The sequence below is a fragment of the Salvia splendens genome, chromosome 3 (assembly GCF_004379255.2).
Source record: "Salvia splendens isolate huo1 chromosome 3, SspV2, whole genome shotgun sequence".
NCBI lineage: Eukaryota > Viridiplantae > Streptophyta > Magnoliopsida > Lamiales > Lamiaceae > Salvia > Salvia splendens.
Window position 1 is genome coordinate 30,580,033 of NC_056034.1, and position 72,089 is coordinate 30,652,121.

Consider the following 72,089-nt stretch of genomic DNA (forward strand, 5'->3'; position numbering starts at 1 on the left):
CTTACTTGATTTAAATAATTAAATCCTATCTGAAGATAGTATACAATGAGCTTGTTGTGATTTCATTCCAAATATGGAATCGTGACAAAAAAATCCATTCTCACAGAAACATATGTACGCAAAATATTTGTCTTTTATTCTAATATTTTTTAGACACAATTATGTGAAAACGATGAACTAAACTGAACAGACTGAAAAAATTACAATATACGTAATTAGTAAATTAAGAAAACACTATAATCCATTAACTGGGCTATATTCTAAACCCCACCCCTAGATGTTGCTACAAAATATGAATTGCTTTACTTGCAGATTGAATATTATGGCTGTTGGTGTTCCTTTTTCACCTAAGGATGTATTCTAATGTTATGAGTAATTCATTCATCAGTAATAAAATTTGAATAAAATAAAACAACAAAGTAGGAAAATAGGAAAACAAGAAGACTAATGAATATCAAATCAGAAGAACATAATTGGAAGCACATGGTCGGGATCATTTTCATTAAGCACACTTCAGTTTTCGACAACAATTAAGAATAGTAATGGATTTTTTATCACTGCAGGGCATAATTCTTGTATAAAATAATAAAAAGTTAACGGTATTAAATGATTTAGACGGAATGTATCAAATTGAAATACTATTTAAACTTTTTGTATGATATAAGCGAACTTAAAATATTTTTTTACTAATTTGAAATATTAGTGAAACTATTTATATGTATGGTGTAATTACCCCCAAGAGCACATAAGACTCTTATTATTCTCACTCTCAATTAAAAGCATTATCCCACACTTAGAATTAGGGTTGGGGAAAAATATCGAAATGCCGAAATACCGACTTATCGTACCGAAAAAATATCGAATTTTCGGTATACCGTGATTTTCGGTACGTTATGATACTTTACTGAAATATTTCGGTAAGGTAAAGGTATGAATTTTTATATACCGCGGCATACCGAAATTCGGTATATACCGTAATTTAATGTATATACCGTAAAATATGAATATAATAATATAAAGTATTTTATATATTTTTAAATTATAAAATTTATTGTGAAATATAATATAATATAATATGAATAAAATATACTAGTATTTAATACCCAGTATATTATTTAAATTACTATAAAATATAAATAGTATTCTAAAAACTCAATTATTCAATTTTCATTGATATTGAAAGTAAAGTATACCGCAAAAGTATGGTATACCGAACTTTGGTACGGCATACCGAAAATGAGGTACGATATCGGTATGAAAATTCTCCATACTGAAAATAAGGTATACCGAAGTTCGGTATACCGAAAATTTTGGTAAGATAAAAGTATTATTTTTTCGCATACCGAATTTACGGTAAGGTATACGGTATGGTGGTTTCAGTAAGGTATACCGTACCTACACACCCCTACTTAGAATGACGCAAGTAATGAACAAAACAGATATTAAATAAATAGGAACTGTATAAACAAAGTTGTTACCAACACATCCCTAGATTTCTATGAATTTAGCTACTCATGGACAAATAAACTAAACCCATTGTTTGTAGGGAAAACATAGAAAACATAAGTACTAAGATAATAAAATCCAAAGGTAGAATCTCATTGTAACACCCCAACTTTTTCTATCTTTTTAGTTGAGCTCATAACCACGTTGAATTTTCAAGCTGATTTTTTTTTTCTCGTTAAATCCTTGATTCTTTTCGACGATTAAAATTTTTATTGTCGAGCAAGAGGAATTTCTTTCGTATTTGGGCTTGTCCAAATCAAATGACAATCTTTTGGGCCTAACAATTATTTTATTTTCTCTAGCCCTTTTTTTTTCTTGAGGAAGTCATTTATTTGAACTCAATTGAATTAAAGCCAAGTATATTTGTTTGAGCACAAAATTTATCATTTTCACTCGAAGATCAGTGTCCCTTCTTTTCCCATGCGTGACTTTTGATCTCTCAAACTATAATCAAAAGTCACCAAATTAAAACCTCAGTATTTCATGTTTAGTTTCATCTCCCAAAGTTGATTCATGTTACTATACCCATACACCAATTTGCTCTACTTTTTCTTTTTTTATTCAAAGCAAGAAAGAGCCAATTGAGAATTCTCAACAAGGAGAAGTCCCATTCTTTCGACATCAAATTCAGTTTCACAAGAGAAGCGAGCCGGCTGTCCGAATAGCAGCGGGGTACGAAAATATCCTACGGTGTTGGCAGGACCATGACCGAGTCTGAGAGTAGAGATCAGAGAGTGAGAGGAAAGGATGACGGCGTGGTGCGCGATGAACGGACAGCGACGGCACTGTGCGCCGTTGTGAAGCGAGGGAGAGAGAAGGAACTGGCGACGATGGCATGCCGGCGCTGATTGAACAAAACGAGAGAAGAGGGGCATCGGCGTGAGTTTCAGCCGACGTAAAATGAGAAGACTTGGGGCTGCTTGTTTTCTTTTTCAAACTTGGGCCACTTTTTAAATGGAAGTGATCGGGCCGGCTGAAGTAGTGGGTTAGGAGTTTAATTATAATTACGGGCTGAGAGTATAAGTGCTTGGGTTGGAAATTATATGGTTGCTGGACTTGAATACGAATACAAGAATAATGAAGGCGTAAAGGGCCGACCGGCGTCGCTCGCAACTCCTCGGGCCGCCACGAAAATCGAAAGGGAGATGAAGTCGACGTTCTAAAGTCACGGAAAAATTTCAGAATTTCCTAAGAAAGACCTAAGGGTAAATCATATAGGAGACATGCTTTTTTTTATTTAGATTATTTTCCTAAAGTCTGATTTTGTTTCGCATGTTATATTTTTTTATAAAAAAGTTGTTTTTCTGCACGCTATTTTAAAGCCGGAATGGAAAGTTGAGTTGAGGAAGTAAGCGAACGAGGTGAACTCTATTACTTAAACTCTTTTATTTTTCCAAAGATGACATTTCTGCATATCGTTTCAAGTCATGATGCTGTTTGAGTCGCGCCCGGCCTCTTGGTCAAGCTAGGTATAGATCTTGTTCCTTCCAATTTGATAGTAGTTTAGTCTCAACCCCATAACACGTGGTAGCAAACCAACCCTTCCAAGATGCCATCGCAAATATACACATCTTCTCCATCTCTGTGGGTTCAATCCTTACTCCAATATACTAGCCAGTGAAAGTGGGTTGAGGTTGTTAATACTAGGTTCAGGCATAGATCCAACGACAAGACTATGTCTAGGTACCCTCCTGGTCAGATGAAGCATTATGCACACACACAGAGCCTACATAAATGTACACGTAAACCTGAGTCCTATCATAAATTCATTGAGATCAAGTGGCGACTATATGAATGTGGCATTTAAATGGTTGTTGGTGTTGGTAATGAATAAATGTATATAGGCCTGATAAGTATATACTATGTGTTAAAACTATGTGAGTGGTGATATGTATGCTATAACTACATATGACTTTGGTAAGTCCTAGAAAATCAAGAGAGTACGATATAAAGGTCAGACTTGTATTGTTATTTATTTTTTGAAGTAATCATACGAATATAAGGATGTTGGTTCTGGAGAAAAAAGTTCATGGTTAATAATTTTATAAATACATAGGTTGCATAACGTTTACTTAACTCCAGAAATTATGCTCTAATGTTGAGTATACTACTAGGCTTGTTGAATCTCACTCCTTTCTTTTTTTCCCCTGCAAATTAGATGATCTTATTAGCTCTTTTTTTGTATAGTTGTTCAAGTTAGGTCATCAGCTAGCCTTTTTTGTGTTTGGAAAATCATGTTGGATACGCTAGATGTGGCATGTATAGAAGGTGTAATGTAGTTGGACGTTTCAATTACTTCGTTACCCCGGTTGTATAAATATATGTACACTTGGAAACAGGTTTATGGTCTAATTATAGATGTTAAATAATAGTTTTTTCATTGCCAAGTAAATGAAATTAATAATTATTATATAAAAAAATCTTTTGAGATTCATACCAAAATGTGATACTCCCTCCGTCCCATAATAGATGTCACACATTCCTTTTTAGTTTGTCACACAAAAGATATCACATTTGCTTTTTAGAAACATCTCCTAAAATCTCGTGTTATTCCCCAAGTATTCCATCTATTATGGGACAAATGGAGTATCATTTATTCGATTATTAAATTAATCGGGTCAGGGGTGTTACAAGTTTTGGTATCAGAGCCTAGGTTTAGGTGGTCCTAAGCATCAGACGAATTTAGATGTGTGTAGAAACATGCCACATAAGATTTTGATTTGATTCTTTGGTGGTGACTTGATGCCGCTGCTATGGTCTAGTGTCCGAATATGCGAAATGAGAGTTTCCTTTGTGATCTTGTCTTTTGAGAAGTGTTGTTGGTCCCCCTCTTGTTGTCATTTTATTGGCTAAATAATTTTTCTTCCCTTATTCAAAATTTTTTCACAATCTGTATATTCTTTGGGATAATTATCCGATTGTCATCTTGTTATATTGTCAGATTTTGACCATTCAACAGTTATAGAACTCTTTGATCTAAAATTGTTCTATGACAAAAATATGTGTCATATGGTGTGACTTGTGGGATTCGTTGATTACCATATTGTAAACCTGAACCATGAGATGTCATTAATTTTAAATTTCCTTTCACTTCATTAGCTAAGTGAGAATCTGTTGATAACTCCTTTTTTGTTTTTACCATGCGATCATTGAGTTATTACTATGATTTCACATTTGTTATTTCGGACCCTCCAACGTTTTCGTCTTTTGCTGACCCTAAAAGATATCTGAAGGAAGTGATTTTCCTGTTAGTATTGTTATCTTGGAAAAATTATCTTCATTGAACAATTCCTTATTATTGTATCCTCTTGGGTCACCTAAACCTGATTTTTGTCTTTGAAACTCTGGATACTTTTTATTAACTTAAATTTCTTATCTTTGTAATTAAGTGCCTACAAAGGCAATATTTTAGTTTCTGAATTCTTGTGGTCAAATTCTCTGCAAGAGTACGCTTTTCAGAATGACCGACCAAACTTGGACAGTTGTTTAAATACTGCACGTTCATCCTAATAACTTTGCTAGCTTTTTTTTCGACACAAGTGTTGATAAATTCTTGCATTTCCAATAGTACATTGATTCCTTTGCTTTGAGGCCTCTTCGTGGTTCAAGATCTACATTGGGCATTTTACCTTCTTTGTCAATGACCTTGCTTTAATTACTATTCCCTATGACTTGCTTTTGTACCATTTTTGAGACTTAGGAATTTAATGATATGACATGTATGGTTCTGTTGACCCTCTATTTGAAGTAGGTGGAAATTGGAACTGGTTTTATTTTTAATCTGAATTATTGTATATTCTAAAATTTATTGTTCATATGCCTTAGCTAAGTGTTATTCTCTTGTTTCTCCCTAGATAACATAGAGATTTTTGTTCTCCAATTGATGCCACTGTTCAATAATCTTTTAGAGCATCTCCAATGGTGGCGTCGGCACCGGCACGCCGATTTTTTGCGGACGCCGGTGCTAACGCCGAACCATTGCAGCCGGCGTCGGTGAAATCGGCGTCAAAATCGGCGTGCCCACGCCGATTCTTGGGCTGACGCCGATCCGCACGGCGCCATTGTAGGCCCCGGATCGGCGTCATACCGGCGTCAGATTTTTAATTTTTTTTAATTTTTTGAAACACTATACATACGCGCTTTGGACGTCATTTTCATTCGTATCACTTGTTTTAACGAGTACTCTCTCTATCTTAATTTCTGTACAAGATCAACAACGAGAAATGAGTAAGCCGGTGGTAGTGGTGGTGGCCGTGGTGGGGATGCTGATGAGTACGAGCGTATGATGAACGAAGAGCTAGATACCCATACGAGCCGTGAGGTTGATCGATGGCTGCAGAGTTATATGCAGCCGGCGGTACCTCGCCCACGACCAGTTGTCCGGGAATGTTAGGCAGCATAGATTGTATGCATTGGGAGTGGAAGAACTGTCCCGCTGCCTGGAAGGGGTTCTACACGACCGGCTACAAGGGAAAGAATCCCACGATGATCCTCGAGGTCGTAGCTGATTACCGGCTGTGGATTTGGCATGCGTATTTTGGGATAGCCGGTTCGAACAACGACCTAAACGTCCTCAACTCGTCGCCCCTTTTCAACGAGCAGTGCCAGGGGATCCGTCCGGCCATCAGTTTTGTCCCCAACGGCAACCAGCATAATATGGGCTACTACTTGGCGGATGGGATATACCCTAGGTGGCCCGTCTTTGTGAAGACGATCCAGTGCGCATCAGATGCGAAGAAGGCCTACTTTGCGACGCGACAGGAGTCAGCGCGAAAGGACGTGGAGCGCGCATTTGGTGTGCTTCAGGCTCGATGGGCTGCAGTGAAGGGACCAACGCGTTTGTGGAATGTCGACTGCATTGCTGATATAATGTACGCATGTATTATCATGCACAACATGATTGTCGAAGATGAAGGTGTACAACTGACTAATTGGGCCAACGACGATAATAAAGCAAGTCCAAGCCACGGCGTCGCCGCTGCCAACGTACGAGGTGGGGTACCTCACGATGAAGAAGCCCTCCTCCAAGCACATGCCGACATGCATCAAGCGGATGCTCATATTCAACTCCAAAAGGATTTAATTGAAGAGTTGTGGGCGCGGAGGATTGCAAGGCGTTAGTTTTTATTTAAAATTATGTAATTTTTTTAAATGTACTTTTTAATTTAAATGAAAATAGTATATTTTCGCGTATATGTGTCGTATATTTAATTCCGTATTTTGTGTGATTGTTAATTGTTTGTTTTTCATAATTGAGTGATGTGGCTGGGCTATTGCATGGCCAGTTGCTTGTCCAGTTGCATATCCAGATAATGTGGCAGGGTGATTTTAGTGCTGATGATTTGACAGTGACAAAGCTATGAGAAGGCTATTGCATGTACAGAACCACTGGAGATGCTCTTAGTCCATTTCATTCAAATCCAACTCCTTGTTAAAATAATTGTTTAGTGATTGTTCTGTACCATAGAAAATACGTCAGCTTGTCATTATCCTGTGAAAATTTATTCAAGTTGTCATACCATTTTCTTGTCCTTCGAGTCACTGATCATTCATTTTTGCCCATCAAGTATCTGAATTGAAAACAAAAACAAAAAGTATGAGATATAGTTTACAAGGTGACTGAGAAAGTAGTTACGTGGAACTAGAAAGTAATTTGATTTTGATATTACTTGATCAAAAAGAAACGTTCTAATTAAATAGTCATTTTGATGGAAAAGACATTAATTGTTTATTATAAAGATTTGTCCCCTCTATGCCTATAATTACGTGATCATATCAAATCACACACATTACCGAAAACATATAAATGAGGGAAAGCGAAAGAAACAATTCCTTGGAGTTGGAGTTGTGCCACTACACCGAAGAAAGTTCAAGGAAGTCTTCTCTCTCTTTCGCTATGAATCTTGAAGATATTTTTTTTATCTTATTATGTTCATGATTAAACTACATGAAATATATGATATTCAAAAATCTTGCACTATTTATATTCATTTACGTATTCTTAAATATATGAAAATAATAATTTCCAACCGACCACCCATGAGTAACGTCAGAAAACTACATTAATCAACCTCTAACCCCACGATAGGTCCGCCTCCACCCTAACCCTTCTTTCTCTCTCTGCTATGCATTATATTTATTCTTCTTATTATGATTTTATTTCTTGATTGTTAAGCTGAATGAAATAAAGAATAATTTAGAATAGCTAAACACAATTCCACTTGTTGACTAAATAAATCGAAGTAGTTGCCACTAATACTAATTATCAGTTGTATGTAAGTGGAAAATTTTGATTCTAGGGTGAATTTGGAAAGAAAGTTCTGTAAAAGGAGACCTATTTTTTTTTATCTTTTATAAATGGGAAAAGCGCCAAAAATGCCAACGTGATTACCGTTTTTAAAGTTGAAAAACGCCAATTCGATTGACATCGTCAAAATTAACATGTTTAGCAGAAAAACATGAGTAACTAACTAGTTTGCCCAAGTGTCTTGAAGGAAGGACTTAGATGCTTTATTGTTGCTCTATCATATTAACGTTTTTTCTATTTGTAGAAAGCAAAAACTAGGATTCCTTTAACGGAATTTTCTTTCCAAATCCACCCTAAAATTGAAATTTTTCTATTTTAAATAAGAAGTCATATCATAGTATATGATGCCATGATGGTTTGAAAAAGATCAAGACTAAAAATGTTGATTTAATTTTATTCTTATTTAAAGATTTTGAATCATTATTGACTTCGATTTCTACTCTAGTCTTGGACACGAATTTTTGATCGCAAATTTTGCATTACGTATAAAAGAATTTTTAGATTTTATGAAATGAGATTGGCTATGTGGAGAGAAACTATATAATTTTAAATAGCGAAAAAACATCATTTGTTTAAGCATGGAGTTTTCGGTATTTTATGTATATTTTATTTTTGAATCTCTAAATATTTTCTTCTTTGAGAAGATATTATTGCAAAGTACATTTTGAGTAGTAAGCTTTTGCATGAAACAAAGATTGAATCAAAAAATTGAAATTGAAAAACGAACCAAACCGAGAAATAAAAAAATTGCATAAGATATTCAAAAATCGAAAACCTAAAAATAAAAAATATAAAAATTTAAACAAAAATCAAAATCCATTAAACCATAACATGATTAACATCCATCCACCAACACAGATATTCAAATGGCAAAAGTTTCATATAATAGTCTACAATAAATTATAATAAAGCAAATCCATGAACAAAAAATATTTCAAATTTTAAACTTTAGGTAAGAATGTTCATATTAAAGTGCATTTGGAAATGCTCCACCCAAGTCTTCAATATCTTTCAAGTTTCAACAAATAAATGAGATTAATTAAGTTGTTGAAATAAAGTGTCTTTGAACTTAAAATGCTTGAGAATTCAATCATGTAAAATAGAAGTGTCTTTGAACTAATAAAGCTTGAGATAACAATGAAGATTGATAAATTTGTTGAAGCTTTAGATAATAAAGTTCCTATACCTATAACAGAAGAGAGTTATGCAAGTAAAATAAATTTAATAATCGAGAATAATAAATTAAATGCATTGTTATTCATTAAACTTCTAATTACACTCTTTTATGTTTTTCGACATCTTGAAGAATTTCTTGGACATTAAATTTGGAAGATGATCTACAAAGCCAATGTTGACCAAAAATGAGATACTCAACAACTTTTAGACTTGGTGAGCTTCTTAGTAATCAAGTACAACCTATTGTGATGCTACTATATACAATTGAGACGGGTACCGCAAGATTCACAAGTGACTCAAAAAGAGAACAAGATATTTATATTCACTATTTTGCACCAATCTAAAATATCAATTTTTTGTTAAAAGGTATATTTCTGTTATATTATTCACAATGACAATGATACACGATATATAGGCTAAGGGGATGTTATACAAGGTAAGATTTTTCTCAATCTATTTCCCTAATCAATCATCTAGAAATCTTCTCAATTTCGTGTCTGATTTCATGCAATCTTTGTAGAATATCCCTTGATTTCTTCCATGATTTCCAATACTCCCCCTCAAGTTAAGTGACGGGATTTCCGAAACTTAACTTGCCTAAAACTTCTTGAAAGTTCTTTGCAGGTACGGCCTTCGTCAAGATGTCTGCCAGTTGGTCTTCGGATTTCACATATGGGATTTCTACTATCTTCTCTTCAAGGTTCTCCTTTATGAAGTGTCGATCAATCTCGACGTGTTTGGTTCTATCATGTTGCACAGGATTTTCTGAGATACTTATTGCTGCCTTATTGTCACACAGTAGCTTGCAAGATTTCTGTGACTCGAGATTTAGTTCATTCATCACACTCCTAAGCCAAAGTATTTCAGTGAGTCCACTTTTGATGCCTCGGAACTCGGCCTCTGCGCTTGACAAAGCTACTACTTTCTGCTTCTTACTTCTCCAAGTTACCAGATTCCCACCCACAAAGGTGAAATAACCTCCTGTTGATCGCCTATCAACTGGGTTCCCTGCCCAGTCTGCATCAGTGTATCCATGAATGTCGAGATGTCCATTCTTTCGGAACAACACTCCATGTCCAGCGGTTCCCTTCAGATAGGGCACTACTCTAAGTGCTGCCTCCTAGTGTTCGTCTTGTGGGTTATGCATAAATTGACTCAGAACTCCAACTGCATCTGCAATGTCCGGCCGAGTGTGGGATAGGTAGATGAGTTTCCCTACTAACCTTTGGTATCTTCCTCGATCGGTTGACGCTGTTCCTTTAACTATTTGAAGGCCATGGTTCTGCACCATAGGAGTATCTGCGGGTTTGCACTCGAGCATCCCTATTTCTGTCAAGAGATCGAGAACATACTTTCGTTGATTAATGAATATTCCCTTTCCCGATCTGAGTACTTCGATCCCAAGGAAGTACTTGAGATCTCCTAGATTCTTCATCTTAAATTCTGTAGCCAAGTGTCCCTTAAGATCCTTTATCTCTTCTGCATCATCGCCTGTAATGATCATATCGTCCACGTAGATGATTAGGCAGGTGATCTTTTCTCCCCTCCGTTTGATGAAAAGCGTGTGATCGGAGTTACTCTGCTGATAGCCATATTGCTTCATTACTTCTGTGAATCTCCCGAACCAAGCTCTCGGGGACTGCTTCAGCCCATACAGTGTTTTCTTTAGCTTGCACACTTTGTCTTCTCCAAATTCTTCTGTGAACCTGGGTGGAGCCTCCATATAGATGGGATCTTTTAATTCTCCGTGAAGAAAGGCGTTGGTGACGTCATACTGATGTAGTGGCCAGTCTTTATTTGCCGCAACTGATAGCAAGACCCTTATAGTATTCATTTTTGCGACTGGGGAGAATGTCTCCGAATAATCCACTCCCTGAGTCTGTGTGTAGCCCTTTGCTACCAATCGAGCCTTGTATCGATCAATACTTCCATCTGGTCTCCGTTTAATTGTGAAGACCCACCTGCAGCCAACTGTGTGCTTTCCATTGGACAACGGGCTAACTTCCCAGGTGCCGTTTCTTTTCAGTGCCCTCATCTCGACTTGCATTGCCTCCCTCCAGTGCTTAACTTTGACAGCTTCTTCAAAGGTTCTAGGGATCTCCTCCTCGCACAGTGCCGTATGGAACGCTCTAGCCATTTTTGATATGTTGGCTTCGGCAAAGTTTGCTACTGAGTACATGCTCTTCCTTCCTATTCGTTCTGGCGAATATCTCTTTGGCGGAACTCCTCTCGTACTCCGAGGAGGGAGTACATACTGCCCTGTATCCTGATCAATAGTGGTATCCTCCTCGTCTTCTGTATCAAGTGAGTTAGGGGTGATATCTGAAATTTCAGGATTACTAGATATTACCTCGGATTCCATTACGGTTGGATCATAGGTGCGCGGCGGAAGCGTCGTCGGGATCGTCTCTGTAGATGGGATCGGCTCATGAACAGTGCCAACTTGCTTTGTTGGGTCCGAATCAAAGGTACTTGGCACATACCACCGAAGGGAGTCATTTTGGACAGATGGCTCCCCCTGTCTCACACTCTCCCCCTGAGTCCCAAGGTGGTAGAAAAATTCGGTTTCAAGGAAGTTGCAGTTCATGATGGTAATGACTCGCTTGGTCTTGGGTTCATAGCATCGATAGCCTTTCTGGTTAACCCCATATCCCAAGAAAACACACTTAATTGCACAAGGAGAGAATTTATGTCTTTCATGTTTTGGGACGTGCACGTAGACGGAGCAACCAAAAATCCTAGGGGGTAAGGATAAGGATGATGGGACTTTAGTTAAGGTAGATAGATGATCTAGAGAGGTCTTTCGGTTTAGCACTTTAGTGGGAAGGCGAATAAGAAGGTAAACGGAGGTGGCTATAGCTTCAGGCCAGAAGGATGGGGGTACCTTAGAGTCAAATAATGATTCTATTTTTTCGTTCTGCTACCCCGTTTTGTTCTGGTGTGTGGGAACAAGAAGTTTGGTGTACCAACCCATTTTCACTGAAAAAATTTGTCATGGAGCTATTTAAAAATTCCCCCCCATTGTCAGATCGCAAGATTTTGATAGACGTCTGAAATTGAGTTCGAATCATTTTATAAAACATCATAAATTTATCATATACTTCCGATTTATGTTTCATGAAATAAACCCAAGTAGCTCTACTGCAATCATCGACAAATATCACAAAATATCGAAAGCCAGAACTAGTTCCTACAGGCGCTGGGCCCCACACATCAGAGTGAATCAAGGAAAAAACAGTGTCAACACGATTATCATTTGGTTTAAAAGAGTTTCGGTGGCTCTTGGCCAAAACACAAGCTTCACATGAAAAATTTCTAGGAACAAAGAGTTTAGGAAATAAGGATTTCAAATAACCCGGAGAGGTATGGCCCATCCGACGGTGCCAGAGCCAAGTATCTTGATTAGTGGACCCGTGAGCAAGCATCGCCGCACCATCTTGTCGAGCAATCTCGTCCACAAAGTAGAGCCCACGACGCTCAGTGCCACGTCCAATAATCTTCCCCGTCCGGATATCCTGCAACATACAGAAGTTCGGGTGCATCAGCAGAGAACAATTCAAATTCTTCGTCACATGACTGATTGACATTAATTTCTGGGACAGTTTAGGAACATAGAGGCAGTTGGGAATGTGAACATTAGGGAAAATTTCTATAGTTCCCGCCCCTTCAACTGATGTTATCCCCCCACTTGCAGTTTTTATGTGTGATTTTTTGGGTCTTATGAATTTCTAAAAAATCATTCCGATCGTAAGACATAGTATCAGTGGCCCCACAATCGAAGATCCATCCCGTGTCATTAACAATACCACAATCCTGGGTCTCAAAAGCATAAGATAGATTTTCTAGGGGTGAAAACATATTTTTGCAGATGATGGGGTCGTTTTTAGAATTATCAAAACTCTGGGGGGTCCTATGTCTATAACTACCAGAATGGGGTAAAATACCAAATTTCCTAGGAGTTGGGGATTTAATTGCAAGGCTTTTTCTAAATGGGCTAGGGTTTTCATCCCCCAGCCATGTACCTCCATTTCCGTCGTCGTCGATTCTGAGAGAGGCGCTCATTGCCTCTGCGGTCTTCCCTCCGTCGCAGCTGCTCTCACTGCGGCCGCCACCGCCGGTCGAGAGACCTCCGGCTTCGGTCCTCCTCTCCTGGAATCCCGTCACGGCTTGACCCCCTTCAATCTGGTTTCTCCCTCCGCCATTGATTCCGACGGCAACCTTAGCTTTGGCGGCTTTCTCTTCCTCCCACCACTCTGGGTACCCTACCAATTGAAAGCACGTTTCTTTGGTATGTTTTTGCATTCCGCAATGGGAGCACCAGAGGTTTGACTTGTCTGGCCGGTTGTTTCCCCGGCGGTTGGTGGCCGAAGGTGGTGTCGGCGTCGGCTGACCTCGGTTCTGTTTCTGTTGTGGACGATACTCTCTTGCCCCAAATCCGAATCCGACCCCCGATGATGCTTCATTCCCAACAGTGATGGATGTTGAATCGGACGCCGGTGACATGATCTTGAGTCGAGCTGCCTCCCGTTTCACCCATCCATACGCTACGTCGGCTGAGGGGTAGGGATCCTCTTTGAGGATCTCTCGTCGGATCCAGTCATACTTCTCGTTTAGTCCGGTGAGAAATTTGAATAGACGCAATTCTGATTTGATTTCTCGGTATTGTTCCACTCCTTTGTCGCAGCAATTCACGGTCTTGTGTGAACACTGATCGATATCGATCCAGAGATCGTGTAAACAGCTCTAGTACGCTTCTAGCGTTGAATCTCCTTGCAAAATCTTACTCGCCTTGTCTCGCAGGTCATAAATTAGGTACGAGTCCGATGAACTCGCAAATGTCACCGCGAGCGTATCCCACAGGGACTTCGCTGTTTGGTGGTGTGCGAAGTCGGCTATGAGATTCGTCTCCATGTTGTCGATAATCCAAGAGAAGACTATCAAGTCTATCTCTTCCCAATCTGTGAATCCGTTCTCCCCCGGCTTCGGTGGGGACGGTACTCCGGAGATGTGGCGGTAGACTCCTCGGCCGCCAATGGACACCTTCATTAATCGTGCCCATAGTGAGTAATTCGAGCCATTCAATTTAAAGGCTATGGTGACGCTCTTACTTGATCTGATTTTTTTGGCTATGGGTTCAATATCGGGTTTGTTTTCTGACATTTTCCTTGGACAGATTCTCGCCTGTATTGGTCGAGAAGGGTATTTTCTGGGCTATGATGATTTGTTTCTGAGCCTTAAACCTGCTCTTGATGCCATGTTAAAAGGTATATTTCTGTTATATTATTCACAATGACAATGATACACGATATATAGGCTAAGGAGATATTATACAAGGTAAGATTTTTCTCAATCTATTTCCCTAATCAATCATCTAGAAATCTTCTCAATTTCGTGTCTGATTTCATGCAATCTTTGTAGAATATCCCTTGATTTCTTCCATGATTTCCAACAATTTTAGCCTACCACTCTCGATATTCTAGACTTCTTTTCTTCCATGATTTCCAACAATTTTAGCCTACCACTCTCGATATTCTAGACTCCTTTAATATTTTTTTGTACATCATTACTATCATCTCTACGGCGAAACGTTTGACAATTCCAATTCACATGTCCATAAATCACTACAAATATCAGCTAATTCAGCTTAAGTTTCGCTTACAAATTCTTTTATATTCATAAATCATAATCTCTGCTTGCTATTTACGTGAATGAAACTTTACACCGTTATATTCAATACTAAGTTTGCAAACAAATATAGTACTAATAGTAACTCCATGTAGTATTTTACTTCAAATTTAATATTATGAGGGTTTACTTTCACATCAATTAAAAGAAGAAGGTAAGTTCAAAGGCACCGTTTGATGGCAAGTCTGAGTGTGGAGAACCGAAGGCATCGTTAATTGTGGAAAGATATGCAATAACAAACACTATTCCTTGCGATCTAAATATAGTTAAAAGATGGGTTATAATTCAAAATAAATCAATATGTAAATGATGATTAGGATGTGACTATTTAATTACTAATATCTCACATCTCCTATTTCCATATAGTGTTCTCCTTCAACATTATTGTTCGTATCTAAATTTAGTTAAAATATGGGATATAACTAAAAATAAATCAATATGTAAATGATGATATTGTGACTCTTATATTATGGAAAGATATGCCATAACAAACATTAATGTATAGGAAATATAAACGTTTGATTACCCATAAATTGTACATACCTTCAACTATAAATACCCATGTAATGAACTGTGAAAATATATACAATAAAAATCAGGGCTCTATCATAGCGTCACTAGTTTTAGTTTTGCAGTTACTATTAACGGCTAATTCCATAAAAGTGTTCAACATCACTGAGTATGGAGCAATGCCGAATCGTTACATTAGTGAGGTGATTAATTAAGGTATGTACTAAATGTGTCATGATTCGGCATTACTCCTTACTCAGTGATGTTGAACACTTTTATGTAATTAGTCGTCAATAGTAACTGCAAAACTAAAACTACTGACACTAGAGCCCTGAATTTTTATTTTGGTCTCTCTTTTAACAGCTAGGGTTTTGTAAACTATAATTTGATTGTATATGTTTTCATAGTTCATTACATGGATATTTATAGTTGAAGGTATGCACAATTCATAAGTAATGGAACGTGTAGATGTCATATACATTAATGTTTATTATTGCATATCTGTCCACAATTTATGAGTCACAGCCTAATCAATGACATTTACATATTGATTTATTTTGAGTTATATCCCATATTTTGCCTAAATTTAGGTATGCGAGCAATAATGTTGAAGGAGAACACTATCTGAAAATAAGAGACGTGGGATATTAGTAATTTAAGAGTCACAACCTAATCATAGTTTACATATTGAATTATTTTGAATTATTTCTCATGTCTTAATTAAAATTAGATACTCGAGTAATAGTGTTTGTTATAGCATATCTTTCAGCATGTAGTGTTTGCTGGCAAGTCTGTGGAGAGCCAAAGGGGTCAGCATGGAGGTCCATAAGCGATAGGGTGGGGTGGGTAGTTGGGTCTGAGTTAGGCTTTTCATATTTTTTTTTATATTAGATAGATTAATATATGTGTGTGTTATGTGTGCTGTACATAGAATGGAAAAGTATAAAATTACATATGATTAATAATGATTCTTCATACATCCTGTTTATAACTTGTACAGCAATCTATTAAATGAAAGAGAAGCGTTTTGGTAATTTAGTTGTTGTATTAAATGTAAAAGAAGCGACCCACTATTACTTCATGTCCCTCCCGTATTCAATCAGTGGTTGTTGTTGGTAAGCCAAATAACCCCAAATTTTGAAGAATATGACTATTTTCTGAAGAATTAACTCTGCAACAGCCTGTCGATTTTTACCATCTAATTCAGGAGTTTAGGTTCGCAACTCTATTTTCATCAGGCTCAAAACAAGAAATAAGAAAAATTATAAATATATGAAGTCCATTGAATATAAAGTCCTTTTTCTTAATATTAAGTTAGTAATTAACCTGACGGAAAAATCAACTACTCCTTCAATTGGAAATTCAGTCACCATATTATATCCAGATTGATTATGCTTCTCAATTAGTAGTATAGTATTTTGATATCGATCCTATTTACATTGATAAAATATTTACTTAAAACTTTTATTTACTCTGTTGATAACACCATAAAAGCAATCCGTATCCCACATGAAGATTACGTAGATAATAGAATATGATGAATAGATTGTTTCATTTTTCATGGAACATAGATTGTGCATTTGCCATCAAAATAACAAGTCCCAATATAGTATTTAGTAATTAGTATAGTTTGTTTTCTATGTAATTTACATATCACCATATACAACTCGGAAATAATTTTATACTTTTCTGTTGGTTGTATCACAAACAATTATAAAATGAAATAAATAGTCTAATATTCTTTCAAATTCAGCCGCCGAAAAGTAGACCTTGTCATACGCATACTTTAGTAAATAATACACATAAAAGTAGTGTTTTAAAATAAAGGATTACAATAAACCACCAACCACGATAAGAACAAGGACCAGCTTGTAATAATTCAGTAAATAAAGAAACAACTAGATACCAAACTTTTATAATAATTTATTCTATATCATATTTTGCTGATTTGATAATATTAATTCCGCGAACTAGTCTATGCCCTTTGCCAACCAGAATTGATGTTGTCCACCTATGTACAACTCATCTCCAATATTTATCATATCCACCGTACAAACACATTTATTAGAGATGGGTCAAATACATACTTCCATAATGTTGTGATATAATAATGACAGATAATTGTAAATTAGCTTGAATAAATTAAAATGGGTAGAGATTTTGAGATATAATGTTTTTATGCTATAATACCTCTATAGCATTTTTTGTCATAATTTTATTTTATATTGTAACTAATTTTCCTTAATATCATATTAAATGGATATATATCTAGTTAGGAAAAATTAAATCAATTAAATATCTTCATCTAAATGCATGTTTAATTAGAGATAAATTTGAATCAAGCATCAAACTCATAAATGAATTTCAAAAAATTTCTATGTAGTTTAATACTTATTTAAAAAAATCATTAATTTAGATCATAAATTTATTATTATAGTAGTATTAATTAACACACTATATAACTAAATTATTATATTTAATTATAACATAACATGATAGCTTAATGTAGTACTAATGTGTTTTTTCAAATAAATTTTATTTACTTATTGATATTTTATGTTTTAGTTTTTTCTTTTTCTTTTGTATTATTCTTTCATGTTTTTTTGTTTTATATCTTTTTTGTTTTATATTTTAAAATATAAAACAATGAAATCATTTTTTAGTACTCCCTCTGTCCATTACATATAACACATTTCCTTTGGGCAAAGATTTTTAGGTAGTGGTATGAATAGAGAATAAAGTAGGAGTGAGAAATAAAGTTAAGAGAAAAAATAGGAGTAAAAATAAAGTAAGAGAGAGATAGAGTGTTGTTTTCTTGCAATAAATGGAAATATCTCACTTATAGTGGGACGACCCGAAAAGGAATACGTCTCACTTATAGTGGGACGGACGGAGGGAGTATATTAAAAAATATACTAAAAAATTAAAACATTTTTCTTATTAAAATTTGAAAAACATAATAAAATAATATGCTATTATGTTGAAGCATATTTTTTGCGTTATCTTTTCTATTTTTATGTTATTTTCCACAGTTTTGTTAGATGTTTTATTTAATTGACTAGTACTAATAAGACTTGGTCACTCAACTGTCTCGGTGCAATGAAATTATGCATAAATTATTAACTATGGAATTTTAAAATATTAATTAGATGAGTTAAGAATATTCATATGTTTGTTAATAAGATTCGATTATCCTTGTATGTGTTTTAAAGAGCACTTGAGAAAAAGATTTTGTCCACTTTTTGGTGGTTAATAAGATATAAAAGGTTTATCGATCCCATGAAGTGCAGATTCATAATAGACATATCGAAATTATTGTACGTCAAAGGTTTACTTCTTCACATTCACCGTGCAATGCATGCAGTTATTGATAGACAAAAGAATTCACATATACAACCTTTGTAACTTCTTGGTATACCGATAGATTAGCCAGTTCAAGGTTGTAGTTTAGACCCCCTCTCAACATATTTAGACTTTAGAGTAACATCAATGGCTACTCCCTATTATTCGACTCATAAAAACTCATAAGACTTATATATGTCCCCAGATTTAATCTCTAAGTTTTAAACCTAAGTCAACCGTGCTTAAATCAACTCCTCAAACTATGCAACATATAATTTTGTCAATGGTGGCAACGAATTGAACAAAAGGAAGTGGTTTGAGGTTAAGGGATAGGGTGGTGAGTGGTTTACATGTGCTGCGTTGGCTTGTTGAGTTTCTTCTAAATAAAATTCTACTCTTTATTACTTTTATAAGACAAACATATGTAATCTACTACTAGAGTCATTTCATTTTATTTTATGCACTTATTTTTAAAAAATAATTATAACTAGTTAAATTGAAGGAAAAGTAAAGTAAGTGAGAAAGTAGTACAATAGATAAGACTTTTATCTACATTATCATTTTTCTTATTTTGCTATCTTTTTATTTTAACTATTTAGTACTAATATTATTTTTCCAAAATAATGACAAAAAATAAAATGAGTCTATCACCTCGAGATAGAGATAATATTATTTTTTAAATTTATCAATCAATCTATATGGGCGGATCGTTTTGATTTCTTCAAACTTGCGCGTTTTATCCTAAGTAAGCTGTAAGCCTTGCTGTTTTCGTCTCAATTATAATAACAATACCGAATCCATAGAAATAATTATTCAGCTGACTACCTAATTTGATTATTATTATTATAACCATTAATTAGTTGGTGCCGTTTTTTACGTTTCTTTTTCCTTTGAAAATAAACTTTTGCAGAAGCATCTTAGTTTGGTCCACTTTCACATTTCACAGCTCATTTCTTCCATTCTTCTTTTGATTCCACCACAAGTCTTCACCATATTCCGTTTCTGCAATTCTCATCTTCAATAAATCGATCATTCCATCCTATATTTTTTACTATTTAATTGATTGATGGCGGTGTCGGACGATGCTTTTCCGGCGAGGAAACGGCGGCCGTCGCTAGGAGCGTTTGTTTCCCCCAATTTATCCGATCAAAACCTTCTGCAGTCGCTGCTTGTTCTATCGCAAGATGTTTCTTCGCTGCGGCCGCTGGGGATTCTTCTCCGGAGAATTTCTGCTTCTGTTATCAGAAAATCGAGGCTGATTTCGGTGCTTTTTGAGGAGCTTGTGCGGAATCCGATTACTGTTTCTCCGCCGTCCGCGGCTATGTGCTATGAAGAATTGCACATAGTTTTGCAGAGAATTAAGGTGCTATTGGAAGACTGTTCCACCTGTAGCAGGATGTGGCTTTTGATGCAAATTCCGTTGATTTCGAGCTCGTTTCATCATTTGATCGTTGAATTATCGACGCTGTTTGATATCTTCCCCGCGCGAGATCTCAATTTGAGTGAAGATGTTTGTGAATTGCTCGATTTGATTAAGAAGCAGTGTTCGGAAACCGCCGCAGATCCCGTCGACGAAAACCTAAGAGCGGAGGTTCTGAAAATAATGGAGAACATCAAACGAGAAATCGTCCCCGATCACTCCGAGCTACGGCAGATTTTCGAGCGGTTGAATTTGCGCGACTCGGCTAGCTGCAGCAACGAAATCGAGAATCTGGAAGACGAAGTCCAGAATCAAGACGACGAGAAATCGAAGGCGGAGATAATCGCGCTGATCGGACTCGTGCGCTACGCGAAATGCGTGCTCCACGGCGCCTCGACGCCGGGAATCAAAACCAGGCGGCAGAAATCGGCGGCGGAGGGGAATATCCCGGCGGACTTCCGGTGCCCTATCACCCTCGATTTGATGCGCGATCCTGTGGTGGTCTCCACGGGACAGACATACGACCGCACGTCGATAATCCTTTGGATCGAATCGGGTCACGCCACGTGTCCGAAGACAGGTCAGACCCTGACCCACACGCAGCTCATCCCCAATCTCGCGTTGAAGAGCTTGATATCAATGTGGTGCCGCGAGCAGAGGATCCCCTTCGAGTCAACGGAGGTTAACGACAAGGCTAACGGTGCGGGCTTTAAGAACAAGACGGCGTTGGAAGCGATTAAGATGACCGTTTCCTTCCTCGTCAACAAACTGACGGCGTCATCGCAAACGGCGGAAGTGATCGTCATCGACCGATTAGTCCACGAACTTCGCGTGCTGGCGAAGACGGACTCGGACTGCAGGAATTGCATCGCCGACGCCGGAGCTCTGCCGCTGCTGGTGAAATTTTTAAGCTCCGACAACCCTAGCCTCCAGATAAACGCTGTTACGACGATTCTAAACATGTCGATTCTGGAAGCGAACAAGGCGAGGATAATGGAGACGGACGGCGTCCTTAACGGCGTCATCGAGGTGCTGAGCTCCGGCGCCACGTGGGAGGCGAAGGGGAATGCCGCGGCAACCGTGTTCAGCCTCACGGGGGTGCAAGGGTTCCGGAAGAAGCTAGGGAAAAAGACACGTGTCGTGAAGGCGTTGCTCGATTTGGCGAAGGAGGGCCCCACGGGCCCCAGGAGGGATGCCATGGTGGCGATTTTGAGTCTGGCGGGGGACAGGGAGGCGGTGGCGAAGCTGGTGGAGGGAGGGGTGGTGGATATGGTTGGGGAGGTTATGGAGACGATGGTGGAGGTGGCGGTGGCGGTGCTTGAATTGGTGGTGAAGCGCGGCGGAGTGATGGCGATCTCCGCGGCGTACCACGGGGAGATGATGAAGAAACTCACGGCGGTGCTGAGAGACGGATCGGATAGGGCGAGGGAGAGCGCGGCGGCGACGCTGGTGAACATGTGCCGGAAAGGAGGATCGGAGATGGTGGCGGAGCTGGCAGCGATAAGCGGAATAGAGAGGGTGGTGTGGGAGATAATGGGGACGGGGACGGGGAGAGCGCGGCGAAAGGCGGCGACTTTGTTGAGGATATTGAGGAGATGGGCGGCGGGGCTAATTGGGGAGCATTTTAGCACGCAGCATTCGGCGACATCGCTGGATATCTCAACGAGGATTGTACTGCCTGCATAAACATTTGTACCTTTAGAATTATTTGTTCCATCCACATTCATTTATAACTTTTTATTTTTTATTTTTTTTCCTTTTGTCTGATGTAAATGGGTTCAAGCAACCTTTGTGAATTCTGTTTTACACTCTTCAAATATAGAGAACTGAATTATCCATTTACAATCACTATGATTGAAAGTGCCAATTTTTTTTAATACACTGAGGCCCAAGACAGTAATATTTTAGACAGAGAACAAAGCCCAAGAGTTATGTAATTAGACTAAAGAAAATGTAGGCCCAAAACCAAATTATTACTTGGCAGAAGAGTCAAAGCCTTGATCACGATTCTTCCCAAATCGATTCCTAAATTCCTCATTCTCTGTACAGCGGCGACACTCACTGCTCCGCCGTCTTATTCGGCTCCTTCAGTTCTCTGTCGGTGGTTGGGGAAAAGGAAAAGAGATTGTTGTGTGTAGAGACAAAACAGATTACAAGCAGCGTTTTATGATAGTTCACTTCACTGGGAATGTGGAATTACCTCTCAAGAAAGAGGTAATTCAAACATCGCTTACAGAACTAATTAGTGCATTGGTGTTATTCCAAGCACTGAATAATAATCTTTCAATCGATCGCATTTATAATTCAATACAATTAAGGTCATGAAGTAAAACATTAATATCATGCAGCAATTTCACACGCCTCATTTAAAAGCTGGGTGTTACAGCTGAGAACGAGCTGCTATTGTCAATCATACAATAATTGTGTCAATCTTATTTGTTTAGATATACACCAAGGGCAAGGGAGAATGATTCAAAGCATTAACTCAACTAACACATTGCCAAATATTATTGACTATTACAAGTTTTAGAGCACTAAACTACTAGTATTTCAAATGAAATATATTTTCTCAAGAATTGAGCTATGTGTATGCATAGGCTTGAAGTCTTGAAACGTTTGAATGCCTTTGGTCGTCACCACTATCTGATATTTATGTGATTTGATGACGATGTCTTTCATATATGTAAGTTTACACATTGAGATGACAGAACACACTTAATCATCAACCCAACACTTTTTCTCTCTCAAAATTCACGAGCATTTGCATCACACTCTTGAAACTCAGTCATGTTCTACGGTGCATTGTTGAAGAAGATCACGAAGATTACTGAGGATATTCTCCAACTTACAGAAGATCACGGAAGATTATATTCTACCAAACATAGAAGATTATATTCTACCAAATCAATGTAATTAAATGTGTTTCCTTGTATAGCCTATCTCCTAATACTATAACAGTAGTCTCCAATGTACAATGAAAATAATCAATGAACATATGAAAATTCCCCTTCTTCGATCTCCTTTTGACATGGCATCAGAGCCAGAAAACCTACGACGGCTCAGAGAATTCTCATCATAGCCGCGATACCAATCCCGGCCTTCCTTAGCCAAGAACCAGAGCAACCGAACCTATAACAAAATGTCAGATACTAAAGACAAGAAAACCAATCCAGAACAGCCAACAAAGTTGAAGAATTGCAAGAATGTCACGGTGGCATTCAAGCTTAATGGAAAGAACTACCCATTATGGCCGAGACTCATGAAAGTCAAGATAGGAGGCCGAGGGGCCTATTCGCATATCCGGAAAGAACCCCCAGAACCAGGGAGCAAAGGATACGACGATTGGGAAGAGGATGACTTGGTGGTATTTTCGTGGATCGTCGACAACATTGAGAACGAAATCATTGCAGATTTCGCTCATCACCAGACGACAAAGGCATTGTGGGATAGCTTGGCCATAACCTTCGAAAACAAGGCCGACAAATATCTCATCTACGACCTGGAGGAGAAAATAATCACGATCAAACAAGGTAGTATGGACTTGGAAACGTATTACCGGAAGATCCATGGACTATGGATCAATGTCGATCGCTGCCAGAAGCAGCCAATTACGTGTTGTGACAAAGGAGTCAATCAATACCGAACACACTCGAACGAGAAGCGGTTGTTCAAGTTTTTGGCTGGATTGAATCCAGAATACGACTCGATCAAGCGAGACATCCTCAAGGAGGAACCCTACCGATCAGTTGAATCTGCTTACGGGTGGGTGAAGACGGAGGCGGCTCGACGCCAAATCATGCCACCGGCGTCGTCATCCACCACCCGTGAAGCCATCGGCGGAGACGCCGGAAATACATCATCTGGGGACGGCATCGGGAGCGGATTTGTCGCCCAGAGTCAGCGCCCAGCGTACCGAAACGGAGGACCACCTCGCTCCACCGTCGCTGCCAACCGGTAGGGGGGACGACCGGATAAATCCGGTCTCTGGTGTACACACTGCCAGAAACCCAAGCATACATTCGAGACATGCTTTAAACGACTCGGGTACCCGGAATGGTGGGAGGAAAGGCAGAGGATGAGGGCGGTACTGCCGCAAGCCAAAATGGCTGTTGGAGTAACCGAGGAGGGCCAACCACGGAATCAAAATGGAAATTGTGGGGGAACGACCGGTCGCGTACCGGCTGAGAGTCCGGAGGGTCCAACCGACGGCGGCAACGTCCGGGGAGCCGGCAATTTTTCCAGAAGGGAAGAAGCGGCGCCGATCCTTGGAGGTAACGGGTTTGGTTTAAAACTAAACCCTAGGCAGTTTGTTAAATCACGTTGTCCCCTCCCTAAGTTATCTAAATTCAAATTAAAACCCCATAATTTGCAAAAAGGCCCCTCAGAGTATTCGAAATTTCTGTTTGACCCCCATTATGATAAAAATTCAAATATTAGCCCTCATATATGTGATTTTGTGTCGAAAAACCCTTTTGCCCCCTTAGACAAAATTTCCGTTGCATTTCATGTAAATAAACTGGCTAATATGGCGAAGGGATGGATTTTTTATTGTGGGGCAACAGATACTATGACTCCAGATAGGAATGACTTCATTAATATGAGTAAGATTACCAAGACTTATATTAAAACAGCCAGTGGGGAATTGATTACTGTCGAAGGGTCTGGTACTATTGAAATATCTCCTACTCTGCGTCTCGAAAACTGCCTATATGTTCCGACATTGTCTCAGCGATTGATGTCTATCAATCATGTAACAAGAGAATTGAACTGCACTCTACTGATGCACCCAAATTTCTGCATTTTACAGGATATTCAGACGAAGAGGATACTTGGGCGTGGCACTGAGAAATGTGGACTCTACTATGTGGACGAGATAGCTCAAACTGGCAGTGCGATGCTGGCTCACGGGTCCACGAAACAAGAAATTTGGTTGTGGCACCGAAGACTAGGACATCCTTTCCCTGGTTACTTTAAATTGCTTTTCCCAAACCTATCTGTTCCTACTGAATTTTTTTGTGAAACTTGTGTTTTGGCTAAAAGCCACCGACAATCATTTAAACTCTCAAACACTCGTGTGCAATCTATGTTTTCTTTAGTACATTCTGATGTGTGGGGTCTTGCACCTTTTACTGGGGGAATGGTTTTCGATACTTCATTATATTTGTTGATGATTGCACTAGAATGACTTGGATCTATTTCATGAAACATAAGTCTGAGGTTATGGATAAGTTTGTCTTGTTTTTCAAAATGGTCCAAACCCAATTTTTTACTTTGATAAAAGCCCTTCGATCAGATAATGGGAGATAATTCTTAAACAGCCTGATGAAAAAGTTTTTTCAAGAAAAAGGAATGATCCATCAAACCTCTTGTGCCTATACACCTGAACAAAATGGGATAGCTGAACGGAAAAATAGGACAAACTTGGAAATAGCCCGAGCCCTGATGATTGAGTCCAAAGTTTCTCAACATTTTTGGCCAGAAGCCATAGCCACATCCGTCTACCTTATGAATAGTCTACCCACAAAAATCCTAAACAAAAACACTTGATATCCTATCTTCTCTATCCAAAATTCCCCAACACTTGAACCTTCAACCCAAAGTTTTCGGTTGCACGGTTTATGTCCATAGTGCCAAACACGAGATAACCAAATTGTCCCCGTGTGCCACCAAATGTGTCTTCGTTGGGTACGAGATAAACCAAAAGGGCTACCGATGTTTTGATCCAAGCACCCGAAAAATCAACACCACCATGAACTGTAATTTCTTGGAAACTGAATTTTTCTACCACACCCACCTTAGTAGTCAGGGGGAGAATGAGTCCAATAACTTTGTGGACTATCTAAGTTGGGTTGTGCCACTTCCAAACTCTTCGATTGAGGACCTAACAGAACCAATTGTCACTGCCGCCGAGCATGTCTCGCCAAGTGAGTCTTCTCAACCGCTATCCCTCGATCCTTCTCCGCCGATATCCAACGTAATTACTGAACCAAGTGTCCATACGGTTGATACTGACCCAGCAAATGCAGAAATATCAGAGGAAGACAACACAATTAACAGTGATACTGGAAGATATGTCCTTCCTCCCCGCAGCACGAGAGGAATTCCACCAAAAAGATACTCCCCTGAGAGCATTGGAAGGAAAAGCCAATATGGAGTGGCAAATTTTGTGCAAGGAAATCTGGCAAAAATGGCAAGAGCATTCGAAGCTGCTCTATATGAAGAAGAAGAGATTCCGCTGTCAGCTGAGGAGGCAATGAAACATAGACACTGGAGAGAAGCCATGCTTACTGAGATGAAGGCACTTAAAAGGAACAGCACGTGGGTTAAAGACAAGCTACCTAAAGGGGTCAGAACTGTCGGTTGCAGATGGGTGTTTACAATAAAAAGAAGGCCAGACGACACAATAGAGAGATATAAAGCCAGACTCGTGGCAAAGGGATACACCCAGACTTACGGTGTCGATTACGCTGAAACCTTTTCGCTCCTGGCAAAAATCAAAACTGTAAGGGTTCTATTCTCGATTGCTGCCAACTAGGATTGGCCACTTCATCAATTTGATGTGACAAATGTCTTTCTACATGGAGAATTACCCAAACCAGTCTTTATGGAGCCCCCGCCTGGGTTTACTGACGAGTTTCAAGGAGGAAAAGTGTGTAAACTGCAGAAGACCCTATATGGGCTGAAACAGTCCCCGAGAGCCTAGTTTGGCAGGTTCACGGAGGTAATGAAGAAGTATGTGTACAGGCAAAGCAACTCCGACCACACATTGTTTATCAAGCGAAAAAGTGATACAATCACGTGTCTAATCATATACGTGGATGACATGAACCTTACTGGGGATGACACTGAGGAAATGGCGGAACTAAGGAAGAACCTATTCAGCGAATTTGAGATGAAAGATTTGGGACCGTTGAAGAACTTCCTGGGAATTGAAGTACTGCGATCAAAGAAGGGGATCTTCATTAATCAGAAAAAAAGAAGGGGATCTTCATTAATCAGAAAAAATATGTGATGGATCTGCTTGCTGAAGTTGGGATGGTAGATTGCAAGCAAGCAGATACTCCAATGGTTTAGAACCATGGATTGCAAATAAATGAGGGGGCAAAACAGGCTGACAGAGGAAGATACCAATGATTGGTCGGGAAGTTGATTTATCTATCACATACAAGGCCAGATATAGCATATGTGACTCAACTTTATTTTACCCAAATAATACCCGCAAGTGTACGGGGTTATCGTAGCAAATAGCAAGTAAGAGTATATCGTATCCCACAGAGACAATTAAGTGTCAACCTAAGTACCACGAACTAATTTCAATTACTATCCAGACGATCAGGAATTTTGGTTTTAAAACTAACAACTACTGAAAACATGTAATGCAGAGATTAAAATAGAACACTTAAACAAGAAAGCAATTAAGCAAGTTGTGTAAGATGATGGAGAAATATGCAGAATTCAAGGATCCGATGCACAACTCATTGCCTAACCCAATTAAAACCGATTTACCATTTAAAGTCTCCAGAATTGTTGAATCAATCACAATTGTAGATTAAACCCCCTCCCGATGTGAGAAATCTGTAGATTAGGTGTAATAAGTGAAGTCCCCTTCTAAATCTTAGACCTAACTCCCAAAAGTTTGATTAGATTAATGATCCCACTCAGAATCTCAACTCTCCCGAGTTTTATTGAATAAATGTGTGCATTATTCCTCTTTCAAGATTAATTATTTCATCTCCCGATTACTCTAAGAAACCCTACACTCCCAATTGGTAATCAAGCAATTGATAGGAAAAAGCACAAGAATAATTCAAACAATTGCAAGAGCAAGATAAAAATGAAATTAATTGGATTAAAACTATGAATCAATGTATCTTCACCAAGAATTCTACATGAAAGGTTTAGTTACTCATGTTCAAAGTAGAAAACAAACAAAAACCAAGGGAAACAATGGAATTCATGATACGGATTACAATTGGCGGAGGAATTGAAGCTTGAATCTCCAATCTTCTTCTTCCTAGAGAGAGAGTGTGTGTTTTTGCGGCTGGGAGAGAATGAATCGCGTCCTTGCAACCCTAGCTATTTTCTTCTTTTTAATCCCCCTAAAAAAATGCGTTTTTGGCATAAAAATACGCCAAAACAACGTACCCGGCCGGGTGTAATTATAAAGGGTAAAAATCCCCCGGCCGGGTGATGATTTTCGACCAGTTTCTGACCAATTTGAGACACCCGGCCGGGTGGAATTATAGGGTAACAATTCACCCGGCGGCTTGTAAAACGGCCATAACTTCTTCTACAGAGCTCCGATTGAGGTGTTTAAGATACCCACGCGAAGCTCTTTCGATGATGAAGACAATGGTAGTATCAAAATAGGATTTGGACCCCATATTGATAGGCAGATTAACGTTTGAAGCAGACCCCAGCCTCGTCTTGGCTCATTTTGACCCTTTTTTACCTATTTTAACTTCAAACACTAGATAAACTCATCAAAGCACATTTATAGTGAAATATGGACATAAACTCTAAGCTAATGCAATGAAAGCACACAAAAGATCATGTTTAATGTCCAATAAAACAGTTAAAATCCGAGTTTATCAATATGGTGTGGGAGTTGTGAGTCAATTCATGCATACACCCCAAGAGGAACACTGGGAGGGAGTATTACGGATTATACGGTATTTAAAGGGGACAGTTGAACATGTGATTCTTTTTTAGAAGCACGGACACCTATAGATACATGGATTCACTGATGCTGATTGGGGGTACTTCACGTTTGTAGGAGGTAACCTCGTGACATGGAGAAGCAAGAAACAGAAGGTTGTGGTACTTTCTAGTGCAGAGGCAGAATTTAGGGGTATTAAGAGTGGACTGACCGAGCTACTATGGCTGCGGAAGCTTATGAGGGAGTTGGAACTTTTCCCATCCCAAACGTGCAAGTTGTTCTGTGATAATAAGGCGGCGATAAGCATTTCGTAGAATCCAGTTCAACATGATCGTACGAAACATGTGGAAGTTGATAGGCACTTCATAAAGGACAACATTGAAGCTAAGATTGTTGAGATGCCTTATGTCAAATCCGAAGATCAACTAGCAGACATCTTGACAAAGGCAGTGAACTCGAAGTCCTTCCGAGAAGTATTGTGCAAGTTAAATATCGAGAATCCCGTTACTTAACTTAAGGGGGAGTGTTGAAGAAGATCACAAAGATTACGGAGGATATTCTCCAAATTACAGAAGATCACAGAAGATTATATTTTACCAAACATAGAAGATTATATTCTACCAAATCAATGTAATTAAATGTGTTTCCTTGTATAGCCTATCTCCTAATACTATAGCAGTAGTCTCCAATGTACAATGAAAATAATCAATGAACATATGAAAATTCCCCTTCTTCAATCTTCTTTTGACATGCCTAATGGGTGTAAGGCGCTTCTACGCACTCGAATAAAGTCTGAGTCATTTTATATTTGGAGACACACATCAAATCGAGAGCATTGGTTAGGACGTAATTTGTCTGACTTTACCCAAGTCAACTTAAGTTTTATTGTTTCTGTTTTAATTTATTTCTTTCGATTGTAATAGATAGATTATTATCTTTTCAATCCACTGCTTGAGTTTGTTTTCCATATTTTTCCCAAGTGGAATATATAAACTTAATTTGAACAGATGTTACTCAGTTGTTAATATGGTTGATATGTTTTGAAACAGGGAAAACACCCTAACCAGACATAGGTAAGAAGAAAAAAAAATTGTTTCCATTATATTATTCACAGTAGAAAATGTGACTAACAAATGTCATTTATGAATCATGCCACTGAATATTTTGTAAGCCCATACTTCGAACAACCATAGCTAGGCTTTTCAAGAATAGCTAGAGCCATGCAATATCTGTTTTGACAGATGAAATTATGGCAATAAATTGTCCATCCGAAAAGGGGTTTTTCGAAGGGAATAATGAATTCGACAGCCTATTTGCGTGTGTGTTTGTGCACCTTTACTTCCATTTTTGCAATGATATTGATGTTACATGCTTTTGTTAAGACTGTCATCTTGAAGCCTCATTTTTCTAGACGTGAATAGCCCATTTTTTTGCAATATTTTGTTAACTTTTGACTATATTAAAAATCACATGTTGAAGCTAAAGAGGTAAACTTTTACTACGTAGTTATTTTCAGAGTAAATCATGTTTTGTCTAGACAATTTTCAGCTTTTTTCTAAAAGTATTACCAACTTATTAAGTTTTCTCAAAAAAGACCTCCAATTTGACGTAAGGTTAGAACTATTATCTCTTGGTTAACACATATCTCACAGTCTCTTTCATGTCACTTTCTATATTGAAAACAAATCATTCTCAACTACTCTATATCTAAAATCTAGTGTCATTCAAGAATGTGAACATTTTAATGTAACGAATGGAGTATTTATGATATATACTAAAAATCCACTTTACAACGAAATATAAATCAATTCTTTGTAAAATCAATAATTTTAAAGAGGAGTGTAAGTTTAGAACATCATTAAAAAAAAAACTCAAATTGAGCATACAAAATAGAAGTAACTTATATTTTTATGACATCCAAATTCCATGAAAATTTGTACTCCCTCCATCGGTCATTAGGAGTTCCGTTTGAGTTCGGCACGGCTTTTAAGAAATGTAAAGAAAAGTGGGTGAGAAAAGATAGTAGAATGTGGCCCATTTTTTACATAAATAGAATGTAAGTGAAATAAGTTAGTGGAAAATGAGGTCTACCTATGCTTTATAGTCAAAGTGAACCAGGACTTCTAATGACATATGGACTAAAATGGTAAATCGGGATTCTTATTAGCGGATAGAGGGATTACGTTAATCTTTTTCCTTTGGGAGGGTTCTACAATATTAGCCAGTCGTTTGTTAAAATCATTGGTATGTACACTTGACTAATGTGGCCCCCTTATTTAATAAATTCCTATTTCAATTGTAGGTTTTTCTTGTTTATTTGAGGAACGATCGTAACACCTATAGTATTTCTATAGCTCTAGTTCGTAAAAGAGAAATGGAAATTTAATCATAATGCATATCATACAAAATATATTAGCTACTATTTTCATTCCAAACGTGAGATATACAGTTCTAGCTGAAGGCTACACCTTAACTTTCTCAGCTTAAAAACATAAATATGAGTTCTCAAAAAAATTGTTATGAGTTAATTTGCATATACAAATAGGATTTCTGATCCTCACAATTTTAATTTCAATTTATTATAAATACGAACTGTCGCTTACAAAACAAAAACGTGGCAGCGATTAGCCAAATTGAACGGACGAGAGAATGGGGAATGCGACAAACATATAAATAATTCCACACGCAGATTAGTTAATTATTTACTACTTTTATATTGGTAAAAAAAAAGTTATGCCTCAGTGCTTGATTAGTGTCACAACAGCGTCATTTTTGTTTAGGAAAATCTGATTGTTGGATTACAAAATCATTGCAAATGTTCTCTAATATCATAATCTTACAATATTATTTCACTAACCCTCCTAGTCATTTAAAGCCGAGTTGGAGGTTATTTTCGGTGACTTTCGCCGGTAAGAATTAATCCCTTGCTACTTCACTGTAATTATTAATACTCCGATTATCATTATTGTATTTTTCGTCAACCAATAACTGTTCTATTTATCCATTTTTATCCATTCACCAATAAATATATCATTTATATTTTTATTATTTTTTATAGTGAATCTCACACTTCACTAACTTTATTTCATTCACATTTTACTATAAAATTAATTCTCTTTCCGTCCAAAAAATAGTCACATTTGTGGATTTCACGGATTTTAATGAGAAATTGGTAAAATAAGAGAGAAATATGGAGAAAAAATAAGTAAAGTAAGAGAAGTATGAATAAAAACTAAGTAAAATATGAAAGAAAGGAGAAAAAATGGATATAGTAAGAGCGATAAACTTTCTATTTTTAGAAATGAGACTATTTTTTGTACACATCCAAAAATGACAAAATTAGACTATTTTTTATCGACAGATCAATGGAGTATATAAAATAGGATCTTCCTCCCGCTAATTTTTTTTTCACCCACTCTCTATTAAATTTCGTAGCACTCGTGCCGGATTAAATTTGGCCTTGTATTAACAGACGGAAGGAGTAATAAGTCTTCATGTGTAGGCCCCACCCCACATCCTTTTTCTATTTATGTATCATCTCACAAACACGCACAATCACAGCAATGCATAGACTTTTCTCCCATCTTTTTTCCAATACCCAAATTTATGATCGTAAACAAATGGGTAATTACAAATTCAGATTCTCCGACATGATCCCAAACGCCTGGTTCCACAAGCTCAAGAACATGAACAACACCACCAAAACCTTAAACCTCTCAAAACACAAACACTCATCATTGCATTCACCGGAATTCACACATTCCAACCAGCGAAAGTCTTACTACTTCACTAGAGACCTCGCCCTTGTCCAGCCGAGCCGGCCAACACAACCCCGCCAATTCTCCACCTCTGTTCCGACCGCCGACAACTCCTCGGAATGTACGAACTCTAGGAGTTCATTATCCGAGCCTGATTCTATACCGGATAGGGGTTGGGATCCTCTGCTGTCCAATTTTGCACTGCAGCCACGGCTTTCATTTTATTTATTTTAATATTTATCCATTTTTTATTCCTGTATTAGGAACAGCCGGGGCTGCTGCCAATGATACCGGCAAAAGCAACGTCCAGTGCTGCCGCCTCCGGCCGATCGTCACGAGGAAGACGGCGCCCTCTGCCAGCCCGGTGAGGAGGCTGCCGTCGGGAATAAAGCTCAGAGTGAATTCATCGCCGCGGCTGGCAGTTCACGGGCGGCGGCGGAGCATGGCGGTGGTGAAGGCGTCCAAGGATCCGCGGCGAGATTTTAGAGAATCGATGGTGGAGATGATTTCGCAGTACAACATCAGAGAGTCGAATGATCTTGAGGAATTGCTTGCTTGCTATCTGTTGCTCAATTCCGACGACCATCATCACCTTATTATTAATGCCTTCAAACAGATTTGGTTTGACTTTATTCATCTTCGCCTCGAATAATTTTAATCTCCTTTTTTATGTATGTATTATTTTTACATATCACTTATTTAAAATATTTGTAATCCCTGTTTTAAATGAAGCGTGATTGAAGGATTATATGCTGACTCTCATCTCATTAATATATGCACTTAATACAATAATAATGCATAATTGGTAAAGTAATAGAAAAGATGAGTGTAATTAAAGTAGTATTTGTGGATAACGAGATTCACATTATTATTAGTGTTTAATGGTGGGTTCTAGTAATATAAGTTGATAAATTGATGTATATGAGAAATGAGTTGGGAAACTTTCTATAAATAAAATAAGCTATTTTTATAGAATGGAGGGAGAAATATCATTGTTGATTCTTAGAGATTAATTTATTTTCTTTTTTATACGAACTTCAAAAACAGTTAATTAAATCATCAACTTTTGTATTTGGTGTAATTTTTCAAACCTGACTCGGCCCTACTTTTTCCAGCAAAATTCAACAGAAATTACACGCCCATAAATCTACATGGATTCAACAGACTTATACTCTACTAAAACGAAACAGTTTATAATAATGACCACATTTCCTTTAGTTTGTCCCGCTCAAAATGGCCACTTCCTAAAATGGAAAAATAAAGGAAATTAAGTGCCTATTAAATTGACTAATTAAACTCCTTAAACCTTATTAAAATTCCTAATGAAATTGCAAACCCTACCCTACCAACCAAACTCACGCTCCCCATCTTCTCTCTTACATTACATCCGCAGCCTCCATCTCCTCTCTCCGATATGCCGCCCCCATCGTTTCTCCATCTTCCACCCACCATCATCTCCCTTGCTAAATCTCTCTCTCCTTATTAAAACATTCAACTACTTTTCCTCTCTCTACTTTATTACACTAAACAATTTCTCCTAAAACCCCGTGTCACTCAAGAATGTTGACATCTTCAGTGGGACGGAGGGAGTAGTTTTTTATTTTAAATTATTATACTTCATCCGGTCCATTAGAAGTTTCATTTATGACCAGCACGAATTTTAAGAAATCGTTTAACTATGTAAATGAAATTAATAGAAAAAAGTTAGTGGAATGTGAATTCTACTTTACATGTTAATTTTATAATAAAATATGAGTTGATAAGTTAGTGGAATGTTGAGTCTACTAGCCAAACATAATAAAAGTGAAATGAGGCTTCAAATGGGGACTGGACAAAAATAACAAAATGAGACTTTTAATGGGGACCGGGGGTTAACAGTTTAGGGAGAACGACTCCAAACCCTCAATATATGTATGTTAAGGTGTAATTAGATTCATAAAATAAATTATAAATCACCAAAAATACTAGTTTTGCAAGTATACAGCCGTTCAATGTAGTAGAAAAGAGAGTGAACCCACGGGGAAGAAATTAAGAAGTTTTGAACTTGAAATGAGACAAAACAGGTTGAGAAAGTAAGACTCGAAAGTAACGCAATAAAGAGACTCCTAATTTGTTTGGGTAGCTACTATCATGTTTCCAATATAATGATTGAGTTTCTAAATTATTAGGGATCCCACGTTGTTTTATGCTTACTTGCATTTGATCACTTGTAGGGGATTGGTACACCTATGATAAGTTCATCATGTATCCTAAGATTTATGCATACAATTAGCCTCTTATCCGATTCAATGACCCATTCTCTCACTTCTAATTTTTATAGTTTCCAAAGTACGCAATGCTGCTAAATCAAAGTTAAAGAGACGTCGAATTTTAGGCAAGTTCTAGTTATATTAATGCTCCAAAGCAAAATAACATAGATTACATCAACCATAATTCAAACTGAACTAAATAACTCATGAAAACTTAAATCGTTCAGTATAGGAAAACATGTTGTTTTAAGTTACCTAATACAAACTAGAAGTAATCCCAAGCTCTAGCCTCTCATGATGGACAATAACAAATTCAATAGCTAAGTATACAATACTGAACAAGGCTTAGGTAGATGAAGCTTCAATCTTGCTCCCCTCTCCAAAGATGACATTCCAAACTATATTATTCTCTCTAAAATGAGTGCAGTCGCCAAAAGTTATGTTGGGAGTTGTGCCTTGGTCTAGCTATTAAAATAGCTATGGCTTGGAAATAAGCACATACACCTTTTGTTTGACCGGGTGTTTTTTTGGCTCATAAAACGTCCGGCCTTCTCATATTCTCTTACTTGCGACTTGCCTAAATCGTCTAACCCGTGTGTTTTCTCATCTCATAAACGTCTTACTCGTAATTTATTTTGGAATGCGTACTCTTTGTGAAGCGGTCATAACTTTCTCTACTAGAAATGCTCGAACCCGAAGTGTTTTTGGATACCTAAAATGATACTCCCTCTGTCCCAACCTAAGCGAGACGTTTCATTTTTCATGTGTTTTGGAAAAATAGAGTAATAAATGGTTAGAGGGTTGAGAAAATAAAGTAAGAAGGAGAATATTGTAGAGGAGAGTCTTGTATACATTATTTTCTTTCTTACTTTACTTTCTCTCCACATTAACTATTTGTTATTATTTTTCCAAAACAAATGCGAAAACAAAACATCTCGTTTAGGTTGGGATAGAGAGAGTACGTATTTGTCTATATTTTTGGGTACCTAGAATGATTTATAAAAGTACATGTTCTTCATGGCTTAGAGGCATTTAAGTCTGAAAAATATATTAAAAGTGTAAAGAGACAAAAAAAAGTGATTACATTAAAATTCAGATATCACCTATGATATTTTTAAAACACACAACTAGGGGTAGCGAAACGGGTTACCCAATACTCGATTTTAGTCAAATTTGTTGTCCCAATACCCGCCCCGCAACATATCGGGATTACTTGATATCCATGTCGTGTATTCCGTACCCAACCCGAAACCCTAATAGAAAATTTGAAAATTTTAATATCCGACAATGTTCCCTAATTTACTGTATTAAGATCGATGGTAAGCTTTGAATAGATTGAGAATAAAAGTAAGGGGACACTCTATAGCTAGTTCCGGTGAGTTTTCAATTGTATGTTTGTTGGAATATAAAAATGTTTCAAATGAACTATTAGAACTCTTAAATTCTACTCCCTACGTTCCATAATATTGGAGTCATTTTGCCATTTTGGTACGTTCCATAGTAGTGGAGTCATTTTCCTATTTAGTAAAAGTCAACATATTTCTTCTCACTTACTTTACTCTCTCTTACTTGTTCCTCTCTTCATTTCTCTACCTTTCCATTTCCTACTTTATTCTTCTTTTACTTAACTCACTTAACACACTTTATCTTAAATCGCGTGCCGAAAAGAAGCGCATCTGCTATTATGGAACAGAGGGAGTATAAAGTATTAAAAGATGGTATATGACTAATACAAATAACATCAGGTATTATAGGGATTAACGGGTATACCTGCGCGGGTAGCGAGTATAGTATATGGCTAATACTAATAATATCGTGTATTATCGGGATTAACAGGTACCGCAACACTCTAAAACACACTACCCGATCCCGCCCCATATCCCGTTATCGTCAGATAGCGGGTACCCAATATCTGGCGGATAGCAAGTCGAAATGAGAATTACACATTACCCACTGCCCATTTTACCACCCCTACCCACATGACACAATTATGATTTAGCCAAATTCAAATTACCATATATTCCATGTAAATGCTAATTATCAAATAATTTGTGTGGCCGCATGATTTTTGAAATTTATTTGATCAAATCCTTCTTATCTTTTAAAGTGAGTAGGTCGGTAATTTTTTTTGTCTAAACCTATTGAAAAATTTGTTTCTAAATTTAGTGTGCATATTATATTTGTATTATTTATTGTATGATTTAATTTTAAAAAATACAACTTGATGCGATATATGGCAGTTCTCAACTATCCTTTAAAATTGAACGGATAGTTTACTGAATTACATCTTAGATTCTGTAAATATAATACTAAGATTTATTAACATTTTACATGTATATTTATAGTTTATAATCTAATACTTCTAGATCATATAAAAGAATACAAAACAAAACAGAATTCAAATTAAAAAAAAAAATTGTAATCAGGTAACAAATTATAAATTAATAAAAATTGTGTGGATACGAATCATCTCATTTGCACTTGGCTTTCTTCCTTTTCTTTTATTAATAGATAAAAAATCCCAAAGTAGTTGTGTTAACTTTAATGTAAAACAATTCCCACTTGAGTCAATTATTTGAAACTACAATCCACCCTTTTGTTTACTTCAAAAAAGTAATATCCCATTTGTGTTTTGTATGGTGACATAATGATTAGGCGACCCCTAATGCTGTCCTTCAAATATATAGAGCCTTTAATTAAATAAGTACAGTAAACTATTTATATAAACATCACTCATAAATCGATGTACAGAAGAACACAGCTTTAATTTTCTAAAATAGATCAACAAACAGGTATACAGTAAAAGAAAGAGCCTTACTGCATTAACTATTTTATATTGTATATTTTAATTACTAAACATAATTTTATGGAATTTAATAGGCATGACAGTTGCTGCTTATATTAAATGATTCGGATCCGTATCGCTCAGTCCGGGTAGGGGCCTGGACCCGACTGTTCTCGCCCCGTTCTTGTCCATTAATTTGGATCGTACAATCACTATTCCAAAATTTGATTTCTTTTATAATTATAATTATAATTTTTGTTGTAACTCAACATGTAGTTCTCAAGTCCAATGCAAACATGTTGAATAGAAGGATTATATAGTTTCCCGAGTATAAAACTTTAATTAGAAAACTTACTAAGTCACGGTGTCGCTACTACTCCGTTCCAAATGGATATACAGCGTACTGATGAATACTTGCTCCGAGTTTTCCTTGATATGGTTGAAGAGATATGGGCACGTAGAGGAACGAACACATCGTGATTACTTTTGTTTGTAATTCTCGTAGACTAATTAGTTATAAATGAATTACTATATTTTTAGTGTTTTTTGTAATTTTCGTTGTATAATTTTTTAATATTTTTAATATAACGAAGATTTAGTTTTAATTTTTATTTTTAATGAAATATGTTTTTTTAATTATTTTTGTTCAGTCCAATTAAAATATACCAACAATTGATAAAATAATGTGATTTGTGGCTGTGGCGTGGCTGTTATTGTGACTAGACAAGTTTTTGTGGCAGTGCTGACTAGGCGGACAAGTTTTTTGTGGCAGTGCTGACTAGGCGGACATATTTTTTTTTATGTGGCGTGACTGTTCAACCTATTGTGGACACTCTAAGACAACCGCCAAATATTAATTAAAATATTACTCCCTTTGTCTCATTCTTAGTGGAGCATTTCTAATTTGGCACAAGAATTTTTGTAATATTATTCTGTGAGTAAAGTGGAAAAAATAAAGTAGGAGGGAGAAAAAAAGTAGAGAGTGATTTTTATATTTAAAATGTATCATATATAGTGAGACATCACAAAAAGAAAAATATGCCATTTAAAGTGGAATAGGATAAGTATCCAACGGTTGAATATAAAATTCAATACTTTTTTGGGGTAAAAAGTGTTCAAACAAAAGAAGATATCCATAAAGCCGGTGAAATAAAAAGAGGCACACCCTTTAAGCACAAAGCAAGATTTCAAAAAAAATTTAAACAGTTAATGCCTTGTTTGTCTGAGTTATATTTCTCATTAAATATTTGTTATGTTATCGTTAATCCATTTCATACCAAGACCATCCATAACATATAATTGTAATCTTAATCATTTCGTATAAATTAATATGTAAGCTTTGGATAACATTTAATTTAATTCTTAATAATTAGTATACACATATTTTATTTATAAGCTATTGGCAATTCACGATGCAATAGTTTTGAATATATTAATACAAATATACAGTGTATATACATTATGTGTGATAAATCGTATATCATCGACCATTTGAAAATAACATAGTGGACTGGTGAAAGTCGAGTTGAACTTTTCAAATTGTTAAAAAAGCTCAAGTCGTACATGAAGCTGATTTTTATATGAGAAAAGAAACAGGGTTTGAAAGCTTTCGAAGATTCAAATTTTAACTAACAATGCTCGCAAATATAACACGAATAGTCAAATAATTGTCGTGCTCAGCATCCGCATCGCTATCTCGATGCGGGCTCGGACTCGTCTCGGCGAGACGAGACAGCATCAGGCCATCCACAACGCTGTCACTAAACTGTCCCTTAAATTACTACTAGAATTAACTCCCGTGCTTTGCACGGCCGTGCTATGCACGGGTCATAAGATTTTTATATAATGAATATTAATACAAATGAAACTATAGAAAATAAGAATTCAAAACAATAGAGAGAGTTACAAAAACAAAAAAGTACTTATCATGTCCTACTCTAAATTAATAATTTATTCCTCCTAATAAATAAAAACAATTCAACTTAGCAAACGATTTTATACAATTTTAATTTATGATATAAGTGGAGTAAATAAATGATAAAGAAGAAATATGTGACTAATGATCAAGGAGTATGAGTTAGTTAGAATATTATACATAAATAAAGAAAATATGTAAGAGTAGAGATCAAAAGAACAAATCAAATTATTATATAAATATAATAATTATATACTTTAATTATGTATTATTATATAAAAATAGAGTACAATTTTCACATATTACATGATATTAGTTAAATCTTGAAGTATGTATTAAAAAGAAGATATTTTAGCAACCTCCAATCTTCAAAAAAGATAATATTAAAATATTCTAAAAGTATATTTAAGAATTATATATATATAGCAAGTATACTAAATTTAAATGCATTACGTCTATTTATACTGTATTTTATAATTTAATAATCGATAAATAAATATGAAGTACAATTCATTTTACTTCCTCCGTCCCGAGCTACTCGCTCATTTCCTTTTCGGCACGGAGATTAAGGAATGAGTGTATAGGAAAGTCAAAAATGACGGCTGTAGGTGAAAATTTTTACTAAAAATGGAAAGAGTGCAAGTAACTTGGGACGTCCAAAAAGGAAATACATGCGAGTAGTGCGGGACGGATGGAGTATTATTTATCCTAACAGTCAAATTTCTAAAATTGTTAGAACCTAACTTTAAATATAATAATCATTATAGAGTTTAACATAAGAACTCAAATTATATTACAGTACAATAAAAGCCCAAAATTAGAGTCCAATTAGTATACAATAACTAATATACTATTCCATGAAACCCTAAGTCAAAATGATGCGCCTCTTTTCTCTCTCTCTTCCACCCTGCCATGCGCCGCCGCCCAGCCACCCCCACACGCCAGCCTAGCTGTGGTGCACTCCGGCAGCTCCCTCGGTCAGCAGCCACCCTCTACTTTCCTCATCTCTCTTTCCGTCGCCGTTGCCCACCGCCGCCTGCTTCGCCCGTTTTTCTCCTTCCTCTTCCTTTCTTCTTCTCGTTTTTGTCGCACGTCTCTCTCACGGTTTCATGCCACCGCCGCTGTTGAGCCACCGCCGTCGGCTCTCCTTCTCTTTATTCCGCTTCCGCCGCCGTCGACCCTGCTGCACCACCGCCGCCGCAGTAACCCATCCTGCACAGCAGCAGCATCGCCGCCTCCCTTCATCTCCGGCATCTCTCTCGTCGCCTCACCCGCCGGATTCCAAGTAGAACCAAACCTGCTATACTGCAATCACAAAATTAGTCCACATAATGCAAATTCTAGTCCATCTATTTAAAAGTGTTTCAAATCTTCTTCAAGAAGTTTGCATTTGGTTGGACTATTTGAGAAGCCACTATTGCTCCATAGGAGGTGCCTTTTTTCTATCCAATGGTTGTCATTTCTCAAAATGACCAAAAGGGCAAATAAAATAGCTTCACAATTTCCCGCCAAAAGGGCAAATAAGTCTTTTCATTCAACTGACACTTTAGATTATGATAGATTCGCTGGCCCCACTGTACTTTTTTACGCCATCCCTTAACTAAAGGACGGAACTTGCAACCCTCCGTCCCTTAAATTACTATTCATTCAATTTCATTTTTTTTATTTTTTTTCCAACAAATTCAATTAATAAAAAACACACTTCATTAAAAATAAAATAACATTACAACATAAAATTCGAAAAAAATTAAAAAAAACATAATTAAAAATCCTAAAAAAATTAAAAATACATAATTTAATTTTCTCCGTCAAAGTTTGCCCAAATGTGCTCCATTAGATCATCTTGGAGTTGGGCGTGGTCGGTAGAGTCACGTGTCCTTGCCCGAATAGACAACCGTTCTTGTATAGACGGATGCACTCCACTTCGAGGCGGACTACTTGCGGTTGACCTTCCGGGGGCTTCAGGGTCGAACCAATTTCCCGCCTTGGGTCTTTCGTCTTGGACAATCATGTTGTGCAAGATTATGCACGTATACATGATGTCGACCATGCTTTCCATGAACCACATACGACCCGGGGTTTTGATAATGTTAAAGCGCGCTTGGAGAACCCCGAACGCCCGCTCCACATCCTTCCGAGCAGCCTCCTGCTTCTGCGCAAAAAGTGCCTGCTTTGCTTTCACAGGCCTGGTGCACGTCTTGACGAAGGTTGGCCACTTCGAGTAGATGCCGTCGGCAAGATAGTACCCCATTTTATAGCGCCGGTTGTTAGCGGTGAAGTTGATGGCCGGCGCTTTACCATCCAAAACTTCGGCAAAGAGGTCGGATTGGTGGAGCACGTTTATGTCGTTGTTCGAGCCGGGGACCCTGAAGTACGCATGCCAGACCCATAGCTGGTAGTCGGCGACAGCCTCGAGTATAACGGTGGGGTGGGTGCCTTTGTGGCCGCTCGTGTACGACCCCCTCCACGCCACCGGACAATTCTTCCATTGCCAGTGCATGCAATCGACGCTGCCAAGCATCCCGGAGAATCCGTGCACTTCTTCGTGAAGGCGGAGCAGAAACTGGCAATCTGTCGTGCTTGGCTTCCGGAGAAATTCATCGGTGAAGGCTGCCCGGACGCCTTTGCAGAATTGGAGCAAGCACATTCTCCCAGTGTTGTCTCCAATGTGGAGGTATTCGTCGAACACATCCGTCGTTTGTCCACTCGCAAGCTGACGGATTGCTGCAGTACATTTCTGCAGCGTCGTGTGGCTGGGACGGCCGACGGTGTTGAACCTTTCTTGGAAGAACTCTTCTCAGGCCGCCAATGTATTTGCGATGTGGAGAAATAGCGGTCGCCGCATGCGGAAACGGCGACGGAAGTAGGTATCTCCCCACACCGGGTTATCGTAGAAGTAGTCGTGGACTAACCTTGCAGCGACTTCCTCCCGGTTACGATGGATGTAAGTCCGAGAGCGTCTTTGGGGCGGCGCGGCTTCCTCCGCCTCCCGGTGTCGATCTTCTTCAAGTGATTCTTCCATTATTCGACGCATTTGCTCATACGGATCCATGAGATCGATTAAATTCGGGGGAAGAATAAAAGAGAGATGATTTGAGATGAAAATTGGAGAGGATGGTGACGGGATGAGACGCTGCAACGCGTCCCGCCACCGTTCCGTCACGGAGGAACGAAATACGGGCCACCCGCGTAACGCGTTGCGAGTGGCCTCAAGATAGCGATGCAGCCCTTCCGTCTCGTCGCGTGTCCCTCCTCCTCGATGAAGCTGGAGAGCCAGCTCGCCACGGCCAGCTCCCACTCGCCGGCCCGCGAGTGGGTGTCGTCATGCTGATGCAATAAATATTTTTTTTTAAAATTGATTTTCCAAAAAATAAATTAATTAAAATTTTAAATTTTAAAACAGTAATATTACCGTTTGAATTTAAATTTTATTTATTTATTTTATTCTATAAATACTCCCAATACCTCTTTCATTTTACACACAAACACACTATCTCTCATCTTTTTTTCTCATCACTATCATATCATCTCTCTTTCGTCTCAAATTTCAACAAAAATGTCCGGTGACGGAAATTCCGGCGGCGAGGGCGGCTTCGACTTGAACGCGTTTGTCGACTGGGGGGCATGTACAATGTTTTGGGTTCTTCCGGTTCCGGTTCGTCGCCGGGCACCCAAGTCTCGTCGACGTCGGCGTACCAAACACCATCTTTTTCAATTGATGCATACTATCGTCCCTATGACCCGAGGTATGTGCAAACGCAGAGATTATCCCAAATTAGGGAGAATACTCCAGAGGAACACACTCAGGAAAACCTTCCGACCGGAGCTAGAAGAGGAGGAGGCGGAGGAGGACGAGCCAGAAGAGGAGGAGAACGAGGCTGTGGAAGCTCCGCCAGCCGCGGATCCGAAAACGAGGAGAAAGAGAAGGAGGACGAGGCGGTGGAGGACGTAGGCCGTCATCCATACAGCTCCGCGGAGACGATGGCTCTGTTCGACGCTTGGATCAGCACGTCGTACGATCCCATCGTTGAGAATCAACAATCTCGCAAGTTTTTTTGGGATAAGGTCACCGACGTATACAACGAGCCAAAGCCGAGGGGGACCTTCAGCCACAACATGAAGATGCTTCGCAGTCATTATGAGCGAGCCGACAAAGATATCAAAATATTTTGTGGGATCTACAAGCATGAAGCGGAGAATTACCAAAAATTTCAAATATGCCGATGTTTGGCAGTCGGTCAAAGATCTTGATAGGTGGGCTGGAGGTGTCTAGTCCAGCACGGGCTCGAGCTCGAAACGCACGAAGCACACGACGGGTGGCCAATACTCATCTAGTGAGGGCGGGGAAGGCAACGCCTCACAAGAGGTTGAGTTCCCGACATCCGATGCAGGGGGCTCCTCCGGTACACGACGTCGGCCGCAAGGGAACAATGCGGCGAAGGCGGCTAGAGCTCGCGCAGGGAGGGGCCGAGGCGAATCAAGCCAGGTGGGCTCCAAAGGCACGCCGCCGCGTCCCTAATGTCCATGTACTTCACCGCCACGATGGCTGACACTTCCTGCATGACGCCTGACCAATATCAAGCCCACTTTGCCGGCATTGCGTATCTGGCAAGACAACTTGGTATTCCGCCTCCAACGGGTGCACCACCACCGCCTTTGGGGAATGATTCACCGACGGAGTAGTTTTTATAATTTAAGTGTGCAATTTTTAATTTCTAGTATTTTAAATTATGTCTTTTTTATTTTTTTAAGATTTTAATTATGTTTTTTTTAGAAATTTAAATATAATTTTCTTTTATTTAATGAAGTGTGTTTTTATTAATTGAATTTGTTGGAAATAAAAATAAAAAATGAAATTGAATGAAAAGTTAAGGGATGAGATGGTTAAGAGATAGATGGTTGCAGGTGTTGTTTCTTAGTTAAGAGATGGGGTAAAAAGTGCAGTGGAGCCCATAAATAATTAAGAGATGAGACGGTATTGAGACATGGATGTGGATGATATTTTTTAAGTAAGCCTTTTGGACTTTGATATAGAACTTCGAATAAAGTTGTACAGCTGTACATGAAAAGTTGCTTCGAAGATACAAAAATATGGAAAAACTGCACTCGTCCTGTTTTCACTAAAGTTTATGAAAAATAATACTTCCTCCGTCCCACTTTAGCAATCTCGTTGATTTTTCTGCACTCCTTTTATAAAAATGATAATAAATAGCTAAAATGAAGAAATGGTAAAGTAAGAGAGAAAAAGGAAGGTGGCGGCTGGGCAGTAGAGGGCGGCGCTAGGAGATAAGAGGGTCGGCGCTGGGAGAGGAGACGGAGCTGTGGTGGTGGGGACAGCGGAGGAAAACGTAGGCGAGAGAGCAGGAGGGGAGATGAGGGAGGCGATGATTTTTGAAATATGGGACTTGGATGTACAGTAACTCAGTTAGAACTGCTATCCTATCGTAACTACTCCTTCCGTCCCATAAAAATATGTACTATTTCATTTTTAATCCGTCCCATAAGAATATGAACTTTCTAATTTTAGAAACTCTTTTCTCTCAAATGGGGTGTGACCCATTCTCCACTAACAATACTTTATTTACTTTTTCTCTTTACCTCTCTCTTACTTTACCAATTTAGCATTAAAACCCGTGCCGAACCAAAAATGCATATTCTTTTGGGATGAAGGGGTATTAACTAAAATGAAATTTAGAATTCATTTAACATTTTAATTACTGAAATTTTTAAAAATCAAAATAATACATAATTTATTAATTTAAAATAAAAATTCACATAATTCGAGTAACTCGATATCCGAAAATCCAAATTTACATTACCCGATCCTGATCTGAAACCCGAAAAATCAGGTTTCGGGTATACAATTACCCGATTTTTGACATCTATTTTCACAGGCCTAGTAGGGCCTATTACCATTTATGAAATACTCCATCCGACCACCATTTAAAGAGTCATTTTGACTAGGTATGAGTTTTAAGAAATTGTTTGACTTTGTGAAGAAAAGTAAAGGGAGAAAGTGAGTGGAATGTGAGACCCATTTAAAATATTAGTTTTATATTGAATTGTGAGTGTGAAAAGTTGATGGAATGTGGAGTCCACATACTAAAGTGGTATAAAGTAAATGGTTCTATAAATCGTGGACAAACCAAAATAGCAAAAAGATTATTTAAATAGTAGACTGAGAGAGTATTATTAAAACTCCTAATGTGGGAGGCTAAAATGAAAAACATGGATTCTTAAGATATGATGGGAAGAAGTATATTATTTTGGTTTTTATCTTATCAAACAAAACATTAAAAATCTTATCTTGTTCATAATCTTTTTCATATTTCCTATCTCAAACCACTTTTCTTGCTATATAACTTAACCGAGCAATCAAATGTAGCCTATGAAATTGATCAGTGATTAATAGCATATAGTATAATCATATAATAGCATTTCATTCAAATATTACATATTATAAAAAGGTATTTTTGGTTTCATATATGTCTCATCAAAGAAATCCCATCGCAGCAAACACACACAATTTAAGCATTTCATTTACCAAAATATGTAAGAGAAAAGTTTATAAATCAATACAAGAGCAAATAAAATCAAAATCTGATCCCACAAAGAAATAACTGGGTCTTGATTCAACTTGGAAACTGTCCATTTCTGCCGCAATGAAAATGACGACCTTCCCGTCTGAAGAAAAGGGTTATGCGTATATTTCCCCTCAGCCGATTTAATTTCACCTACTCTCATTAACTACATAAAAAATGATATACCAAAATTTAGTAAAAAAATAAATAATATATACTCACTCACCCCTAAAATTAGAGAATTCGGGGTGTCACAAGTTTTTAATGTGAAAATGGTAAGATATGAAAAAGAAAGAAAGATATAATGAGATCCGCATATCAAAATATAGAAAAGACACTATTTTATGGGGATGCATGAAGTATAATTCAATATGACTTTTATAGATATATAGTCTCACCTCGAACTCATTTCCAATTGTCAAGACGAGGGACTCGGGTTTTGTTTGGAAAGAGACGAGACCTGAGCTCGTTTCGAGGAAAAATTCACCCGGATCTAAGAAAAGATGGAGGCTCAAAGCATAGGGGCCAGATTCTTGGCTTGTTTCAGTAACTATAGATGAATTTGGATCAATTATGTTGGCTCGATGGTACCTGTAAATGCTGAATTTGGACTCCCCTAATTCAATCGAATTTTGATACTTATATGTGCCACGTTGAGCTATAATATTGCCCAATTCTTTGGCAATTTCTTCCAGCTTTTTTGTAGCGTTATCCATCTTTTGGCTGCACCGGAACAAAAATAAAATAGTATATCACCTAAATAACATGAAAATTATTTAGAAATGCAATTGTAATGTCAAAGAATTACTGATTGTATATTTCTAGGTCTACTACTCTCTTCGTTCCATAATAGATGACATACTTTGATAATGACATGCGTTTTTAGGAGATGTTGTTTTGTATGTTACGTGGAGAGAGAAAATATTATATTTATATTAATACGAGAGAAAACTTTTTCCAAGAAAATAAATGACATCTTTTGTGGGACAAACTAAAAAGATGTAACATCTATTAGCACAAGGAAACGTACTTTTTGGGTTAATAATATACTCCCTTCGTCCTACAAGAATATTCACTTTTTGTTGGCACAAGTTTTAATGTACAATTGATAAAATAAAAGACAGATAAAAAGAGAAAATAATTAAAATATTATTAGTTGAGAATGAGTCCCACCTTATTAGAGATAAAATAATTTCCAAAACTAGAAAGTGTATGGAACGAACTAAAAAGGAAAGGTGGATACTCTTGTGGGATAGGAGTATCTATCTATCGAATTAATCATAGTTTACAAATTCGTTCTCTTTTTTTTTTGGTAAATGAATTTAAATTAAAAGGTCGTGCCACGGTCTACCCTTTGGCCTCATACATTAACCTCTCTATAGCTTGACTAACTCACTCACAGTTTACAAACTTGATTCTCTCTTTTATTTCTTGTTCCAATAGAACAAAATCATGTCGATTACATGCAAAAAAAATTTAAAAAAAAATAATAAAAAACTGACCGGAAAATCTGATAATTCTGCAGGCCGATGGCCGCCTCAGCCTCTTGGGCAATCCGATTATCACCAGCGACCCAATCGATTTGCTCGTGATGTCCATAACTATGGCAGCAGGGGACCGTGAATATCCGATCACTGTTAGCGAAAGCAAGGCTGAGGTCCTCTGTTAGAATTCTGTGGCCACTGATTCTAACAGCTCCGAAATCTCTGACCGATCTCAGAAATACTCGCAGTGCTTCAGCGTCCCCCAATAGGAGCGATTGGTATGTGATTTCAGCCGGTTTGGATCGAGCTACATGGTGAGGAAGCGTGAGCTCAGGGGTGTGAATGGATTGGTCGATATGCTGAGATAGGATTGTGTCCGCGGCGGATCGGACGCCTTTGGCTGTGGGGATCGGAGGCGGAAATTTTTCGGCCATTGGAAGAGAAGAGAAGAGGCCGAGTGTTGGCAGGAATTTATAGTTAAACTTAAAACACCGCGGCGTGGTGCGTTCCATGTTCTATGCCATGCATTGCACTACTTGTATTATTTCCAATTTCAAGCTTATTTACTTTTAAAAGTCTTAGTCCTACCGTGTCACATTATTAATTTTGAGTCAAATTTAATCTTATATAATCTCAAATCAATTTTACTTCTGAATAACCAAACACACATTTGCATAATTAAATGTCATCTGCATATCAATGTTGGGAATGCTAATAACAGTCAATCCAACATTCATCACACACAATTGATGAGAAAGACAGAGAGAATCATGACAATTTCTTTAATTTCAGCAAAGAGAATATTCATTTGACATCTTCAGCAGCAATGGTGATATGACTAAACTACACAATATATATGATGTAAAATAAAGAAGAAAAAAGTTGAGGATCAAGATTTGAATTGTTTTGTGCAAAAACCTTTAGGTTGAACCTATGTTGCCAAATTATGCTGGCAGGCAGGCACTAAATATGAAACACAATGCTATAAAGTTACAACAGTTTCACAAGGCCTTAAACACGACATTCGGGAGTCGACACCACAGAGGCGCAAGCCACCTCGGGCACACTGGTTTGGGAAGAAAATCCAAGAGCTTGCACATCATGTGATAACAAACAACAATATAAATGTTACCGCTGTCAGTTGGACAACGGAGGGAAGTCGTCTTCATCCTTGAGTCGGTATGAAGACCTCAACGCAATCCTACAAGCAACGAAGCAGCAGAAATCGCTTAAATGCAAGACGAGTAAGCAATATCATCGTCAACCAAACATGAGTTGGGACTGAATTTTTACCGATCCTGCTCGCTGCTTGGTGCAGTTTGCGTCTTGTGCGCCCCAGACAGAGTTCTAGGAGACGAAGAGACTGTTCTTTGTAGCCAACTGTTTTCTGACCCGGCTGGATGTCCAACCAGCTCAACTTCAGTGCCCTCCCGGTATATGAGCGAGCCATTTGCATTAGGATGCTCGTACTGATGAAGAGGGTAGCTGTCGGACGAGCTAGCACCACCGGCTACAGCTTTGTCAACGGGCTGTGAGAGCTCGTGGCTGCTTCTGTCTAGCATATTTGGCTCCGGAACACTCATATTTCGCCAGTTGTGATGACTTGTGGAACCTGACGGTGTCTGGATCCTTTCTTTCAGAACCGGAAATCTATTACCACGAGGCGACATATTCTACAAAAGTCACAAAGTAAAAGGCAAATAATTATATACGCAAAGATCATATTTTGCAAAAATAATAGATCAACCTACCATATATGGCAAATATGTTCCCGTCCCACGGTGTTTTGGCACATCCTCCCATGGAAATGGGACAGCTGGAAAAAGTACGGGTTGCATGCCATAGATAGCCGGACTTTGATGAAATCCGCCGTGATGATGGGAGAAACTGTTCTGCTTATAATGTAATACAGGGAGGTGACCTTCCCACGGGTAGGTAGGATTTGGCAAGGGAATCACGGGCAAAGAATGCATACCTAATCCATATTCATAGCACCATCGACCATATTGCAAATGTCGAATGCAACAATCATAATCCCCCGTAAGATCCATTGAGTTTAATGATTCGGCCAATCCACTCATACTTGCGCGACACTGGTCCGTTACCACATGATTAGAATCCCTCAGCTCAGTTGAAAACACTGTGTTGCAATTGTCAACTGACATGTTTTCTTCATGACTGCCAACAGTAGAAAGCCCTCCATCACCGGTTCCTGACAAGGCTGATAAAGAAGCATTCTTTCCAATATCCAACTTATCTGAATCTTTGATTCCATTGACACTCTCTTCTGCACTTGGAGTTTGAGAACCCAAATCAGTGTCTAATGTCCTTTGAATCCCCTGAGGTAAATCTTCGGACATTTTACCTGAACTAGACTGCCAATCTGCAGTTGATAAGGTATACGCATCTATGTATTCGTCAAAATTATCAGTTCTACAAAACCCTGGATAGGGAACAACAGATACAGCTCTGTTGCTTATTAGCAATTTGTCGAAATCCTGAATATCAGGCCTTTGTCCACCTCCATGCCTTGCAATGGTGTTTGCGAAGAACTTTTTAAGCTCGTTAGCAATGGAATCTTGAGGCTGTAGTAGTATCCTTGCAAGTTTTCTAGCTGCATAGGAGAAGGCACTGCGTATCCGGTACAAGTTCCCTTTACAAAATACAGATTTTTACAAAAAAAAGAGACGTCAAATTCTACATAACTGATATCCACCTATGTGATAATAGCATAACATACGAACCGATTTCATATCCAGATACAACTCATGCAGTCGATGTTTATACATTAAAACAGTACACGGATGTATGTATATTATAGACTACTCAAAAGGGTAGAATTCTATCCAAATTCAGTAATAAACGATGCATACCTTTGCTGACACTACGCCCAAGATTATTCAAATCTTTCAGTGGATCAACTATATTAAGATGCTTCTTCGGAAACCCAAGTGGAGTTTTGTCACCAACTCTAGAAGGAACTGAAAACATGCGGATACAATCATTCAGGAAATCATTGCTCAGCAATAAATCCTTGTCACTATCTTCTGGGATCTCAACTGCAAACAGAGAACACAAGAATAAGTTAAATTTCAGCCATCCGATAATGCAACTATGTGATTCCAATTAATAAAAAAATTGCTCACCAACAAAATCTGGCAGTGAAGAAAGGCGGACTACGCCATTTAAGCTAACACAATAGGTATCCCAGTCAAATTTGCTGAAACAGTCCAGAAACTTGTATAGAACCTGAAGTAGAATGTGGCTGGTTAGGTTTATTAAGTCAAGGGAAAACAAAGAAATGGATTGTACTTAGGAGGACTCACGGCTAAAGGTCCCTCTAGTGTCGAGTGATACAGATGGAAAATGTACAGCACGAGCGTCTCCAAGGCATAGGTAGAAATCAACCCATGATGAGAACCAAGAATACGACTTTCATAGTAGCACCATGCCTTGATCAAGATAATACTGCGCTTGAACAGATGGTCTCGACCAATCAGACGATCAACCTGAAAAGGAAAGAAATCGCATCATAGCTGTTGTGAGGCAGTTATCAAGATTTCTGATCAAGGAATAAAATAAGTCAATACACATAATTTACCTGCTCGAGGAAGCATAAAGTACAAAGGCCCCCAATTTGATTAACCGATATGTCCACAACAATATCCTGAACAATACATTTCACAAGCTTAACCTGCCACATAAGAAAGCTGCTTCATCAAGCCAGACTTCACAAACTTCCATAAATTTCAAGTGATTTAAGCAGGCACTTTTGAATTAATATCCAAACTTATCAGCAAGACGAAGAACACATGAAAATATAACTCATTATAGATTAACTAGATTTTAGAGGTTTTTCACAAGAAGGGTTTCATGACTTCTCTGAAACATCTATCAGCCATGGAACAAGATGGTGCAACCAGAATCTTCTTAATTATGAAATAGACAGTATTTATTATCTAATTAAGCATCTTTATTCATAAAAAAGTAAGCATACCTCAGCGCGGATGAGTTGGACATCCTTTACTACGAACTCAGCATCTGAATTTTCTTCTTCTTCTTTTAATACAGATCTCATTTTATCTGCCAAAGTATCTTCGACATGTGCGCCCCCAAACGCGGTTAAATCAATGTCTCCGTCCGGAAGATAAGTTTTTAGTGGCACGGATCCATATGGGAAGACCTGCAAAAAGTCCAAAATTTTATCCAACAAATAAATATATAAGAGTTTGGGGCAAAAAAAGAAAGACTATTTGGTAGGAATTCCTCTCAACGAACACATTCCATTTTCTACAAATATTATACTCCTTAGGCTCGTTAGAACTTTAGCATGAACCATTTGTTTAGAGAGTGGAAGTAAACATGAAAAAAGTAATCCTCTTTCCTACCATTTAGGGAAATTAAACAGCATTGAACAGCAATAGTTTCTGATGCAAAGGATGAGGCAGGAGTGTCCGAGTCCCCACGACTCCATAAGGTTATAAGTATCAGATATTTTAAATGGAATAAATTTATTAGCAAAGTTATTAAATGGTTATTATTGTTATTTTCTGACAATGCATTCCTCATATATGCTAACACATGTCTAAAGTAAACTTATAACGAACATAAATTCCAACATAGGAGCAATATATTGGGAAAGGGTGGAATATAGATTTTCGATATTCATATAAGTAATTAGTAATGTGTTATCATATATGTATATAAAAGACAATAGCTTTGTCTATAAATGCATGTAACAACAAAGTTATATGGATTTAGAATAGCCTTAAAGCAACTAAACAACAGAAAAAACTATCAAATCATACTAATTACATCTTTTGCCAATTATGTCTAAACACAACAAGTCTCCCAGCTCCCATATCAAAATGAAAGATGTGTTGACCAATTTGATAAATCTTTTTTTATGTTGGATACAATAAATAGAGAACTTTCCTAGATATCAAACACGTGTCAAGAAAAAAACTATTTGTCGCACATCGTCAACTTTCTCTCGTATACATATTATTTTTAGCCTTAATTAAAAGGTTTATCGATAAATGCATATAACGACAAAGTTGTGTTAATTTAGAATATCCTTTATAGCAACTAAACAAGGGAAAAACATATCAAATCATATCAGTGCATATTTCACCAATTATCCCTAAGCCCTAAACACAACAAGTCTCCCATATCAAAATCACGACACGTGGACCAATTCGATAAATCTTTTCTATGTCGAAGACAGCAAACAACTACTTCCTAATTATAACCTCCAAAAAACCCCTTCTATCTCAAATCCCCAACGTCCTTTCAGATATATACGCATTGCACAGCATTAAATACGCAAGAGAAAAAAACCGGAACAATAGCACCTACATTTGCCATAAATGCTATCCCCGTACACAATTCAAATCATATTATATCCATGCATGCAAACCAAATTAGAACATCACAGAATGCATGGTGAAATCACCGTTGATCCATGCTATGCATCACACAGACACACAAAGCTTATAGCACATCAATAAGAGTGCGGCTACCTGCCATCACCAAATGCAAGATTTCAGCTCACCTACCATTCTATATGACCATATGTCGATAACATAGCATACATAGAGAGAGCCTTTTCTAAACGTAAGATTTTCCATCGAGCAAACACCATGAGCCAATGACATAGCATATACAGAGAGCTGTTAAACCACCACCCTAAAATCTAAACACAAGATTTCCCATCGAGCAATCACCATAAGTCGAAAATAAAGCATATATTGAGAGCCGGCAACCTACCATTCTAAACACAAGATTTCTCATCGAGTAATCGCCATATGTCAGTAAACATAGCATATATTGAGTGCCTAACATCTTTAGATGCAAGAATCCTCATCAGACAATCACCATGTGCATCATAACACAGCATATAGATTAGTCAAAACCAGTGGCAAAACATAGGCATAAAATGTGTGCAAACAAACATAATCATTCAAAGAAAAGGAAGATGAAAAACTTAATATTTCACCTCAGCGCCAACACAATCCCTGAATAATCTCTGAATATAATCAACCACCTCTCTTCTTCTCTCCTCTGATACAGGAGTGGGTTGTGCCTTTTCAATTATCTCAGCCGCGGCTCTCTCAGCCACTGCCCAATTTTCTGCCCCAATCTCCAACCGGTTCGGCTCAGCGAATGGCGTTGAATGTGAAGCCATATCCACCACTCCGCCGCCAACCGGCAGATCACCCATTTAATCTCAATAAAATCTTAATCTTTACACTTCAACAATTCATACACATCCAATAATTCGAACCCAATTCACACATATCACAACATAAACACCACTCGATCATGAAAAAAAAACAAGAAAAAAATACAAATTAATAGCACAAAAAGATGCTCCCTTTCCCACTCACTGAGCGAATGGGAAAAAGGGTTTGGACTAGAGAGGGAAAAAAAGATGCCCAGAAACTGATTGGGAGTTTTCCGCAGAGTTTTAAAAATGGCAAGGAGTGTTTGAAAAAACAAGAAACAGCGGTGAAAAAAATCTGTAGGAATTTGGTTTTGGATTTTGTGCATTTATACATGGCAAAAAGCAAATGGAATAAATATTACACTGCAGATCATTTCCAAACCAATTACATTAATTTTTCATGATTATTTACCACTGCCCTTAATATTTTCCTCTATTGTTTTAACCATGATTATGATTAAATTTGAGGTAATTTACTTTTACAAACCCTAGTTTGATGGTTCCAACTTTTCAACCTACTGCAATCACTTATAAATTCATTTTGCCTTATTTAACTTCATTTTCATACTACAAATTAATATTTATGCTATTTTTTGAGTTTTTAAAATTGTTATACTCCCTCCGTATTAAAAAAAAAATAAAAACATTTGAAATGACACGAGTTTTAATGCACAATTGGTAAAGTAAGTAAGAGAGAGGAAGAGAAAAATGAATAAAGTAAGAAGATGAAGAGAAAAAGTAGTGAAAAAGAATTAATGGATTGTGGGTTTCATATCTAAAATAGAAGATTCTAAACTTTCTATTTTTAAGGAACTATCAAAAATGGGAATTGTTGTTATTTTAAAAAAACGGAGTGAGTAGATTTGAAGGGATGGATAATGATGACACAGCATAGGCATTCTAAATTGAGTGTAAATATATATCGAGTATTAATATTAGTAAAATTGTCTTTTGATTTAAAAATTGGGAATTATAAATTATGTATGCTAAGTTTAGTAAATTATTGTTTGAATGCATCTGGCGCACACATGTTATTTGCTTGGCTTTTACTAACACGTTTTATGTTTTATTTATGGCAAGTGGAGTTGTAATTCGGACTTCAAAATTATGAGTTGTTAGAATGAATTGATTCTAGTAACATCAATTCAATAAGTTCAATTTTCGAGTAAAATAGGTCAAAGGGACCTTAATATTTAATATTGAATCTTTGTGTTTGGTAGAAATGACAAATATCATGAAAATTCTTTGAATGAAAAAGAATATAAGATCAACTTTTCCACTGTAGCAGAAGAGTCAAGAGATAATGATACCGTGTAAGGAGACACGATTCATCCGAGAATTATACTATTGAAACCCATTCGCCATCTCTGCTCAACACCGTCTTTCGTCATCACCGCTTAACCTGCACATTTTTAAAACATATGCAGGGCTGATGTACACAGTGGACATATGCCAAAATATATTTTTTCATAAAAACTGGTTTTTGTCAAGTCACTACTGAGTGAACCTGGGGTTTTATTAAAAATGCCCGAGAACACTAAAATCATTTTCTCTTTAAAACTATGATCTGCCGATCCATTTTCCTGAAACATATACCATATCTGAACTTCTTTCTGGTGCCGCGAATGTGGGCACATTCCACGGTCACAACGACCGGCCAACTCGAAAGTTGGCTCCCGGTCCCTGGTGTACACTAGCCCGAGCTCTCCCATACTCACAACATAACTGGTCTAGTAAAGACGCTCCCCTTTCTAGACAAACAGATAGGTAATGCTCAAAATAAAAACATGACAAGACAAAACATACTGTGAATTTAAATAACTGAAAGCATACTTGAACTGTATAGTAAACCGAAAGTCCACCTCGTTTGTTTAATTTTCTTAACTTGAATTTCTTTGTAACACCCGTACCTTAAATAAGAAATTAATGTTATGTAACGAATTAAGTGATAAAATTATTCCGAGATGCTGTGCTTCTCGATAAATGTGATATGGAAAAAAAAATTATGGTTTATGTGTTAAATGTGAAAAGGAGCGTGCTTAATTGTTTAATTGTGAACGTTGGGAGACATGTTGAAGGTCTCGTTGAAAGAAGGACGATGAAATTGCTATTCTTGGCAAGACAAATGAATTTATGTGGAAAGGAATATACGTTTATGGAAGATGACGCGCGAAAATTGAGGAACGGTCGAAGAAAATATATTTGGAACAACACCAAATATAAATGATGCCGTTAAACGTACTTTAATTTTTGGTTGTGAAGAACGAGATAACAAAATTAAATAAAGACCCGTGAATTTTAATTATCGAAGGAAAATACGAAAATATAGAGTATGAATTTATTTTGGACTTTTTCAAAATAAATTAGAGTCCAATTACCTACAAAATAATTTGGATTCTAATCACTCTTTTAAATCCACCAAGTAATAGTACTTTTTTCTAACTTGGGCTTCCAAATTATTTGGAGCCCAAACCAAAACCAATTAAATAAAAAAAAAAGCTTGAAGCCCAAATATGGGATTTAAAGTAGACCAAGCCCAAACCCCATTTTTTTTTTCTCTTCTTCTTCTCTTCTCCTCCCCATGACCGACGGCTTTCCCTTCATCTTGGAGGAGACTCTCCATTTCCAACACCCTTCATCTTCTACCATTACTCCCACAAACCAAGAGTCACCCACTTCTTCTTCATTAACCTCTTCTCTAACTCCTCACCATTTGCACTCATCAAAAAAAAAAAAAGAGAGAGAGGGAGACTTGCGAGAGAAATAGCCGAGAGGAAGGAGGGAGAAGAAGGAGTTTGCTTTCACCATTTTTTGTTCAACCACCATCAAGTTTAAGCTCTTGAGGTATACTATCTTTTCCATCCTCAAAGCATGTGATTATTATAGTCTTGCATAGTGTATATAACCATTATTATTGTTCCATGACAAAACCATGTAACAATCCTTAAGAATCAACCAAACGATCGCCGTACGTGACCGAAACTAAGAAAGAACGTAACTTTATAACCATAACGCGTGTTGCGGGTTGATTCGGGGTCGTTCGGGGTAGTTTCGAATGAGAGGAAGTTACCGCCGGCGACGGGCAGCGACGGACATGCCGCGCTCGACGGTGCTGACGACATTCAGAGGCGGCACGGTTTGCGGCCTCCCAGGCGACGACCGCGACGTTTCCTCCCCGGCGCTGGAGCAAGCGGCGACGACGGGTGAAGAGGGGTGGACGGCAGCAGCCCTCGACGGACGGCAGCAGCTCCCGGCGGATTGCAGCAGCTCCTGATCTGCGGCAGCATCTTCCGGCGGGCAGGAGCACCTCCCGGCAACGATCGGTGACGGCTGGGGAGTCGACTTCCGCCGGCTGCTGCGATCGGCGAGCGGCAGAGAGAGAGACGGGGAGAGAGAAAGATAAGAGGAGAGAGAGAAGTGGAGTAGGAGAGTGAAGAAGATTGGGCCTCTTTTGTTTTTGTGAATTGGGCCTTGAATTAAATCTTTTTTTTAGTTGGGCCCTTATAAATTATTGGAAGATTAAGTTGAGTTTTGGGCTCTTTTTTTTAATTGATGGGGCTCACTATTTAATTTTGGAGGAATAAGGTGGCTAAGAAATTTAATCTTGGGCCGGTAATTAAAATTTAATCGGGGGAAATTATTTAATTAATTTCCGTAAGACTTTTTGAAGAAGAATAATTTACCTAAGTATGAATTAATACTTTTTTTAACGGTAAATAATTACGGAAATTTAAAGTATACGCTTAAATAATTTTTAGAAATTATTTTTCGACGTTATGGAAAATACGAGGAGCCAACGGAGGAAAAAAAAAAACGAGGGTAAGCGGCCGACCGGCGTCGCACGCGACGCCTTGGGCGGCCGCCGAATAACCAAAAATGCACGGAAACCGAGAAAGAAGATTTAAGGAATTTAATTAGAGTGCATGCATTCTTAATATCGTCGTTACCGAGAATTTATATGAATTTTATGTATTTTCCGAAAAGGTGGTTCGCACGCACGCTAAAAGTCGGAACGAGGAATTTTACGGAAATCCTAAGCTTTTGAGGTGGGCTTTATTACTTAAACTCTTTTATTTGAAATGATATGTTATGGTGAAATAAGGGTGGTTTAAAATAGTATGTCATGCCGTATTTTATGTTTTGAATTGCCTATCTGATTGTCTACTGGGATAATATCCTACTAGACTTTTATAGTTAACGAATTCGGGTCTGACTAGGGAGTGAGTCCCTACTCGGACTAGTGCACTGATAGGGATCGTGAGCCGTCCCCTAGGTCGGCCGGTCCAGTGATCGAGTTTGTGGCCACATTCTCGTTTCACATGATGGTTCAGATATGGTATATGATGGAGGATGATGTTAGTCCGCGCAGACACTTTTTTAAAGAAATGAATTTTAGTGTTTCTCAGCCTTTGAAAGAAAAACCCGGGATTCACTCGATGATGGCTTGACATATCTTAACGATGAATGTTTTCGGGCATGAGTTCACTGGGTGCATCAAGTACTTAGCCCCTGCATATGTTTTCTCTATGTGCAGGTTGAGCGAGGTCGGGAGGCGGAGGATGTTGAGTGATGATTCAAGAACTGGTCCGGTTACTGTTATGTCTTCATACATAGTAGTAGCTAAACTCTCATTTTGCTTCCGCTACTCTACGTTTTAAGAATTTCTTTTATTTCCATTGGATTGTCAAACTATGTCATTCATGTTATGTACTTTCGAGATTTGAAACTTTGAATTGATAATGGAATTTCGCCTTTTGATCTACATGTTGTACCCCTTGATTGTTTTCCCCCTTCTTCCCCGCTTCTTAATTCCCCCACTAGTAGCGATCCACCGTGCTTTCTCTCCTTAGGAAGTGCGGTCGTGACAGAATGGTATCAGAGCAATTTTTCCTTCCGCTCTGGACCGAGAGTCATTTATTCAATCTAGTCTAGACTCGTTTCGCTAGACTAAAAGAGTATTCGCTTAACACTCAACACTCCGTCTCACCGCGCTCAACGCGAAAGAAGGAAAAAGTTTGAAACGAAGTATATTAGAAGTGATAGAACGAACGGGGCGCAGAAGGGCGCGATTTCCATAGAATGATGAGGTGACGAGGCAAGGATAACCTTGTGAAACACGATTGTGATAGATTGAAGGATAGACGAAGTTGCAAAAGTACCACGTTTATAAAATACGAAACATCTATCCTTAGATGTTAATCAAAAAAAAAAAAAGAAAAGAATTGTTATGACTTTTCCTTTTGGAAATCGACAGGTATGCACGGTAACACGGATGACGTTCTTTGCGCGTTTTATCTTTTCTACCTTGCTTTGTTTCTTTTTTCTGCGACTGGTTGCTAAGGGGACTCACTTTTATGTAGATGGCGATCATGATCCACGCACCGTTAAGGGGAAGGTACGTCGAGAATGGATTGCGGGCGGTGGAAATGTATCACGGGTTCGAGAGGGACGAGAGGGCCCCTTTGATATCTTATGTCGCCGATTACTTGACATTATGGCGGGATGCTCATGGCTGTGGAGTGAGGCACTATGAGAGAATCAAGAGATTGATTGATGGACTACCGGCACCTTGGAATAGGTGGGCCGACGAGGCTTCACGGTCATACGTCTGGCATAAGCTTCCCGACTACAGCATGCAAGGGGACATGCATGGTTTTGTGAAGGTTCTCTTGAAAGCATTGGTTGATGCTCGTAATGGACCACCCCCCTATGCTCCTCCTAGGAAGGAGGCATCCTCATCGAGTCGCAGCCCTTACAGTGGGGGTAGGTATGAGAGTGAGACGCCGCAGCCAAACTTCCCCAAGAGGAGGAGACTTGGGATGCGCACCTCCGCACCTCCCGCGACGGAAGTTCTTGTGGTCGATAAGCATATCGACGTCGCTACTTATGTGCGGGAGAATGATGAGGAAGAAGAGGAAGATCCTCTCGAGGATGAGGAAGACCCCGAAGAAGAGCCCCTTGAAAGGGAGGTTGAGGTTGACAACGAGGAAGGGGCGAATTACGAGAGAGCTCCCGAGGAGTAGTGTTTTCTTTACCGTTTGCTAGCTTTTGAACGTTTTGTTTTGACGAACTATGTAATAGTTTCTCTTGATGTTTGTTTTCTTTCCTTGTTTCAAAGACCTTGTGGAAACACGTACTTGCTTGGTTCTAAGTTAATAAAGCTTCCCGTTGTTTTATCATGGTGTTCGTTTACCTTGTTATGTTTGGGAAAGTTGGTGTTATCGCTTTTGGAAAAGTTGTGTGGTGTGGTGTGGTGATGGTAAAATTGGACTTTCGTACTAACGCATATGTTGAACAGAATGCCTCCCCGACGTGCAGCCGTTCACCACGAGAATGAAGCAAGCAACGAGACCCAAAGCAGTATGGGTCCTGAAGGACAACCACCACCACCACCTCCACCACCGCCACAGCCGGAACAGAACATCGAGAAGGAGTTCCGAAAGGAACGTCCTCCCGTGTTTGACGGAATGGGAGATCCAACCAAGGCCGAGACCTGGATTCGGGCCATAGAATGCATCTTTAAGTTCTTAAGGTGCACCGACCAGGAGCGCCTCTCGTGCGTGACTTACCAGCTCACCGGGTCCGCAGAGTTTTGGTGGGAGACTAAGCAGCGGACAATGACACAGGAACGGTTAGACACCCTGACGTGGGAAGACTTTAAGGAGGAATTGTATGACAAGTACATTCCAAGGAGCTATCGCAAGGCTAAGGAGGCCGAGTTCTACAATCTGAAACAGGGGCGGATGACTGTGACAGAATATGACCGTGCCCTATGTGACATGTCTCGGTACGCACCGGAGCAGGTAAACACAGATGAGAAGATGGCGGAAAAGTTTTGTGCCGGTCTGAGGCACGAAATCAGGATGGCTTTGGCATGCCGTGAAAGACTCTCGTATGCCGAGTCATTGTCCCGTGCACTAGATGTGGAGGAAGCGATGCCACGGGAAAAGACAGTTACACCCACTACTCCGACACCGCCGACCCCACAGCAGAATTTCCGGGACAAGAGGAAATGGGACGGGAACCGCGCACCCTTTGACAACAAGAGGTTCCAGAGTACCCCAAACTCTTCCCAGGGAAAAGGAAAGCAAGCTGCTCCATTCCAAGGTGGAGATTTCCGCCAGAGAGCACCTCTTTGTGCCAAATGTCAGAGGAACCACATGGGAGAATGCAGAGTCGGGACCAACGTGTGCTATAAGTGTGGCGGAGTTGGACACTTCGCCAAAGAGTGCCCGAGCAACAACAATACTGGAGGTGGGGGAACGCCGAACGGACCTCAAGGGAATCCTACACCACCTCAGCAGCAGCAGCAACGTCGCCAACCATACCCAACTCAAGCTAGAGCCTATGCCTTGGGACGCAAGCAAGCTAAAGCCCCACAGGGGGAGCCAAAACAGGAAAATCTGGCAGGTATGGGAACACTACTTGACATGCCTGTTGCTGTTCTGTTTGATACGGGTGCGTCGCACTCCTTTATATCGCACTCTTGCGTGACTGCTTTAAGACTGCCTGTTGTTGAACTTGAACATAAGATGAATGTGAACTCACCGGTAGGAGGCCTTGTAGAAATTTCACAATCTCGCTCGAACATAGAACTCGTGGTGGGCTTTATTACTTAAACTCTTTTATTTGAAATGATATGTTATGGTGAAATAAGGGTGGTTTAAAATAGTATGTCATGCCGTATTTTATGTTTTGAATTGCCTATCTGATTGTCTACTAGGATAATATCCTACTAGACTTTTATAGTTAACGAATTCGGGTCTGACTAGGGAGTGAGTCCCTACTCGGACTAGTGCACTGATAGGGATCGTGAGCCGTCCCCTAGGTCGGCCGGTCCAGTGATCGAGTTTGTGGCCACATTCTCGTTTCACATGATGGTTCAGATATGGTATATGATGGAGGATGATGTTAGTCCGCGCGGACACTTTTTTAAAGAAATGAATTTTAGTGTTTCTCAGCCTTTGAAAGAAAAACCCGGGATTCACTCGATGATGGCTTGACATATCTTAACGATGAATGTTTTCGGACATGAGTTCACTGGGTGCATCAAGTACTCAGCCCCTGCATATGTTTTCTCTATGTGCAGGTTGAGCGAGGTCGGGAGGCGGAGGATGTTGAGTGATGATTCAAGAACTGGTCCGGTTACTATTATGTCTTCATACATAGTAGTAGCTAAACTCTCATTTTGCTTCCGCTACTCTACGTTTTAAGAATTTCTTTTATTTCCATTGGATTGTCAAACTATGTCATTCATGTTATGTACTTTCGAGATTTGAAACTTTGAATTGATAATAGAATTTCGCCTTTTGATCTACATGTTGTACCCCTTGATTGTTTTCCCCCTTCTTTCCCGCTTCTTAATTCCCCCACTAGTCGCGATCCACCGTGCATTCTATCCTTAGGAAGTGCGGTCGTGACATTCTTGCTCTGACCTTTACTTGCGGGGATAACCTTTTTTTGAAACATCACAATTCTAATATACTAATTAGACTCAACGACTAATCAAATTAGAATGCATCCCTCGTAATTAAATCCCTTTCATTTTTCGCTTATCCTTTAAAACTTCAAAAACTCATATATTATTTAATGCCTCTTCCTCCACTATTCTCGGGTTTCGATTGAACTAGAACTTTATAATTTACTTTAAAATTTACCCTTACGCATGACTTAGGATAAAATATTTTCCTTTTAAACTTAAATCTTATTTTTGAAACTGGGCCATGAATCCTATTTTCGGCATAAAGATGATTAAATTTCGGAATTGGACTTCCCTTCATTTATTTACTGCAGCCCCAAATTATTCAAAGGAGTTGGGCCCTTATTTAATTTTTCTACTCACTTAGCCCAAATGAATTATTTCCTAGCCCAATAAGAAAAGAGTCCACATATAAATACCCACTTCATCTCTCTCACCATTCAAACCCAAATCTTACTTTGATGTGAGAGAAGCGTCCGTCGCCGCCTCCGGCGGCGTCTCTCTCTTCCTCCGACTCTCCCTCTTTCTTCCCCCACTCTAACAAGATAATGAACATGACTTGATCTTAAGAATGAAGGAAGAAAAATATTATGGAGAGAAAGATATTTTCTGTTATTGAATGAATAATGAATTACAACTGATCACCACCTTATATACTAAGATTGTGATGGTGTACATACAACAAAGGCATACGATAACATCTCTATGCAACTAACAAACTAACATAACAGCCTAACAGATTAACCGCCAATGCCAACGGCTAGTACAGCTCACTGACAGCTGTAGAGACTTGAGCTCGGATACACTACATGCATGAGCATGAGATGAGGCTGCTCGTGTCTTGCAGATGAGCTATCTCTAATAGGCCCCCTCAAGATGGACTATATAGGCTTTTAAAGTCCATCTTGGTAAGTAGAGTGTGAAATGGAGCTACAGCCAAGGGTTTGGTGAAGACATCAGCTAGCTGATTGTTGTTGTGAACATGTATTGTTGTGATTACTCCTTCAAGTATCTTGTCACGAACCGTATGGCAATCGATCTCGATATGTTTCGTACGTTCATGGAAGACCGGGTTAGAGCTAATATGGACCGCAGCTTGACTGTCACAATATAAAGGAACCGGCTTCTTTATGTCTATACCAAAATCCTTTAGTAATGCGATTATCCATACTACTTCACAACAAGCAAGGGCCATAGACCTGTATTCAGATTCAGCAGATGAACGAGATACCGTGTGTTGCTTCTTGGACCTCCAAGATATCAAGGAAGTACCAAGAAATAGGCAAAAACCAGAAATGGATCGTCGGGTATCAGGGCAACCTGCCCAATCTGCATCAGAAAAGATGCTGAGTGAAAGATCAGCTTGTGAAGAGTAGAACAAACCATGGCCTATAGTTCCTTTCAAATACTCGAGGACTCTCTCAGCAGCTATAAGATGATCTGAGCAAGGTTTTGAAAGAAATTGGCTCAGTTTGTTAACAGCAAAAGTGATGTCTGGACGTGTGATGCATAGGTATACAAGTCTTCCAATGAGCCTTCTGTATACTGTGGGATCCTCTAGTTGTGGTCCTGCATCAGCTTGTAGCTGTTTAATGGAGTCCATGGGAGTGGATGCAGGTTTACAGCCAAGCAACCCAGCATCAGAAACCAAATCTAAGGCATATTTGTGCTGAGAAACAAAAATGCCAGATTTATTCCTAGCAATCTCAATGCCAAGAAAGTATTTGGGGTAGCCCAAATCTTTGAATTTGAAATGCTCAGCAAGGAAGGTCTTGAAGTCAGATATCAAGGATGCTTCACTACTTGCTACAAGAATATCATCCACATAGATAACAATTCCAAAATAGCTGCCAGAAGCAGAGTATTTGTAGAAGAGGGAATGGTCAGAGGCTGACTGAGTTAAGCCAAAACCTGAGAGGACTTGAGAGAATTTGAGGTACCATTGTCTGGATGCCTGCTTGAGACCATAGAGGGACTTAGTGAGTCTACAAACGAGCTGTCCAGATCCTGGTGGAGGATCAGTAATGATCAAGCCAGGAGGTAGAGTCATATAAATCTCTTCTTCTAAATCTCCATATAAAAAGGCATTGTTGATATCAAGGTGAGCAAGGGTCCAACCCTTTATAGCTGCAAGAGACAACAATAATTTGACTGTTGTGAGTTTAGCAACAGGGGAAAATGTGTCATGATAATCAACACCAGCTTGTTGAGTGAATCCCTTTGCCACCAAACGGGCTTTATACCTCTCCACAGAAGCATCAGCCTTAAATTTTATTTTGTACACCCATTTGCAAGAAATGGGGACTTTACCCGGTGGTAGATAAGTGATGAGCCAAGTATTGTTTCTGATCAAGGCTTGCAGCTCTTCTTGCATAGCCAGAACCCATTCTTGGCTTTGAGAGGCCTTTTTATATGTAGAAGGTTCAGAGAGGATAGAGAGCAAGATGATGAATTGCTGATAAGGCTGAGATAATTTGGATAAGGAAAAAAAAGATGAGATTGGATATTTAGAGGTGGAGACAGAATTACAAATGTAATCTGTTAGATGTGAAGGAGCTTTCAATTTTCTGCCAGATTTTGAAGTTTGTGGAGGGATGAGAGGATCAGAAAAAGGAGTTTACTGAGGAATGAGAGGATCAGGAATGGGAGGATCGGTATGAGTGAGAATAGGAAGGTCAGATTGTGGATCAGAAGATAAGGGAAATTCAGTCTCATGAAAAGAGACATTTCTACTGATGAAAATTTCATGAGTGTCAAGGTCCATGACTTTGTATCCTTTGTAACCTGATGGATATCCAATGAAAATGCACTTAACAGCTCTAGGAGAGAATTTGTTTTTGCTCTTATCCAATGTGGATGCAAAACAAAGACATCCAAAGGATCTCAGATTTGAATAAGATGGAGTTTTCTTGAATAAGGCTTGGAAAGGAGTTGTGTTGTCTGGAAGCACAGAAGATGGAGTTCTGTTGATGAGAAAAGAAGCTGTTAAGATGCATTCCCCCCAGAATGAGATGGATAAATGAGATTGAAAGAGGAGACTACGGGCTACATTGAGGAGGTGCTGATGTTTCCTCTCAACTCGGGCATTTTGTTGTGGAGTTTCCACACAAGAATGTTGAGCTATAGTCCCATATGAAGATAGAATAGAATGGAGGTTAAGCTCAGGGGCATTGTCACTCCTCATCACTTTTATTTTCTTGGAGAATTGAGTGTTTACAGTGGCAAAAAATTGGGTGAGAACTGGCAGAACTTCAGATTTGTGTATGAGAAGGAATGTCCAAACAAATCGTGAGAAGTCATCCACTATGGTTAAGAAGTACTTAAAACCATCATGTGTAGGGGTGGAAAAAGGTCCCCATACATCACAGTGAATCATATCAAAAATCTCAGATGATTTGTATGTTGAAGTGGGAAATGGGAGCTTCTTTTGTTTTGCAAGGGGACATATGTGACATGCAGTGAGTTGAGAGTTTGATGGAGACAATATGTTGGATAAAAGTCTCAATTTATTGAGTGAAGGGTGTCCTAAACGTTGATGCCATAGATCAAGGCTTACAACAGAATTTACAGAAGCAGAATTAAGAGAATGAGTTACAGTAGAACTTGAACAAGGCTGAATTGCTTCTGAAAAATCAAAGATGTACAGGTTTCCAACTCTATTACCCTTCCCAATCACTGTCCCCAGTGAAGCTTCCTGAATTGTGAAAGCATTATGAGTAAAGATGACAGTGCAAGATGAGGAATGAGTGAGGGCACTGACAGATATGAGATTGAAAGAAAAAGATGGAACATATATAACTGAAGTGAGAGTAATTAGAGAAGTGAGTTGTATTGTACCTAAATGAGTAACAGGAGCTGTGTTTCCATTTGGGAGATTGACAGAGGCATTTTCAATAGGTGTGGCAGAATTGAAGAGAGATTGATCAAAGCACACATGATGAGTTGCACCTGTATCTAGAATCCAAATAGATGAAGTGGAACATGAAGATGAGATAGAGTTTATGTAAGGAGTGAAGAAAACAGTACCAGAAAAATTGCTGGATGATGAAGGCTGAGATGTGGACTGAGCAGAGAGGTCATTAGCTGAGGTGTTTGCTGGATTTGGAAGGTTATGGAGTTGCTGACTCTGCAGAAGGCTGATGAGCCTTTGATACTGATCAATACTTGGCAAACTTGCAGTGTCTTCAACAAAATTAATAGACTTCTGCTGTTGAGAAAACTGATTTTCAGACTGATTTCCAGCAAAACCAGATTTATGTGGATTAAAACCAGAGGATGGAGTAGGTTTGCCTCTGCCTCGAGCAAAACCTGGAAAAAATCCATGGAGGAAGAAGCATTTTTCCACTGGATGATTTGTTTTACCACAGTGAGAACATAAATATCTGTTCAATCCTCTGCCAAATGAAGATGTGGTATTAGCATAAGGTAATTCACTAGTGGTTGGGATACGAGGAGTGTTAGAAGATAGAGTATTTCCGTTGATGAGTCTCTGTCTTTCCTCTTGAATAACCATGGAGAACACTTTAGACAATGAAGGAAGAGGAATCATGGAGAGTATATGAGATCTTATCTGAGAGAAGGAGGCATTGAGTCCAATGAGAAACTTCATAGTGCAGTCATTCTCTTGAAACTGATTCCACTTCGAAGCGCTATCGCAGGTGCATCTGGAGCAAGTACACCATGAAATAGGCTGTGAACTCTTGAATTCATCCCAAATGATGCGGAGGTCAGTGAAGTAGGTGTTAACATCAGCTGATCCTTGAGAAAGGGACATCAATTGTTGTTTGAGTTGGTAGATTCGAGCTGAATCTCCAATAGAGAACCGTTCCTTTAGATCGAACCAGATCGAATATGCATCATCTAGATACATAATACTCGAAGAAATCTGTGGAGATAATGAGTTGCGAAGCCAGGAGATCACCATACTATTACATCGAATCCATGACTGATACAATAGATCATCACGAGCAGGGCGAAGAATCGATCCATCGACAAAAACAAGTTTGTTTTTGGCAAGGAGCGCAGTTGTGAAGGATCTGCTCCATGCTGCATAATTTGATCCAGTTAGAGGCTGTGGAACAAGGAGAATGCCAGGATTATCGCTCGGATGGAGGTAGTAAGGACTCGATGTATCTTCGGATGGAGCTGGACGATTTCGATTGTTCATCGTGAAGGAGATAAGGAGATATGAAGATTTGAAGATATGAAGAACTCGAACTCAGATGCGGAAGATGATAGTCACTGATACCATAACAAGATAATGAACATGACTTGATCTTAAGAATGAAGGAAGAAAAATATTATGGAGAGAAAGATATTTTCTGTTATTGAATGAATAATGAATTACAACTGATCACCACCTTATATACTAAGATTGTGATGGTGTACATACAACAAAGGCATACGATAACATCTCTATGCAACTAACAAACTAACATAACAGCCTAACAGATTAACCGCCAATGCCAACGGCTAGTACAGCTCACTGACAGCTGTAGAGACTTGAGCTCGGATACACTACATGCATGAGCATGAGATGAGGCTGCTCGTGTCTTGCAGATGAGCTATCTCTAATACACTCCCTCTTCCTCTCTCGCTGCTGCTCACGCGCGACGCCGCTGCTGCTCGACGGCAGCGCGGCGTCGATCCCTCCGTCTCTCTTTAGCCCGGATTCCGCCTCGGCCGCCCTCTTTCTCTCTGATCTGCCGCTGCCACTGTGCATGCACAGGTGGCGGCTTCGCCGCCTATTCCATGCCCTGCACCGCCGGGCCGCCGCTCCAGTCGCTGCTTCCTCGCCATTTTCCAGTAGTTAAGGATTAATTTATTATTGTTATTCTCTTTTCTGTACATTCATTAGATAATCTTACTAATTCGGTTTACTATTTTCAATTTTGGGCAGATCATCAAATTCTCTTTGATCTATTTTATAAATTTGAACAACTTTGAGCAATTATCTTGCTACTTGGAAGATTCGATGGTGAAACACTATTTAATAAATGTGGTTTCTGATTTTACATGGGCAGATTCTATTTTCAATTTATATATACACATGCTTGTACATATATGAAAGAAAAGAAGGGTTTGGGATTTACCTGGGAAAATGTATTGTTGGATTGGGGACTTGATCCTACAATTAGCTGCAACACTCTCCCTCCTCGTTTTTATGTGAGTGTGAAGAGAATTTTAGAATGTTTGATAGTGATTGGACTTGGGGATAAATCTCCTCCGTCTGTCAAATCTGCATTGATTCGATTTTGATACTCCCAAATCCATTCAATTATTTACTCCACAATTTATTCTCTTACTTTCTCTAATTCTCTTCTTTCGTAGGGATGAAATCCATTTGGAGAACATTGGATATTCTCATGATGTCAGTATCGTACTTCCTTGGACGTTCAACGGGCTGCCCGAGACTTGCACGTCTCTCTCTCTAATTGGATATTCTTTAATAAATTTATTAAAGAATTAAAGAAATAAACTTGCCCGAGAATTTTTTTTGTTAAGCTAATAATAATAATAGTAGTAATAATAATAATAATAATAATAATAATAATAAGGTTTGGAAGTTCGGGTTGTTACATACTGATTTACTTTTTTTCTTCTTACCTTTTATTTATATTTTCTCTTTCTTCTTTATTTTTCTTTTAAATTTGGTAATTTTTTTTTTATAATTGTTTAAATACTAGAAATGATATTTGGTTTAATATTTATACTACCCCATTTTCTCATTATAATTAGTCTATATTCACATTTTATCATTTCAGATAATCCATAAAATAATAAACCACTAGCTCTAAATCATTATATTCACATTCCATTATAAAATAAATATATAAAAATGAGATTTATTTCTTCTAATTTGTTTCACTCACTTTTCTTAACATTTATTAATACCGAGTAAAAATAGAGTTTAATTCTTGAACCGGGAAAGTGCTTAGTAAATATCACAACTTGTAAATGCGGTACAAATTTAAGATTTCACATTAGTACGTAAAAAAATCAAGACTGTGCAATAGGACTATTATACATAACCTACTTTAATATTCCTTTCGCTCTCAAAATGTATGAACCAACCCTCGCAACGTTTCAAGCTCAGCTCGAGTGTTGTCTTCCATCTTGCTTCGATCACTTCTAATTTTCCTGCGAGTCTCTCGATCTCTTGATCAATATGTTCTAAGATCTCCTTCCCATAATGCGTTCGCATGCACGACCTGCAGGAAGAAAAATAAAACAAAAATTAAAGACAAAAAGAAATAAAATCCAAAGTAGTAAAATATTCCGTTGAAAGATATCAATAACAAAAGTGAAAGTAATCCCCGTCAATGGTGCCGAAAACTTGATGCTCTTTTTATTAGCACTAAATAAACCTGCAAGTATACAAAGTATATATAGTATAGCTAAAGGTCAGTACCGGATATCGATCACGGGGAAAACTATCACAGACAGACTGTCTACCTTCTACCAAGCTTCTTATACTATTTGGAAAAAAACAGAGATTTTGGTTTTGGAAATAGAAAATTTGTAAAATAACGAAAGCAAGTAAACAATTGCAGAAAAATCACAGCGATAAGACAGATGAGATAAGGGAATTCCAGTGATGTGCTTCCACAGTGATGGCTTACACGTGTTCCAACTACTATACCCTAGCACATTTCATACTTCACTAGAACGAGTCACATAAATATTGTCAATCCTAGATTTGTAACTCCTAAAAAGCTCCTAAGACTCCTAATGTTCTCGCTCTCAATTAAAAGTATTGTTTTAAGGAGAATTAATTGTAACGCCAACCAAGCTCTTCTAACATGCAAACATCCTCTCATGATTATGTTGCACGTCAATAAATCATCACAGAATGTGTCACTCAAACATGAAGCATTATCCAACACTTAGAATAGAAGCAAAGTAATGAACAAACGGATATTAAATAAATAGGAACTGTATAAGCAAAGTCGTTACTAACACATCCCTAGAATTCTATTAATTTAGTTACACATGATTGAATAATCTAAAAACACTCCCTCCGTTCCATAGTAGTGGAGTCATTTTGCTATTTTGGTGCGTTCCATAGTAGTGGAGTCATTTCCCTTTTAGTAAAAGTCAACACATTTCTTCTCACTTACTTTACTCTCTCTTACTTTATTCTCTCTTCATCTCGCTACATTTTTCCTTTCCTACTTTATTATTTCTTTACTTAACTCACTTAACACAAATTTTCTTAATCTCCTTGCCGGAAAGAAATGCCTCCACCACTAAGAAACGGAGGGAGTAGATTGTAGGGAAAACATAGAAAACTAAAGCCATAAAATCCGAAGGTTGAATCTTATAGTCTTGATCTTCTCTTGAATCCACACTTCAAATACCTTGGATCTTGATGAACAGTAGAAGGAACTTTCAAATATTATGTTTTATAAATTATGCAGTAAAAGGTAGGTTCCTTTGATGAAGCTTGAGGGGGTATTTATAGCCTCCAAGTTGTGTGTCTTGATATGGTAAATCCTTCTTCTAGTATGGTAAGTCGATGGAGACCTGATAAATCATATTCTAGGCCTTGGTTACTGGTCAGTCTGTGAGCTTAACTTGCATTATCTGCAAGAAAGTTGCTTAAGTGTGTAGGAAAAAGGGTACAAGCCAGTAGGGAAAGGACCCGAAGATTCAAGTGAAAAGGATACCAGAAGGGTGCAATACTGACCAGGATGCATGCCCAAAAGCTCGAGATGGAGAAGGAAGGATTGCTAGGAAACGACCAACTACTTAATGGGGGCAAAAGTGACAATTCACATGAAAAACAACCTTAAAAATGAGGGCAAGCCACCCTATAAATAGAAGGTCACTTGGAGAGAGAGAGACAACACTCGTTCAACAATTCACTCTCTCGGATAATTCTAGTTCTAGAAGCAGTGGAGACTAGCTCCTACACTTCTCGTTCCTCGCCACCAGTAATGATCACTTGAAGACTCCGGCGACTTGCTGGAGAGGGTTCACCGCCGTTCCAGTTCATCATCTTTGTAGCCGAAATACCGTTTCATCGCCTGAGGAGCAAAACGATCTTTAATCGCTTTCTTAGTTAAATTTCAGTTGTTATTTTGCTTGGAATCTTTTGTTATTTCCAGTTGTCTTTTGGATTCTGAAGTGTTTCGTGTGGATCTGATCTTTATGAAGTTGGATTTTACTTTTCGTTTATCTCTTAGCAGCAATGTTTTCGTTCTTGCTCGGATTTGATAGATCTAGTAGTCTAGAGTAGATTTCATACGTTCACTCATGAGTTCTTGTGATTAAGTTAGATCTAGTTTATTTTTGTAATTTCTGAAGTGTTAAGAAATCGAATCTGGAAAAATGCATAATGTCTTAGTCGAGTCAATTATGTCACCTTGCATGTTTCGTAGTTAGCGTAAATTAGGATTAACGGTTTTAATCTTTTAATTTAAGTTTCAATTTCTATCTCAAACAGCTGCATAATTTCTGTGAAGTTGTTGATGGAGTTTCGTGAGTTTGCTGAATTTCTCAAAAGCTTGGTGATGAAGATAACGTCCTTTTTCTGCTTTTGTGGACCACTTTTACTTTTATCTCCTTTTTACTTTTTGTCCTTTACTTTTCTGCGCACCCTGCAGACCTGGCAGTGGCAGTCCTGAACCCACCAAATATTTTCTATTATTCTATTTAGCCATTTATAGTAACCTCTACTTTTCACATGCACCACAATCACTTTATCTCAGATATTTTACGTACATAGTCCTTTGCCAAGATTAATTCATCCACCAGTCAGTAGAGTATAGGTCCCTTAAAGTTACTGACTAAGTAAAACTTAACCCAAAGCGTGGTAGCAAACCAACCCTTCCCAGATTATCACCACAATCACAATTTGCATCCATCCATCTCTGTGGGACTCTTACATCCGCTATACTAGCCAGTAGAAGTGGGTTGAGGAAATTATTGATACCAGGGTTTTTAGGTCATCGTGCCAACGACACGACTAGGTTAGGAGTCTCTTCCTGATCAGTTGATTACAC

General features: G+C 38.4%; 5 protein-coding genes across 8 annotated transcripts; 3 read left to right on the forward strand and 2 right to left on the reverse strand.

Annotated features, from left to right (window-relative positions):
* The first annotated feature begins 19,372 nt into the window (after window positions 1–19,372).
* LOC121797334 (U-box domain-containing protein 16-like) lies at window positions 19,373–21,788 on the forward strand. Its single transcript, XM_042196089.1, has one exon. The coding sequence runs from the start codon at window positions 19,593–19,595 to the stop codon at window positions 21,630–21,632; it is 2,040 nt and encodes a 679-aa protein (XP_042052023.1). The 5' UTR covers window positions 19,373–19,592; the 3' UTR covers window positions 21,633–21,788.
* Window positions 21,789–23,085: 1,297 nt separating this feature from the next.
* Window positions 23,086–23,904, forward strand: LOC121796855. Its single transcript, XM_042195628.1, has one exon. The coding sequence runs from the start codon at window positions 23,086–23,088 to the stop codon at window positions 23,902–23,904; it is 819 nt and encodes a 272-aa protein (XP_042051562.1).
* An 8,278-nt stretch (window positions 23,905–32,182) lies between these two features.
* LOC121793985 (transcription repressor OFP1-like) lies at window positions 32,183–33,111 on the forward strand. Of its 2 annotated transcripts, none has more exons than XM_042191999.1 (2): window positions 32,183–32,535; window positions 32,627–33,111. In XM_042191999.1, the coding sequence occupies exons 1-2, from the start codon at window positions 32,226–32,228 to the stop codon at window positions 33,013–33,015; spliced, it is 699 nt and encodes a 232-aa protein (XP_042047933.1). In that variant the 5' UTR covers window positions 32,183–32,225; the 3' UTR covers window positions 33,016–33,111. The 2 variants fall into 2 exon arrangements, with proteins under 2 accessions (XP_042047933.1, XP_042047934.1); XM_042192000.1 differs by having other exon boundaries at window positions 32,633–33,111.
* Window positions 33,112–40,419: 7,308 nt separating this feature from the next.
* Window positions 40,420–47,811, reverse strand: LOC121796856. The gene is made up of 3 exons (XM_042195630.1): window positions 47,396–47,811; window positions 46,292–46,616; window positions 40,420–40,617 (listed from the first exon to the last, which is right to left on the reverse strand). Exons 1-3 carry the CDS (start codon window positions 47,809–47,811, stop codon window positions 40,420–40,422), a joined length of 939 nt encoding a protein of 312 aa, XP_042051564.1.
* A 334-nt stretch (window positions 47,812–48,145) lies between these two features.
* Window positions 48,146–53,896, reverse strand: LOC121795648. Of its 3 annotated transcripts, XM_042194192.1 has the most exons (10): window positions 53,376–53,896; window positions 51,375–51,560; window positions 50,979–51,071; window positions 50,704–50,886; window positions 50,524–50,626; window positions 50,251–50,436; window positions 49,743–50,030; window positions 49,129–49,664; window positions 48,671–49,050; window positions 48,146–48,578 (listed from the first exon to the last, which is right to left on the reverse strand). In XM_042194192.1, exons 1-10 carry the CDS (start codon window positions 53,598–53,600, stop codon window positions 48,515–48,517), a joined length of 2,244 nt encoding a protein of 747 aa, XP_042050126.1. In that variant the 5' UTR covers window positions 53,601–53,896; the 3' UTR covers window positions 48,146–48,514. The 3 variants fall into 3 exon arrangements, with proteins under 3 accessions (XP_042050126.1, XP_042050124.1, XP_042050127.1); XM_042194190.1 differs by having other exon boundaries at window positions 49,129–50,030; XM_042194193.1 differs by lacking the exon at window positions 53,376–53,896 and adding an exon at window positions 53,147–53,362 and having other exon boundaries at window positions 49,129–50,030.
* Between the last annotated feature and the right edge of the window lie 18,193 nt (window positions 53,897–72,089).

What these genes read in the sequence shown, in the direction of transcription:
- LOC121796855 (XM_042195628.1), top strand. Translation starts at nt 23,086, where the DNA reads ATGTCAGATACTAAAGACAAGAAAACCAATCCAGAACAGCCAACAAAG.
- LOC121795648 (XM_042194190.1), bottom strand. Translation starts at nt 53,600, where the DNA reads ATGGGTGATCTGCCGGTTGGCGGCGGAGTGGTGGATATGGCTTCACAT. An exon ending in TCCAACTCATCCGCGCTGAG is followed by an intron (nt 51,072 to 51,374) that starts GTATGCTTACTT and finishes CTTATGTGGCAG; the next exon opens with GTTAAGCTTGTGAAATGTAT. An exon ending in CTTTATGCTTCCTCGAGCAG is followed by an intron (nt 50,887 to 50,978) that starts GTAAATTATGTG and finishes TTTCCTTTTCAG; the next exon opens with GTTGATCGTCTGATTGGTCG.
- LOC121793985 (XM_042191999.1), top strand. Translation starts at nt 32,226, where the DNA reads ATGGGTAATTACAAATTCAGATTCTCCGACATGATCCCAAACGCCTGG. An exon ending in TGATTCTATACCGGATAGGG is followed by an intron (nt 32,536 to 32,626) that starts GTTGGGATCCTC and finishes TTCCTGTATTAG; the next exon opens with GAACAGCCGGGGCTGCTGCC.
- LOC121796856 (XM_042195630.1), bottom strand. Translation starts at nt 47,811, where the DNA reads ATGGCCGAAAAATTTCCGCCTCCGATCCCCACAGCCAAAGGCGTCCGA. An exon ending in CAGAATTATCAGATTTTCCG is followed by an intron (nt 46,617 to 47,395) that starts GTCAGTTTTTTA and finishes GTTCCGGTGCAG; the next exon opens with CCAAAAGATGGATAACGCTA. An exon ending in CAATTGGAAATGAGTTCGAG is followed by an intron (nt 40,618 to 46,291) that starts GTGAGACTATAT and finishes TTGTGATTGCAG; the next exon opens with TATAGCAGGTTTGGTTCTAC.
- LOC121797334 (XM_042196089.1), top strand. Translation starts at nt 19,593, where the DNA reads ATGGCGGTGTCGGACGATGCTTTTCCGGCGAGGAAACGGCGGCCGTCG.